This window comes from Syzygium oleosum, unplaced genomic scaffold, assembly GCF_021117445.2.
Source record: "Syzygium oleosum isolate NSW1041296 unplaced genomic scaffold, Sole_v2.1 Sole_v2.17, whole genome shotgun sequence".
NCBI classification, from domain to species: domain Eukaryota; kingdom Viridiplantae; phylum Streptophyta; class Magnoliopsida; order Myrtales; family Myrtaceae; genus Syzygium; species Syzygium oleosum.
Window position 1 is genome coordinate 1,364,987 of NW_026607501.1, and position 67,424 is coordinate 1,432,410.

A 67,424-nucleotide genomic window follows, 5' to 3' on the forward strand; every position below is an offset into this window, starting at 1 on the left:
GGTAATTCATCTCGTGTGGTCTCAACTGACTCGACGCATATGCTACCACTTTTCCATGCTTGCATCGGCACACGCCCAATCCTCTTAGCGAAGCATCGCTATAAATCTCAAATCCTCCCGGGCCCGACGGAATGGTCAATACAGAGCGCTTGTCAACCGGTGTTTCAGTTCCTGAAAGCTCCTTTCACACTTGTCATCCCACTCAAACCTCACCTCCTTCTTAAGCAATCTTGTCATTGGCATGGCTATTGACGAAAATCCTTCTACGAATCGCCTGTAATAACCAGCCAATCCGAGAAAACTTCGAATCTCCGTTACTGACGTCGGTCTAGGCCACTTGGTAACCGCTTCAATCTTAGCTGGATCCACCGAAATCCCATCCCCAGAAACGATATGTCCAAGGAATCCTACTCTGTTGAGCCAAAACTCACACTTGCTGAACTTAGCATATAATGCATGCTCTCTCAAAGTCCGTAGCACTTCAGTCAAGTGTATCTCATGTTCCTCAAGGCTCTTGGAATACACTAGTATATCGTCAATGAAAACTATCACAAACTGATCCAGGAATTCCTTGAACACACGATTCATCAAATCCATGAAAGCGGCTGGGGCATTCGTTAATCCAAAGGGCATAACCGTAAATTCATAATGCCCATACCGAGTCCTGAAAGCAGTCTTGGGAATGTCCTCATTTCTGATCCTTAGCTGATGGTACCCGGTCCTCAAATCTATCTTGGAAAACACTGAGGCTCCTTGCAGCTGATCAAACAGGTCATCAATTCTCGGCAGTGGGTACTTATTCTTCACTGTCACTTGATTCAACTGCCGATAATCTATACACAATCTCAGAGTTCCATCTTTCTTTTTGACAAACAGGACTGGCGCTCCCCATGGGGACGCACTAGGGCGAATAAAACCTTTATCCAGTAATTCCTGTATCTGGACCTTTAATTCTTTCAATTCTGATAAGGACATCCTATATGGCGCTTTCGAAATCGGCTCTGTTCCTGGCGCCAATTGAATCACAAACTCCACCTCTCGCTCAGGCGGTAAACCCGGCAATTCCTCAGGAAACACATCAGGAAAATTGCTTACTACGGGTATATCTTCCAACTTAGGTTCAACAACTGTTGGATCCACAACATTCACCAAATATCCTTCACACCCTTCGTCCAACAGCTTACTTACCTCGAGCGAGGAAATCCAAGGGATCGAGGTTCCTCCTCGGTTTCCCTGAAATACAAAACTAGGGCGTCCATCCGGATTAAATTGGATCGTCCTATCGCTGCAATCCACTACAGCTTTCTGTCGGACTAACCAATCCATTCCAATAATCACATCAAAATCGAACATGGCTATTACTGCCAAGTCGATGTTTTCTTCTTTACCTCCAATAATTATCTTACAGTTAGGACATCCAAAAGAAACTAGCAACCTATCATTCACAGGTGTCGACACGCAAAGCACATGCTCAAGCAGCACTGGTTTCATACCAACCAACTCAATAAATTGCTCTGAAACGAACGAATGGGTTGCCCCCGGATCAAACAATGCATACGCGGCATGATCACACAAAGAAATCGTACCTGTGACCACGCCCGGCGCATTCTCAGCTTCCTTGCGCGCCATTGCATAAATCCTTCCTTGAGCTGGCGGTCGTCCCTGATTAGCCGGTGGGGGAGGTCCGGCTTGATTTCCAGCTCGTGGTGGCGGCACTCTGGACGGTCCTGATGGTTGCATCTGTGGGCAATCGCGGATCCGATGTCCCATACTCCCGCACTTAAAACACGCCCCATATCTACCCAACTGGGGATTCGGTTTTCCGATATTCCGTCTGGCTGGTGGAACAAATCGCCTATTTCCAGTCATAGGCCTCTTTCCCAAACGGCGATTATCTCGATTTTGAGCAAACCGCGATCCTGAAGCGGCTGCCCTTTCCTGTTGATCTCGTTCCATGATCTGAGCCCGTCTGAACATCTCCCCATAGTCCTTGATATCATGAGACAAAATCAGACTTCGAAGGTCCGGTTTCAGTCCATCCCGGAATCTTCGCGCCCTATCTCTCGGGTTCTCCACCATAGTTGGGGCAAACTTAGCTAATCTCGCGAACTCGGCCTCATACTGATCAACGGTCATTTGTCCCTGACGCAAGCGCATAAATTCCATCAACTTCTTCTCTTGCGCATTTTCCGAGAAATACTTTTCATAAAAATTTTCCACAAACACAGCCCAAATCGGGGCCGTTCCTACCGGAAACACTCTATTCTCCACGGCATTCCACCACTCATTGGCACCGTCCCGTGAATGGCGATAAGCCGCTAGCGTCACTTTCTCTTCATCGGTGCACCCCAGAACTTTAAAAGTTTTCTCCAGTTCCTCAATCCATCTTGGCGCAGCCTCGGGGTCACCGCGACCATGAAATTTGGGCGGCTTCAATTTCATAAACTGTTCTACTAAGCTGGGGCATCTGTCTAACCATTGGTTGAGCCTCGTCCGGCGTTAGCTTGATTCTCATCTACCGCAGCTAGGCGGCTACATTATCTCGCCCTTGAGTCTGCCTATCCAGCACGTTCCCAATCCTTTCTAATACTCGCAGAACTCCTTCCATACGTGGATCTTCCACGGGTCTAACATCAACTTGGGGGTCTACTGCAGCTCCCACATTAACTCCCAGATTGTCTACTGCTCCTACTCGAGCACGACCTCTACCTCGGATTCCTCTTCCTGCACCCCTTCTGGGAATTCTTCCTATACCTCTCCCCTCGCTACTCATCTTGGCTACTCGATTCTACGACTACCTGCTATAATTCCACGAAGGAATTAAAGACTTAAACCAATCTATCCCAGTCTAAGTTCTAGGCAGGTATTAAACAACAATCAAGCAATCAGCACGCGGTCTAACAATTATCCAACACATCACCCAAGGGATTCGCGTACTCACCTCGAATCCTGCCGCACCTGCACTTACGGGTCACACAATCACAATTCAAAAACAATCACAAGCTGTCAGGAGATGCATGTAGCACACGAGGTCACCCTACTGGCTACCCAGGGTCTCATCGCTCCTTATCACTCCAAACCTCGACCAAAGGAATCGAGCTGACCTTGCTCTGATACCAATTCAAACGGGGATGTCACGCCCCGTACCCCACGAAGCGGGAGCATCCCACCTTCGGTCGATAAATTGCGACGTCCCAGGAAGCGTCGCCGACCCACGCCCATACAGAGATCAAGCACAAGCGGAAGTATAAAATAAACAAACCCAGACAATTACAATATGAGCCAAGGATAGCCATCCAATAAACAAGATTCAACGCAGAAAATATGTACATACTTATATTACTATTTTAAAACTCTTTTTACAGTATTCACGACAACCAAAAAGGAAACACCAACAGCTGGGAATAACCCAAACAGCCACTTCTCCGTTCTGCTCCATCCCTACCGGGGTGCATGCTCGACGACTGCTGGATAAAAGGCGGTATTCCCAAAAAGAGGTGGTGACCTCGGCATCCTACTGCTGGGGGTCTGAAATGTTTCGGTTTACACAACCGTGAGACGAATCTCAATGAGTTCAACCCCTAAACCTAGGCTAGGCTAGCATGCAATCTCCTGACCGGAAACAAACATTTAAAATCATAACACAACCATAATCATACAATTCTCTGACCCTGCAGGTTAGATAGTTCAATATGTAATAATCACGGGACATACGTGGCACACATTATCACACGTACGCCAATCACATGCTCATACACCGAGTCTCACACACTCGCATGCCATTCAATGCATGTTTATGCATGCAAATGTCATTGACATGTCATGCACATTTCTTTGGCCCACTGGCCCACACCGGCACACTTGCCCAATTAATTATTATTACGACTCGAGTCATCAATTTTTCACGGCCGGTGCGTCTAGCTCGCTTCAAAGTGCATGAGGCGCAAGCATCCGATCTCGGCCCGGTGTCTCTAGCCTCGCTTCAAAGTGCATGAGGCGCAACACTTTGTTCTCCTTGCGAACCGCAGCCTCGCTTCAAAGTGCATGAGGATGGTCGCCTTCCGGACGTACCGGGCATCGTCCTGCTTCAAAGTGCATGAGGACGGTATCGACCCGAAGGTCCTTAGGTGATCACACAGCTCATTATTATCGAACCCGGCGTATAACGCCGGGGTATTTTAGGTGATCACATGCTCATGGCGACACGCATTCTCGCACAATTTTCATCACATGCCTCACTCTTGGCATACGCGATGCGTGTCCATGTTATGCAATGCAATGAACCACGAGCACCAATATAATTCAGACAACCCGGGCATACCCGGCAATTTCACCGATGAACTCCTAAATTGGTCATTAAACCCTATTATCCTCCCCAACGATTCTCATTAATCCACTAAATTTTTCCGATAATAATTTCTACCAATCAATTCTCAACCCAGTCTCAATTACACACTTTGCTATTATCTAAGCCACGGTCCAAAATGCACCGATAACACCTAAACCAGTCCCGGTAAAAACGCAACATCGCTCCTAATCCGGGTTTAGGAATTTTACTCACCAAAACAAGGGTCACGACGACGGGGAATGGCGGCCGATCACTGATGAACAGTGAAACCGGCGGCGGAATTCCCGGCGGACGGCGGCGCGGTGTACGGACGGGTGAACAGTGATCCCCGTACGGACGCGTGAACAGTACCACCGTACGGACACACTGTTTGGACGGCTGGGAACGGTGGCCGACGAGGCGCCGGTCACGGCGGCGACGGCGTACGGGTCCGGATGAAAGTGACCGCACGGACGTGAACAGTAAAATTGTACGGGTCTTGTACGGACCGGGCTGAACGGCAACGTATGGACATGCCGAGCAGTAGGGTGTCGACGAGACAGCGATCGGAGCTCCGGCGAAGCTCCGGCGGACTTGTTCACGGAATGGAAAATGAGAAAAAGAGAGAAAAAGAGGGGGAAAGGGAGAGAGAAATGGACGGAACCGAGGCCGAGCCGAAGCGGGGGACCAAGGGGGTCGACGGCGAGGCACGGCGGTTGGCGGCGTGCTCCGCGAAGCTCCGGCGAGAGAGAAAATGAGAGTGAAAATTTGAGAGAAAATGAGAGAAAGTGAGGGGAAAATGGAGAGAAAATTTTCTGAAGGCTGGTCTGGTCGTGGGAGTGAGAGAGGAGAGAGAAAAAAATGCTTATCTTAGTCAAAAACTAGGGCCTAGGGTGCCATGTGTCAAAAATCAAGCCAATGGACAATTTTGCCCTTGATCCAAAGGTTAGGATTTGCCCTAATCCAATAATTTAGGGGTGAAATGGTCTTTTGCCCCTAACCATGGTTGACCAGACCTGGTTTAACCTTAACTCACCTTGGTTAATCCCAAAATTAAATCCAATTTTCGGAATTAATCAAAAATGGCCTAGGGGCATTTTCGTAATTTTCCGATCCCGAACCGAAATTCCAATTTTCGCACATACGCGTTCCATATATGCGTGGCCAACATAATATGGCGTCGGAATCGCGAAATTCATCGCGCAAGCCCTCGAAAATCCACGTCAAAGTTTCGGGAATAAAATAATATTATTTTTCCAATTTTTGTCGAAATTCCAGTTTTTGTCCAAAATGACTCCTGGTAAGCGTGGCCACCAAAAAATGGCATCGGCCACGAAAAATAACCTCATTTGGCCTCGAAAAGCGACGCGGCATCCCGGGGCAAAATCGTAATTTTTCACCCCGGACCGAAATTCCAATTTTTACTCGTGCTAACTCCACATGTGAGTGGCCAGCGTAATATGACGTCAGATTCCCAAAAATAGTCTCTTAAGCCTTTGAAAATCGATACCGAAATCCGGGCCCAATTCCGTGAACAAAACCCGCTAAACTTTCAATTTCAGAGTCTCTCACTAACGGGTGGCTGTTAGAGGTTACGCATATCGACCTAGGGCTACCCGTATCGTAATGGTCTCGATCATTGAGAGAATGAGAAATTATCATTAGTTCCAGAGGTCACAATCATTAGGTTCAAGTTCCGGACTGGTTGACCACGTGCACTTTTGGTCTTGCAGAATCACCTGCGTCCCAATCGTACATCGTTGGCCTTGGCCAAACCAAATCCGTTACCTTTCCTAAGATCGGCTCACGTTGGCCCAAAATATTTCCTCAGAGTCTCTCGTGATCGGTATCCCTTTCGCGATAGGGTCCCCGGTCCACGTACCATCTTCTAGTTAGCCATACCCTATTGGTTAGTATCCCGAGAGTGATCAGCTCTGGGTGAGACTTACTAAAATGAAATGCGAAATAATATCAGTTTCATTGATTCCGGAAATTACATCGAAATTCGGGCTGTTACAAAATATCTGGTATCCGTCAATCTTGTTGGAAAAAAAGAAGAAGGAATACAAGTAATTAGCACTGTTTAAAGATGAACATAGCATTGTAAAATTTAAAGGAGAAAAAAAATAAAAATAAATTATAATAAATTAAAAAACAATGATGATGATGATGATGATGATGATAATAATAATAATAATATTATTATTATTATTATTTTCGGTCGGAATATAATAATAAGATAAAACAAATCTTATTTGCTTTTATGATAGTATTACTTTAGTTCATTGAATGTTTTCGTATTTAATATCGTTAGTGAAACCGTACGTAGGTAATTCTCCTTAGCCGAAATTAGACTTTGACTTGAAAATTAGTTCATGTCCTGAAACTTAATAATGAGGCAGCGTATAATTCGCTCATCTCTTATCGGATTTACTTTTCGCACTTTACTTTTATTCGTCCTCTATTAACATTTTGATGTGTTGTGTTGTTTTCTTTATATTGATGTCATGACTCGATTTCTTTAACTTCATTCAACGAGTAGATTACACTTTCGAGTCAATCTCAATCAAACAAGCATGTATGGACACGTATTGGAGAATACTTAGAATCCATAATTTGATAAAGACGACACGAATCACCTAGTAGGTAATTAGTGTAATCAAATCCCCAAACTTAGGATCTCTAATGGAGGAAAGGTTTGGCTAAGGCAAGTTGATCTGTCGACTTGTTTTCTAAAAGTGACAGCTTGGAGCCTCATTCACGGCCTGTTTCTCTTCCTTCTTTATTAAGCAAAGTTGACTAAGATTCGGAGGCCAACTTTGATTTTTCTTGCTTGACCGCCAATGGTGGGACGTGGATTATTCAACACCACCCTCTTTGATCTGCCCAATCCCCTACAAACCGATTCTAGTCGTAGCTCTATCGATATTGTCTTTTGTAGTTGCAAACGGTGGCCACCCATTTCCGTGAATGATGCAGCCAGAAATTTGGTACCTGAAGTATTTGGTAGGCCTTTATTACACGAGAGCAACCACCTATTCTTTCTGAAATCTTTCTATTAATGGAGGCACGATCATTATTTTGGGTGACAATATTGTGGTTCTTAAACCGATTTCATGCCTATCTATAATCCCAATTGCAAGTTTAATAACAAAATTTTGGGGGAAGTTGATGTTCAAATACTTGCTGTCCAGATTGAAGTTACATTTGATTTGTCAAATATTTTTGCCGTCGGTGTTCATGAAATTGCATATCGCTAGGTCACTCTCGATCACGTCTTGACGTGTAATTTCATGTTTACATTGCCTATACATTCCTTGCATTCTAGATTTGTATGTTAGGGGGCATGCTTAATAAAACCACATGTAGATTTATTAGGTGTTGTACATTTAGGACATTGCATATTAGCCATTCACATTTTTGGGGAAAGTTATATTCACAATTTTAAGGGGGTCCATATTTGCATAATTGGGCATATTGAAGATTTTTCATTACATATTAGGATAGAGTTTCATTATATTAGTATCAGGACAAGCATTATCATGCACATCTAGGCCATTTGGAGTGCATTATTATTAATTATCATATTTGCACATTTCCAAATTCGAAAATGTAGGAAAATCATATCTTGCATGTTAGTAATTTAAGATTGCATCTTCTTTAAAAAAAAAAAAACAAATGTATAGTGGAACTCTCCGCAAGTCGCGAAGAGTATTATCGTCCCATTCCTGCATTTTATTTTCTTTATCAGTTTTTTGCTTTTTTTTGGTTTTTCTTTTTAAAAAGTGAAGCACCAAAGCCAATTTGCGTCTTGCAAAGTCTCGGTTTTCCCGGATTTTATTGAACTTTCCTTCCCATTTGCTCCTTTTCACTTTTGCTTCACCTTCTAGACCAAAAAGTACATGATGTCTAGTAAAGTCTTGGTCTTCCTGAGTTTATGGTATATTTACATGAAGAAATATGTATGATCGTGGAAACTACAAATATCTGGGATAATCTCTTAATATTACAAAACAGGCACTTGTGGATAGAAAGCATTCTCGAAAGTCTTGGTCTTCATTTCATGTCTTGGTAGGTGAAAAGTCTTGGTCTTGCTGGACTTTATAGTTTTCTCTCTCCATTATCTCATTATCACTTGGCTTCACCATATGCTCTTCCCCCTGCTCAACAGTGTTCTCTTGCTGCTCATCCGAACCTAGCGCTCGTGCTTGTTGGATTGCTCTCGTTGATCTAATCCCGTTCAACGGTCTCCTCCGGGAAGTCTACTCGGAACAGGTAAGAGACATCTATCTACTTGCTCTCTTTTCCCCTCAAGCCGATGCAGCCAGAACTTCGTTCACTAAAGAATCTGGTAGACATTCATTACACGAGAGCAACCGCCCATCATTTCTGAAAATTTTCAATTAATGGAGGGAAAAGCAATCTTTTGAGCAAAAGAAGAGGCAACAACAGCACCAAAATTTTGGCTCTTAAACCGATTTCATGTCTATCTATTATCCCGATTGCCAATTTAATAACAAAATTTTTGGGGAAGTTGATGTCAAATACTTGCTGTCCAGATTAAAGTTGCATGGCTTGATCATGGTGATTTGTTGATCTTAATTTGGCCTAGTTGTTTTGCTGAGGTGATACATCTGCACGCTACTTGTTTGAGCCAAAACTGACCTCTATTTTATGATTTTTCATTATCTATTAGGATAGAATTGCCTTATATTCGTATCAGGACAATTATATTAGAAAAAATAGAATTTTCGTGGACAAGCATTATCATGCACATCTAGGCCATTTGGAGTGGATTATTATTAATTGTCTTATTTGTACGTTTCCTTTCATAAATCAAATGTTATAAAATGGATAATCTAGGAAAATCTTTATGCATGTTAATAACTTTAGATTGCATCTTCATTTAAAAAAAAACAAAATTGTGAAGTGGAACTCTCCGAAAGTCACGAAGAGTATTATCGCCCCATTCCTGCGTTTCTCTTTTTTCTTTTATTACTTAAATTTGGAAAGATCAATGAAAATCTAGACATAATTCCGATAGACAAGTACAATAGAGATTAACGAATGAAAAATCACAATATGGTTAGAAATGACAAAAAATTGGACAAAAATTAATTGATTTTGAGCAAGAGAACAATAATCAGTGCTAAATGTCAAATAATAATCAGTCTTCATAAGTCTTGGTCTTTCTAGATTTTATTAACGTTTCTTTCCCATCAGCTCTTTGTCATTTTTGCTTCACTTTCACGACAAAAAAGTTCATGATACCCAGTAGTGTTGGTTTTCTTGAGTTTATGGTTTATTTACATGAACAGGATATATGATCGTGGAAACTATGAATATTGGAGATAATCTCTAAATATTACGAAGCAAGCACTTGTGGACAAAAAGCATCCTCAAAAGTCTTGGTCTTCATTTCATCTCTTTGGTAGGTGAAAGTCTTGGTCTTCCTCGACTTCATAGTTTTCTCTCTCCATTAGCTCATTATCGCTTTGATTCACCATAACCTTTGTTGTTGTCTCCAGTGATTGATTCACCCATGGCCATTGTAGAGATCGTTTTGGGTTCCGTCTTGGCTTCCTTCTTTCAGGCCCTGTTCGACAAATTAGCATCTTTGGGATTGAACTATGCGCAAAGGGAAGGAACACCACCCTTTTCTGGAATTAGCACTGACCTGCTCAATAAATGGAGGAAGACGCTAGACACAATCAATGCAGTGCTGGATGATGCAGAGGACAGGCAACTGAGCGGTAACTATAGAGTGAAACTGTGGTTGGACGATGTTAGGGACTTCGCCTATGACATGGAAGACTTGCTTGATGAGCTCGCGATCCAAGCCACTCAGGTTAAGTCGGGGGCAAAATCCAGCAAAAGCAGAGGTCAGATAAATTGGAAGTTCTCTTGCTTTGGCCGAGATAAATCCTCCAGATCAAATCCAAACCCACACTCGCTCGTGTTTGAAACCGAGGTCCAAGAGATCAATGATAGGTTGGAAGAGATTGTCACCATGAAGTATCATCTAAGATTGAGAGAGAATGTTGTGGGCAGATTTGACAACACCAACCAAAGGCTTCCTAGCACTTCTCTGTCGGAGACTCAATTTTTCGGCAGGGAGAAGGAAGAAGCACAAATACTCGAACGATTAATTAGTGATGTCGAAAATTCTAATGCCACGCTGAGCATAGTCCCCATAGTTGGGATGGGTGGTGTTGGAAAGACGGCATTGACTCAAAGGCTGTATAATGATGCCAGAGTGAAAAGCTATTTCAAGACTCGAGCATGGGTTTGTGTGTCAGATGTTTTTGATGTTCTCGACATAACAAAGACTATTTTGCGGTCGATCACCGGGTTGTCCTGCGAGGGTGAAGATCTTAACGGGCTTCAAGTTAAGTTGAAGGACAATCTATCTGGAAAGAAGTTTCTTGTGGTTTTAGACGATGTCTGGAATGAGAACTACGGAAAATGGACTGACCTCTTAAAGCCATTTGAAGCGGGGGCCAAGGGAAGCAAGATCATTGTCACAACTCGCAACCTTGCTGTTGTTTCTATAAGAGGAGCTTCGCCGTATCCTTTGGAGGAGTTGTCCCTTGATAATTGTACAAGCTTATTAGCCTTTCATGCTCTTGGAGCAACAAATTTTGAAAGCCACCCAAATCTTGAAAGAATAGGCAAGAAATTAGCTAAAAAATGTAAAGGCTTGCCTTTGGCAGTGAAGATGTTAGGCGGTGCCCTATGTAACGAAAGGAATCCGGATAAATGGAAAGCTATATTAAATAACAGAATATGGGATCTTCCGAAGGGAAAAAAAGATGAGATTCTCCCAGTTTTGAAATTGAGCTATGTCCATCTTCCTTCTTATTTGAAGAGATGTTTTGCTTATTGTGCGGTATTTCCCAAGGATTATGAAATTGAGAGGGATGAGTTGGTGCTTTTATGGATAGCAGAGGGCTTTTTAGATGGACAAAAAGCAAAGAAAGATATATTGAGATTGGGATGGGATCACTTCGATGAGTTAGTATCGAGATCATTTCTTCAACAATCAAGGGTCAACGCATCTAAGTTTTTAATGCATGATCTTCTAAATGATCTAGCAAAGTCTATTGCGGGTGGGACATGCTTTAGGTCAGGGGAGTCTCAGCTAGCAGGTAATGAAGACGATGCATCTCAAGAGAAAGCTCGTTATGCATCATTCATCACAACATGGTTTGTTACATCAAAATTCCTGAGAGCATATCACGGAATGAAGGTACTAAGAAGTTTAATTCTAGTACGTGTTGGATATAGTGGGGGCTCTTTCTCTATTTCCAACAAGGTGCTACATGACTTGCTAACAAACTTAAAGTACTTGAGGGTGTTCTCGTTATGTCATTGTCACATCACAAAGGTACCGCATTGTGTCGGTGATTTAAAACATCTTCGATATCTCAATTTCTCGTACACCAATATCAAATGGCTACCTGAGTCAATGAGCACCTTGTGCAAATTACAAGCTTTGATATTGAGAGGTTGTCGAAAGCTTTCTATGTTGCCTTCAGGTACCACAAAATTGGTCAGCTTACAGTTTCTTGACATTAGAGATACAGAAAGTCTAAAAGAGATGCCATTGGGTATCAGTAATTTGAAGAATCTTACTATCTTGTCCAAGTTTGTGGTGGGAATAGAGAAAGGGTCACAGTTAAAAGAGTTAAAGAAGTTGCCACATCTTCAAGGAGAATTACTCATATCAGAATTGCAAAAGGTGGAAGAAGTGAGAGACGCGGTTGATGCTAATTTGTCAGGAAAGCAAGGCCTTAGCAACTTAGCCTTGCATTGGGGTGAAGATTTTGGAAATTTGCGGAATGATAAGTGTGAAGCGCAGGTGCTTCACTTTCTGCAACCTCACACTAATATTGAAAATCTCACTATCTCATACTATAGTGGTACAAAACTCCCATCCTGGTTAGATAGTCCATCATATTCTAAGATAGTGTCTTTGTACTTGCGAGACTGTCCTAATGTCACGTCGTTGCCCCTACTTGGACAACTACCTTCACTTAAGGAATTATCTCTTAAAGGTCTACATGCAGTAAGAATGATAGGCTCTGAATTTTACGGTGGTAAAAGGCCTTTCTCGACCTTAACAACTTTGAAGTTTGAAGAGATGTTGGCATGGAAGGATTGGGGTCGTTATGCCGGGGACCCAAAAGAAGAAGTCCCATTCTCCTGTCTTCAGCATCTTGTTGTCCGGAGTTGTCCTTCGTTGGTCGAGACATTGCCTTGTCAACTTGATCTTCTCATAAAACTTGAAATTCATTCATGCCCGCATTTGAATAACTTAACCGGCATTGTTCGTCTTCCATCTCTCCGCGAGTTATACCTTGAGGATTGTAATAAGGAGATCTTAACGTGCTTGGTCAACCTAACTTCTTTAACCGTTCTCAGAGTTGAAAATCTTGCAGATCTCGTTTGCTTTAATCATGAGTTTATGAGCGGTTGGGTCAAGCTAAAAGAGCTTGAAATAAGAAGCTGTGACAAGCTAACACACTTGTGGCAAGATGAAAATGAAACAAGAAATCTTATTTGCCTCCAGAAATTAGCCATCCAAAGCTGTGCTCAATTCACGTCTTTTGTGGCAGGAGAAAAAGAGATAGAGCTGCCTTCCAACCTTGAAAGCATGGAATTAAGGGATTGCATGAGTTTAGAAAAGCTTCCGAGCAAAATGCAGGCCCTCAGAAATTTTGTTATTGAGAATTGTCCAAAACGCATGGGATTTATCATTGCTTCCGATGATCCCACCAGTATTAACCCGATGCCTCAATTTGTTGCTCTAAAGACACTTAAAATTAGTTATTGCGAGGGAGTGGAGTCACTGGAAGAGATCGCCATAGCATTGTTGAAATATTTAACTATTGACAACTGTAAGAAACTAAGAAGTCTACCACAGTGCCTTCGCATGCTCTCCCATCTCACTTTTTTTAAAATACGTGACTGTCCAGCATTGGAGATAGAGGACTTCCCTCCCCTTCCCATCACCCTGTCATATTTCGTGCTCTATAATTGTCCTAAGGTAAAGTATCTACCAAATCAGTGGCACCATCTTGCATCCCTCACGTACATAAGTATTTCTTGCCAAAATATCAAACGCTTGCCCGAAGGAGGTTTTCCTCCCAAGTTGCAGACCCTTTCCATTACAAGGTGCGAGAATCTGGAGCAGCCAGTGAGAGAATGGGGCTTACCCCTCCTCACATCCCTCAAGTATCTATTAATTGACGGAATGAGCATGGGAAGGGAGGGAGAGAAGGTGCGGTTTCCATCGGAGGAGAATGAGGAGGAGGATGCGTGGAGTCTTCTCTTCCCTTCCTCTCTAACCACTCTTGTGATTAAACGGATGAAGAACGTGGAAAGACTGTCGAGCGGTCTTCGCAACCGCCTCTCCTCTCTCCAACATTTGGGGATTTTCGATTGCCCGAAGCTGAGGTACTTGCCAGAGGATGGCCTCCCTCCCTCCCTCCAACGATTGTTGATAGAAGGATGCGAGATTCTGAAAGATCGATGCTCAAACCTCGGTGGCGACTATTGGCCCCTCATCCAAGACATCCCGAGCATCAAGATTGATAGCGTTCGGATCCAGTGAATTGATTCGGCCATGTACAGTGAGTTTTCTAGGGTTCGGGTGAGTTTTATGGTTTTTGGAGGCATCGATTTCCATTTATGCTTCCTCGATTCGATGCGTAATACAAACTGATACTTTCCAGTGGAGATGTTTCCCATGAATTTCCAAAAAACCAGCCATTGAAGGTCAAAGACGGACATTCGGGTGGGTTTTCTCGTTGGGTTGGATCTTCCTCTTGCTATATTGATGACATATCTTCAACTCTGCTTGATGCCCAAACAAATTGTGAATGAAAAATGTACTATGCCTTGCATGAGAGTCACGGAGAATCGTAGCATTCTGCAATCATATTCCTCTGCATTTTCAGCGTTCGCTGTTTATTCTCTTCACAACATCTTTTTCTTGTGCCCTAGCTCATTCACTCTAGTTGTTTTGCAGGTACCATTGTAGTCAGCATTGGCAAAATCTATTGGAAGGATCATTTGCGAACATTGTTGAGGTAGGGCTAATGCTGTCAATGTTTTTGTGTCATTTTTTTTGCAATTTATCCAAAAGAAAGAAGAAGAAACAATGAAATTTATTTGGTGCACTGATATGTTCTAAATTTTCTTCTAGTGAATATAATCTTTTTCAAAATCTAAAAAAAATGATCAGTTATGTGGAAGCCGTGATGCGATTGTGAAGAAAGGGGATGCAGTATTTTTTTTTTTATGGTTTTCTTTAGAATCGAGAACCTTCTTTTTGTTGATGATGATCCTTCATAGTATTAAGCAGTCGATCTGGGATAATATTCTGAGGCAGCCCGTGGCTCCAAGCTTTCAATACAACTCCTATTCATGACAGCATTGATATACCATAAATCACCTTCCGTTTGGGTCTTGATCTCCGGTGGTTTAGGAAACTATTGCTTACAGCTTGCTAGAAATATTCAGCCATTATACTTATGCTTGTTTGGTTGAGATTGTAATGATATGATGCCTGCCTCTGGGTTTGCATTTGCGTTTACTCCACTGCGGAAAATGAATCCGTCATACATTTTGTCATTTTATCTGAAAATACCTTCTTATGTGGCATTCTTCCTGTAGGGAGTTCAGGAAGAAAAGCTTCGAGCTCACTTGGGTTACTTTGGTGTGACTGGAAATCGTGCACTTCAACCAATGTATACCTTGTCTGGTACATCTCCTCCCTCTTGCTACTGTTGCATATGTAAATTTTTTGTCGCAGCAATTTTCGCATGAAATTTAGAAGCTCTAGTAGAGGTTAGTCAATTTGTAATCTGAATTGTAGTTCACTGTGTACTACTCCAAGGCTATTTGGATTTATTGCAGATATAACATGGTGCTTTGACCATATAAATAGGTGGTCAGAAAAGCAGAGCTGCATTTGCCAAGATAACTTTCGAGAAACCTTACATAGTTTTGCTTGATGAGCCATCCAATCATCTGCCAAGTTTACTCATTTTTTTCCATCTTATGACTTCAATTACCTTTTCAGTTGGCTTATTATTTTTCTTGCACTAATTGAACTTATCGGAATCTGCTCTTACATTGAAATTTTAGGAGAACCAATCAGTGATTACAGCTACAGAGAGCCTCTGTCATCATATATATAACTTATAATGGAACATAAACCAATCTAATTATTCCAACTTGGAAAATGTTGGGAATAGAACAGTTATGCTAGCCTGATCAGTTTTTTCGTATTAGAGTAGTCATTATACCAAATAGTTCTGATATATGTGCCTATAGGCAATATTGGGCTCTGCACATAGTTAATGTGGTTGTGGACCTACTTTTTGTTTATAAATTTGGTCTTCAAATTCTACTTTAATGACCAATGACTGCTAAAGTATTATCTTTGCAAATTGTTTGTTTCTTGTCTAAGGATGAGTGACTGTGATTTTGCATTTTTGCCTATCCTCAACCGTAGGATTTGGATGCAGCGGAGGCACTCATTCAAGGTCTGGACTTGTTCCAAGCAGGAATTCTACTGGTGAGATTGATTTTCTTGTCAAAATACTTCGATTTGACCAATGATGGATCATTTTCAGGGATAACAGTCCTCTTTTTGCCTTGATTTGCAGGTTAGTCACGATGAGCATCTAATAGCTGGAAGCTCAGATGAGGTCTGGGTGGTTTCTCAAGGCAAGGTGGCGCCTTTTCTTGGTAATTTTCAGGACTATAGGAAGGTGCTTCAGTTTTCCTTGAATAAGGTGAATCTAGTTATTGACATCAAGAGAGAGTGGTTCAATGGGTTCACATTGTTAAGGAAAATTCCCAATAGATTTTGAAGTTGACAAAACTGTCCATAAGTGTTTTGTAAGTCTGATAAATGCTTTGAAGTATTTTGATTCAGGAAGTTGTTTTTGGAAGAAAAGCATATGTCAATCTTGATCTAGTTCGTGTTCAGATTGTGAAAGAACTTCAAGCAAAAGAGATTCAGACTCAGAACGAGAAGTTCAGACTCAGAACGAGAAAGTTCAAACGCAGAATTTCTTCAGACGCAGAAATTCTTCAGACACAGGCACTGAAATTATTCAGACACAGACGTTAAAATTATTCAGACGCAGAACTCAGAACGAAAAATAACAGCTAGTGATCTGGTATGGATTTCACAGAAGGAAAATTTTGATTGTCTCAAACTCAATCAAATTGATTGACAATCGAACATTACGACAAGTATGCATTACAACGGATAAAGCTCTACTTATGGAAACCAAGATTCTGATTGTATGGGCGACCAGAATAAGCGGGATTCAGATTTTATCAACCAACGGCTACTCAATCCATTTTATACAAATCTGTCCAAAGATGAATATTGGAAGATGATCCTCTGAAGACTATCCAACGGCTAGTTTGAAAGTGGAGGAGTATAAAAGGAGATCAACGAGGAGTAGAAGGTAGAGAACGAAATCAAGAATCAACAAGTCCAAAGTCTGAGCATACTCCGATTCAATCTCTTGTCTTTCGTGAGCTTAAACGTGTAATCATTTGAGAGGTGTAGACAGTGTTATAAGTGTGTGCTTAGGTGTGAGATAATGTGATCTATCGGCTTGGTATAAGCAGCACCAGCTTCGGGGAGAAGTGCTTGGGTTTAAGCGGCACAACTTGCCGTAACTTCTCATTGATTTTATTAGTGGAATCCAGCCAGTAGGCTGTCAGCGTGAGAGAGTGGACGTAGGCTTGATCTAAGCCGAACCACTATAATTGTTTGTGTGCAGTTTTCTCCATCTCTAATCTCTTATTATATTGTTTATACTGCTCACAAGAACATTTGTCACAAAGTCTGATCAGAATCTGCTTGTTGTTCAGACTTTGTTCTTGATCTTTTACTTCCGCTTTAAATTGGTAAAGAATTGTTTAAGATCACCTATTCACCCCCCCCCCCCCTCTAGGTGATCCTTGCTAGCTACATCACACATTACCTTACAAAACAGAAAATGAGGCTCAGCTACATAGAGAAAGCGAAAAAGGACGAAGAGAGGATTGTTGCTGATATACAGGACGGACTCACAGTCACACTGGCCCTCGTTTGTCATATATACTTGATAAGGGCTCGTGGAAGGATGAGTCTAAGTTTTTGACATTGAGCATGCAGTATCATTTGCAATAGCTTAAGAACTGAGTTGGGATTGTGGTCCTGGTATAATTTATGATTCTTTGCACATTTTGTCCTAGCAATAGGTCCATTTGTTGTGCCCCTGGAAGTTTGATACTCTATCGCCGCGGAAGTCAGCTTTCCGATGCACAGTAAAATGATTTAATCATTTGCGAAAGAACCATTTTAGCACAGTAAATTATTTTGTAAGACAATCTATTTTTTGAGAAAGCTGTATGAATATATTTTCCCTATTTTCATGCTTTGGCACTGTTCGGGAGAATTAATTATGAAAATATTATCACAGTCAACAAAACTCTATATTCAACTCTAAGTACAGAATTGCTTTTACTAGCTATAATGTAGGCGTTGCCTAGCCAAAAAGTACTATAATGAAATTCTGTATAAATGCCTGGATTTGTTAGATAATATCCTTTTAACATGCTCAGGTCAATAATCGAAATAAGAAGCTTTCTTTCTTCCAACTGCTATGGTGCAGATGAACGAACGCTACTGAAAACAGATGTTTTGAATTTGCGAGTGTGACAGCTAGATTTTGATGAGCCCTGCTGGTCAAAACCCATTGACAAACTGGTTGCCTGATCAAAGATTAAAGTTCATCTTTCTTTTATTCAAATACCTACTCCATCTCTTAACATTTTTAGCAGACCTACATTTTATATTTCCTGTGCAAGAGGGGGAAGGGAGGGAGGATCAATAGCCGTGGCTACCATCTGGATGTTGCTTTGAGGATTTGCGTCTGCAATGAGATATTCTTATTCCGAGAAAGTCGTCACTTAGCACCACTCATGACCAATTCATTGAAGTAGGCAAGCCCCATCACAATTACCCCATCAAGGTGCCAAAGGTCCAGAACCATTCTGACGCAACGAGATGTATGCACTACCATCGCAAATGGTTTCGATCTCGTGACCTCACATATTAAAGATATATCTTGAGTTTGAGTTTGAGCAGATGAAGGAAATTTTATCCAAAGAGGAAACTTGCTACTATGGCTTCATGATATACAACATTGAGGAATACTGTTGCATGAATTCTATTATCGGACAATGATAAAACTATTGCTTGCTTCATGAGGTTTATGCCATAACAATCATCTTGATCTTGAGGAGCAAAACTGTTTTCTAAATCGTCAGACCCTGCTTGAGACATTGTCTCCCGAACTACTTTTAGCAGAGACTTTTGATCTGGAGCGGCTGCAAGTGGAGCTTGATGTTGACCTTTGTTGAGGAATAAGTGAGTTTGTTCTGGTAGTCTGCGACTTTGACCGAGTGGGATTTGCAGCGAACCATAAACGCCTCTTCATTTGCAAATGGAGGGGCAAATTTTGACCACCATTTAATTTTCTAATTATCTTTCAAGAATAGAGCATACCACGGTCTACTGAGCAAGATCTAACATGTGAAGATGAAGAGGTTCTTGAATATTTCGAGAGAAGTAATTGTATCCATTTGAAACCTATGGAGGGAAAATATGAGAACCTGGACCAAATTAGATTAAACCAGTCTTGGAACCAAATAGGACTCGTTTTCTGAAAATTTTTATCAAAGAAGAAGAAACATGAATGATCAAAATGTTTCTGATTTAAAAAGTTATACCATGCTTGCATATACTCATAGTAACTATATGGTTGAGGCTTAAATAAATTCGTAAAAAGTTCTGGTTCGAAGACGATGATCTGTAATATAAGTAAAATCCGGAGGGATGTGACCCTGCATTATTTTTATGACTGAGTTTTGAAAAGTTCTTCTAGGATTTTGTTTGTTTGCAGAAAAATATTTTAATCAAAAATTTTATTTTCGTTTTTCACTGTTTAGAGTGGTAAAAAAAGCTTGTCAAAGGAAATTACTTTGGTCAATCAGAAAATCAAATAAAAAAATTTAATTTAAAAAGTCGAAGTACGAAAATAGTATGGACACAAGAGTCTAAGACGAACTATTTTAAGCAAAAAAAAAAAAAAACAGAGTCCCTCTGATTTGCTGTTACATGAAGTTGCCACCAGATATAGTGGTGATTCCTTGATTTACATGAGTGAGATCACCACTCAAATGATTTTCTTTTTCGTTATTATGTATAAAATCTTTTGATTGATTAGTTTGACGCCATGTTGAACTCACTAAACTAAGACAAACTTGACCATACTTAAACACACTTCAACTTGTTTAAGACTTATATAAGATAAGCATGTCAAACGAAAGAGAAAATGAAGATCGGTTCGGTTTGTTTGAGTAAAGTAAGAACTAACTCCAAATTAGGTTTCGTTATTTTTCCCTTCAAGAAGTAGAGGTTAAGGAAGGGACAAAGGACTCGTCAAGCTGTATGTCTACAAGACTCGGTGTATGTTTTCTTTGCAAAAGGTAGTAAAGAATTTGCTCTGAACTTTGCCCGTGTAAATCAATTTTTACATGACTTTCCAGATGGTTTTACCATTTACGATTAAGTAACTTGTTCATCCTGAATTTGTCACACCATAGATGACAAATCGGTGAAGCTCCATTACTACCTTATGTCAGTTCATTTATTTCTTACAATGGACTTATTCGATTTAGTTGAATGTTTCGCTATTTAGTTGCTTTGCCCCTTTTCTTGATTAGTAATGGATCAGTTGTTGCTCCATGTAGTTTTTTTCTTTTGGCCTTACTTACCCAGCCGGTTGCCTTATCTTGGTGTAAGATAATCGTGGTTCAGAGGTTCAATCTGATCGAGCTCCTGCAAATTCCAATTGCATGCTGTCGATTCTCGAGGTAGCACAGTTTCTTCTCATCAAGTTTTTGTTGGTGATAACACTTGTTCGTCGATCGCCTGCTGTTTTTGTGTCGATGAATTGAGTCGAAGAAGAACTAGTTCGAGAGAAGAATCCTCATTTTAGCCATTAGGCGGCCTATTTCGGAGAAATTTGGTGAGGATCATTGTCACGCCCCGAACCCCTACGGCACGCGACACCGCCTCTGGTCGATTCAAGCGACGTCCCAGGAATATCGCTGACCTCAAATTCACCATCAGAGATTTACTACCACAGCGGATATCAACAATTAAACCCGGACAATTAAAACTGGGGAGAAAAATCAGGGAGAATATACATATCTTTTTCATTTCCTTCTTATACCATAATATTTACATTTATAAACTGTCCCATAAATGTACATGCATATCGCCTTTCTCAAAAACCGATACTCCAAGGACGAAAACTTGGGTTTACTACTACTCCAAAAAAGGTGCTCGCCAAAAACCCATTCTGAGTCTGATTCCTTGTCCTCTGAGTCTGAGTCCCTTTATACCGTCCCATCCACTGAGGACTCCAAAACGTTCTGGTGGCGGTGGCGGAAGATTCATGGGTCCTGTCGGGGTTCTGAAATTGTTGGTTGAAACAACCGTGAGAACACTTCTCAGTAAGTTCACCCCTAAACCCAACCTAGGCTAGACTAGCATGCAATCTCCTGACTGGAAACAATTATTCAAATCACAATACCACAATAGTCAGACAATTATCTAACCCTGCAGGTTAGGCAGATCAACATACAATAGGCACGGCACATGCGTGGCACGCATAATCACACGTATGTCAATCACACGTTCATGCACCGATTCTCATACGTTTGCATGCCAGTCTATGCATGTTCCATGCATGCAAATGTCATCTACATGTCATACGCATTCTCCGGCCCACTGGCCCACACTGGCACACTGGCAATTTTCCAATTTATTATTAATTACGACTTGAGTCCACATTATTAACGGCCCGGTGCGTCTAGCCTGCTTCAAAGTGCATGAGGCGCAGCAACCGATCTGGCCCAGTGTCTCTAGCCTGCTTCAAAGTGCATGAGGCGCAATACTGATCTCCTTACGAACCAGAGCCTGCTTCAAAGTGCATGAGGATGGTCGTCTTCCGGTCGTATCAGGCATCGTCCTGCTTCAAAGTGCATGAGGACGGTATCGACCCGAAGGTCACGACCCGAAGGTCCTTCGGTGATCACACAACTTATTATTATCTGAACCCAGCGTATAACGCTTCAGGGCATTTTAGGTGATCACATGCTCATGGCAGACACGCATTCTCACACAATTTCATCACATACCTCACTCTCGGCATACACAATGCGTGTCCATGTTATGCAATGCAATGCACCATGAGCGCCAATTAAATTCAAACACTCAATATCACCACACGCTGAAACATCACATTGCAGGCACAACAAAAAATATTGCCAGGCTCAAACATGCGCACAACATCATTCAAACTCAATCCTGTCAGATGTAAACACGCGCATATACCACTCTTATCCCATTATTCCGTCCATTCTCATTTCCTCTTTCTCATTCTTCGCCAGTGACCCGTGTAAACGTACACGCCTCAGGTACACTGCGACCACTCACCACATCCGGCCCGCGTACTCGTTCACGCCTCAAGCCCCTCGATCGCGCCCCGAGCATCACACGCCTCGGTCCGATCCCACATTCACTTTCTCATGCCATTGCCTCAAATTCCGTGTACACTTGCACCCCACACTTCACCACATCACCATTTTCACACAAAAGCACATTTTCGCATAAAACAACATTTTTCTTTGTTCAAATGTTTTCAAATCATTTTCAGCCCTTCACGGGATTTTCATAAAATTCCAAGACGGACCTAACGGTACCGAACACGCATCAAACGACTCACCACAGCACAGTGCACAGTACTCCCACAGCTCGTGAACAGTAATTTCTGCACTCAAACCACAAAATCACACCACCGACTCTTCCCGACACTTACATGAAACTCCGAGCCGGACTCAACGGTATCATTCTCGTACCCAACAGCACGCCACAGCATACTCAACTGAATTACCACAATTTACTAATAATTTAAATATGCATCCAATACGATAATTCCCATTTTTCTTCAACCAAACGGCGTCGGATTAATTCCGATTCTTCACGGGACTTTCTCGACATAATATCTAGGTTCCAAAAATTCAACTTGCGTCCCAATCGGACCATCACAGCTCGGTGAACAGTAATCCACAGCCAGTGAACAGTGATTCGAGGCATATGAACAGTAATTCGCAGCCCCTAATTTTCTGAATTTCCAATAAATATTACCCGAATTAATTCCTAAGGCCCGCCATAAAATTTTCACCCCCTATCCATGTGATTCCGCACCTAATTCCATACTGATTTTGTTCGAATTTACCCGTCGATACCCGAAGTCCTAAATTAGGTTTAGGCGCGACTTACCCGCGTTCTAGACTTCCTTGGCTAGAACGGAAAGCGGCGGCCCTTAATCGGGGACAACGGCGACGACGTACAACTTCCGGGTGGCGGCGATCGGCTTGGACGGTGATGGCGTGGCTTGCGCGTGGCCGAGGGCCTCACGGCCAAGAGAGAGAGGGAGGGAAATAGAGAGAGAGAGGGACGGCGGGAGGGGGTGATGGTGGCGTACGGCGGCGTGGACGGTGGCTTGAGGGTGGTCCGGTGTGGTGGCGGCGAGCGGCGGCGCCGGCGGTGGAGAAAATGGCCAAGGAAGAACTCACGGTGGAGGAGGGGAAACTCACGGCCAAAAAAGAAAAAGGGGGGGAAGTCCACGAAGGAGAGGGAGAGAGAGAGAGGAGAGGGTCTTATCTAGAAACTTTGATCCAAAAAAATATCTAAAGCAAAAATGACTAAAATACCCCTTCTTCCATAAGCATGCCCTTTGTTAATCCTTAAGGGCAAAACAGTCAACTTCTTCGTTTCTTGTCCAAATTGAATTTTTCCGAAGAATTTGAGCACACCAAAATTTCACACGTGTCACGTACAACGTCGTCCTAACGTTCCGGCGTGACTTCCTAATTTTCCAGTGTCCAATTTGGACAAAAATTCCATAATTAAATTCTATTAAACGCAACTCGAGCGTTTCTCAAGCTAACGGGCGGCTTGCTGGGGAAACTCGCAGAATCGACTCATGACTGATACTGAATCGAGTCACGTGCAAGTCCGTTCGATGCGTGACGATCTCGGTTGTCATAAAAATCGCGAAGATCAATCACTTGATCCGAGGGGTACGATCGTTCGGTATAATTTCGGAATCATTCGTCAAGTCGTTTCGTGGTCCAACGGAATCACCCGCGATCCACTACTAGGACAGTGGCGAACCGACCCCTAACTATCCTTGGATCGCCAACAGTGGCTCAAAATATCACTTACGCGATTTAATGGTCGAAGTCCATTCACGGTCGAATTTTCTTTAGTCGCGCGAATTTAATTCCCCTATTAGCCTTTCCCTAATGGTTAGCATTCCCAGGAATGATCAGTTCCGGGCGAGAATTTACTGCGAGCACATTTCATAAAACTCAATTATTCAATAAATTCCAATTGGTGGAAATTTCGGAATGTCACAATCATCCAGTACAGTTGATGAGTGGATATATAGATGATTGATGCCAGCTTGACTTCGTCTGCCTAACTAGCCAAGCCCCTTTCGTTGTGCTTTTTGAGTTGTCGAATCGGTTTCAAGAGGTTCGCTGGATTTGTGATTTCGATACCCGTTTCAGGAGCAAAAATTAGCATTTGCAGAGTGACTTGGGAATTGGTTTTGGCCTCGCTCCCAACTTCATCGATTTGAAGTTCCCTTCTTTTCGAACTTGCCTATTCTATCTAGCTTGATTCTGGTGGGATTTTGTTTTCTTTACCACCAATGCTGTTTATGGTTCGTCATGCGCTTTATCATTTCTAAACATAGGAAGCACGACGGAGATAAATTAAATGATGCAACACGATATCTTTGAAGTTTTTCCGGTTTCCTTAGCTATATGACTTTGTGTTTTGTCTATTTACCGACTAAAACGGTTCTTAAAATTGGTGGTTGGCAGCTCTTACTGAGAATCCAAATCATATGCTAATTAAGGGCATTTACATCATCTTATTTGCTTGCTCTAGGTGTGGATGGTGAGGACATTATAAAATTCGACCGTGTTTTCTTCCAGAAGATTATTAGCATGATGTGCATATACTTGAGACAAAGGTATAAGCTGGTGATTCTTCTATTGAGTGGCATTTGATCTTTCTTGCATAACGAGGAGAGAAAAATCTTACCATAGATTTTTTTACCCAAAAAAAAAAAAAATTCTTACCATAGATTGCGCTTGCACTGATGGGTGAGCAATTTGTTTTACGAGATTGATTATATGGAGATGGCTAGAATTGTAGTTATATATATTGGTAGTAGTTGCTATAATTAGCCCGACAGGTGTTCGTTAAAATTTTCCAGAGAAATTTGAATTGAATATCTTACTGGATAACCATCTTTTGTGAATAATAAACTTGTCTCTACTTTTGTACAATGTGCAGATGTGAGATTTAATTGTTTCTTGGTTATATGCCTGTTAATTTCTCAACTAGAGAATAGAATTTTTTTTCATAAATTTTTTTTGTTTTTTCGTGGCAAATTAACCACGAATTTTGCCATGAATTTTTTTTTGAAAATATTGAATATTTTTTTTTTGTTTTTTCGGGGCAAATTAGTGATGAATACAGCTCGTGGCAAATTAGCGACGAATTTTGCTGCGAATTTTTTTTGTTTTTTCGTGGTAAATTAGTGACGAATTTTGCGACGAATACAGTTCGTGGCAAATTAGTCACGAATTTTACCACGAATTTTTTTTATAAAAAAATAGGATTTTTTTTGTTTTTTCCGGGCAAATTAGTAACGAATTTTGCGACAAATCCAGTTCGTGGCAAATTAGCCACGAATTTTGCCACAAATTTTTTTTTATAAAAAAAGTAGAATATTTTTTTTTATTTTTTCGAGGCAAATTAGCGACGAATACAGTTCGTGGCAAATTAGCCACCAATTTTGCCATGAATTTTTTTTATTAAAAAAAATAGAATATTTTTTTTTGTTTTTTTGGGGTAAATTAGCGACGAATTTTGCGACGAATACGGTTCCTTTTCAAATTAGCCATGAATTTTGTCACGAATTTTTTTTATAAAAAAATTAGAATATTTTTTTGTATTTTTTCGGGTCAAATTAGCGATGAATTTTGCGACGAATACAATTCGTGGCAAATTAGCCACGAATTTTGCTACGAATTTTTTTTATAAAAAAATAGAATTTTTTTTTGTTTTTTCATGTCAAATTAGCGACGAATTTTGCGACGAATATAGTTCGTGGCAAATTAGCCATTTTGCCACGAATTTTTTTTATAAAAAAAATAGAATATTTTTTTGTTTTTTAGGGGCAAATTAACGACGAATACAGTTGGTGGTAAATTAGCCACGAATTATTTTTATAAAAAAATAGAATATTTTTTTGTTTTTTCGGGGCAAATTAGCGACGAATTTTGCGACGAATACAGTTCGTGGCAAATTAGCCACGAATTTTGCCATGAAATTTTTTTTATAAAAAAAATAGAATTTTTTTTTTTGTTTTTTCGGGGCAAATTAGCGACGAATTTTGCGACGAATACAGTTCGTGGCAAATTAGCCATGAATTTTGCCACGAATAATTAGCAATGAATTTTGCCACGAAAAATTAGCGACGAATACAATTCGTGGTAAATTAGTGACGAATTTTGTCACGAATTTTTTTTTGTCACAATTTAGCGACGAAAATTGAAATTTTTCGTCGCTAAATTTTGGGATGCCGTATTAGCGAAGAAATTTTTTTCGTCGCAAATTCATTTAGTGACGAATTTTGCCAAATTTTTCGCGGCAAAATTCGTGGCTAAAACCTTATTTTTTTTGTAGTGCGAGATTAATTTAAATGTTGTCTCCGCTGGGGGTTACCAATTCTTTTGTCAATATTTATTACTTGAGATTCTTTGTAAGTGTCTATATATAGAAGTTATCACTTATTGTAATAAACATAATTCATAATCAAAATATACAATTCTTATATATTCTCTATTTTCTGCATATTATTTACAGTCACTGCATTCCTCTCTTTTTTGGCACTCTCTTCTCTCACTAACGGTAGTCCCCATTTCTTTCTCTTTTAATTTGTAATTTGACTAGAATGACACTTTCCACCTCACGTATAACAGACAACTTCTTTATTTCTTTTATTTGTGAATTTCTTTCCATATTTTTCTTTATTCTTCTTATATGGTAGAGCAATTAAGATTAATATTCTTAGCGTAACACATTTATCCAAATTCAGTAAATAATATACATACAAGATCAAAGATGAGTTATATCACTGCAACAAAAGTGTTATATGTACCGGAAATACTCAATCAATCAACGATACCAAAGCGCACATCAATGGTCTAGTATATTGATCAATCTAACGGTCAATATTAAATTACGGCCACGCTTAATGCTCCTTGATGAGGCCTAGCAAGATTCCTTTTTAATGTAGATCTCCACCTTATTATCAGCCGGTGTTTCGATTGATATAGGAAGTCCAGAGAACAGTATGCATACTCGCAACATAAAACCATCAACACAATCCTCCAACGAGTCAAAAAACTTCAGGATTCATTTCGTAAACCAGTTTTACAAATCAATGTAAGTATCCTTTCACAATTCCTCCATTAAGAAGGATACATTTTACATAGCATTTCTCAAATCATTTTACAAATAATCAACTCTCAAACTATTTCAAGATATACTTTGCTATGCCATTTCAACTAACAAAAGGATAGTCAATGTCCAATCCAGCTTCATGCAACAAATATGCTCTAAACATTGTGCAATGCCTCTTTCATAACTTATAACATATCTAATTTATGTTATTTCCAGGACATGAGTTCAAAAATCATAGAAGAGAGTGTAGGGTTCATCAACGAAAAACAACGCAACGGAATATAGAACCCTAGACAGGATCCATGTGTATATTGAAATTGGAAAGGAATTTCGATACGTACCTTTTGCAGATCGAAGATAAATCAGCAACTGATTGTGTCTGGATGAGCGCCCCAAGTGTTGCGCCTCTACCGGTATCCACACACACGAACGGAATTCTCCAACGATCCACGTGCTAGCGAAAGATCTTGAAGTTCCTTTTCTTGAACGCCTTTTGATTTTCGATACTCTATCGAAAAAACCCCAGACAGAGAACGATTCTCTATCTATTTATACAGCCTCATTATCTAGTGGAATTAAAAGAAGTGGGCCGGGCTATTTGGGCCCGCCAAACCATCCACCTTCAATCGTACGTTTAATCGTTATCTCATAACGCGCACGATCGCATAGATAATTTAAATAGGAGAATAAATTAAAATCTACTTCTTAAGTAGATCAAGGCGCACAGACAATATTAAGTCCGTTCGCTATTGTGTGCGACCCTGTAGGTTCACTAAACATTAGCAGTGTGCCCAAAACTCTTTTGGCCCACAAGTCATAAGCGGTCTCTAGCAACACATTATGACTACCTAAGTATAGTGAAGATCGATTTTTCGACACAACCTAATCCACAACTAATATTAGAATATCAACCTCGATTGATTCTTAGGGCAGACCACTAACAATCTCCCACTTGCACTAGAACCAATCATATAAACTAAGTCTCTTTTGTCACTTGATTTCCGAGTTAAGCATAAGGCAGGACAAGTGTCATCCTTATATAGCTTAAACTCATTTTCCCGATACCGCAGTTAGACTGTCAAAACAAGTAGTTGACTCTTCAACTCACTTGAGCATGGCCATGCATTTCACAGTCTCAACTCTACGGGAGGCCAGGAAATCATACCCTCGTTATATGAGAGGGACAAATCCCATCTTGTCTACTCACATCACTCAGCACGCTTCATGACATACCCAGCCATTACCTTTATAATCACCTGTTACGGCTGACGTTTGGCAATGTTAAAGCATGCCAATCCACGTCTAGGAAACCATGGCAGACTCAGGTCAAAGGACTATACTCTATAGCTGTGATGAGAAATACTGATGACATTATATAACAATCCTACAGTATTCTCATAGCGGGTCAGTCCAATACAATGTTCTCCAACATGTATTCCATGTGATCAACTTTATATCTCTATATTCATGACCCGTGAAACTTGGTCATCAGTTGACTCACATGCTAGTCTCAAATGCCATTTGCGTCCCAATGCACAATGGCAATTGACTAGGGACATTTAGAACATTAATATCCACTCTATTAATAGAGTTTCACGATCAAATCACGTATTTGATTATCTATTAAGGATATTCAATATTCAGGGGATAAAGATTTCGCATTCAATTATATACTCAAATTAAATCGAAATCAAATATAATATATATATTTTATTAATGAACAATGAAAATGTATATCACATATACTCCCACTCACATCAAGACCAATCACTAATGTGTCTAAGGCCTAAAGCGTTACAATGATGCTCATGCTTAGGTTGTGGAAGAGCCTTCGTCAACGGATCAGCTGTATTCAACTCCGTTGCAACTTTGCACAACTTGACATCACCTCTTTCAATGAATTCTCGAATGAGATGATACTTCCTGAGTATGTATTTGGTCTTCTGGTGAGACCTAGGCTCTTTACCCAAAGCTATGGCCCCATTGCTGTCACAATAGAGGTCCACTGGAATCGAACTAGTGGGACTGATTCCCAGTTCTTCTATGAACTTTCGAATCCAAATAGCTTCCTTTGATGCTTCTGAAGCAGCAATATACTCAGCTTCTGTCGTAGAATCTGCAAGAGTTTCCTGCTTGGAACTTTTCCAGCACACCGCTCCACCATTCACGCAAAAGACAAAACCTGACTGCGATCGTAGGTCGTCTTTGTCGGTTTGGAAACTAGCATCAGTGTAACCATTTACAGTGATCTGTTCCTCACCTCCATAGACTAAGAATAAACCCTTAGTTCTTCTCAAGTACTTAAGGATATTCTTGACAGCAATCCAGTGAGGTTCTCCTGGATCTGACTGGTATCTACTTGTCATGCTCAATGCATAAGCAACGTCAGGACGAGTGCATAACATAGCATACATGATGGATCCCACAGCCGATGCATAAGGAATCCTACTCATGCGGTCTCGCTCATCTTGTGTTGAAGGACACTGAGTCTTGCTAAGACTTATGCCATGTGTCATTGGGAGAAAACCTTTCTTGGAATCTTGCATATTAAACCTATTGATGACTTTGTCAACATATGTACTTTGACTCAGTCCAATAAGTCTCTTAGATCTATCTCTATAGATCCTGATCCCCAAGATATAGTTTGCTTCTCCCATGTCCTTCATGGAGAACAATTTTCCTAGCGATGTCTTAACTGACTGAAGCATAGGAATGTCGTTTCCAATGAGTAGTATGTCATCCACATACAACACTAGAAACACAATTGCACTCCCACTAGACTTCTTGTATACACAAGCTTCTTCTTTGTTTCTGATGAAGCCAAACTCTTTGACAGTTTCATCGAAACGAATATTCCAGCTTCGTGATGCCTACTTCAATCCATAAATAGAACGTTGAAGCTTGCATATCTTCCCAGTGTTATCTGGTGATGTAAAGCCTTCAGGTTGTGTCATATACACATCCTCCTCTAGTTTTCCGTTAAGGAAAGCTGTCTTTACATCCATTTGCCATATCTCATAATCATAATATGCAGCAAACGCTAGGATAATCCGAATGGACTTAAGCATGGCCACTGGCGAAAAGGTCTCATCATAGTCAATACCATGAGTTTGTTTGAAACCTTTAGCTACTAGCCGTGCTTTATAGATGTGAACATTTCCATCCATATCAGTTTTCTTCTTGAAAACCCACTTGCACCCTATAGGTTTGACACCTTCAGGTGGATCAATCAAAGTCCAAACTTTGTTTTGATACATTGAGTCCATTTCGGATTTCATGGCCTGAAGCCATTTATCGGAGTCTGGGCCCATCATAGCTTCTGTATAGGTCGTAGGTTCGTCATTTTCTATTAACAATAGATGACGATGTTCTGTCACGTGAAAACCATATCTCATAGGCTCACGATGTGTTCTTTCAGACCTACGAACTATAGGTGCCAATGGAGTAGACTCTACAACTCTTTGTAGATCTAATTGAGGTTCCTCATGAACTGGAACACCCTCTTGTGGCACAATAACTTCTTCGAGGTTTACCTTACTCCCACTGGTTCCTTTAGTAAGAAACTCTTTCTCTAAAAAGACACCATTTCGAGCAACAAACACTTTGTTCTCTGATGGATTGTAAAAGTAATATCCTTTCGTTTCTTTAGGATATCCGACAAAGAAGCATTTATCAGATTTGGGTCCAAGCTTATCAGAAAGTAAACGTTTTACATAGGCTTCACAACCCCAAATATTTAGAAAAGACATACTAGGAACTTTTCCTGTCCACATCTCATATGGTGTCTTCTCTACAGCTTTTGATGGACTTCTATTTAGTGTAAACGCAGCTGTCTCGAGTGCATATCCCCAGAAAGATAATGGTAGATCTGAATGACTCATCATTGATCGAATCATGTCTAACAAAGTTCGATTTCTCCTCTCAGAGACACCACTCCACTGTGGTGTTCCAGGGGGAGAGAGCTGTGAAACAATTCCACACTCTTTGAGATGGTCATTGAACTCTTGGCTTAAATATTCTCCTCCTCGATCAGATCGAAGAGCCTTGATATTCTTGCCAAGTTGATTCTGTACTTCATTCTGAAATTCCTTGAACTTTTCAAAGGAGTCAGATTTATGTTTCATCAAGTAAACATATCCATATCTACTGAAATCATCAGTAAATGTAATGAAGTACTGATAACCTCCTCTGGCTGTAGAACTTAGTGGTCCACACACATCAGTATGTATAAGGGCCAATAATTCTTTTGTCCTCTCACTTTGATTAGTAAAAGGAGCTTTTGTCATTTTTCCAACTAAACAAGATTCACATGTATCAAATGATTCAAAATCAAATGAATTTAATAGTCCATCGCTATGAAGCTTGTGAATTCGTTTCTCGTTTATGTGGCCTAATCGACAATGCCATACGTAGGTTGGATTCAAATCATTAGATTTAAACCTTTTTGTATTTATATTATAGATTGGCACATCAAGACTTAGAACATATATCCCATCCACAATATGGGCGCTACCATAAAATAATCCATTAAGATAAAACGAACAACTATTGTTCTTTATATCAAAATAGAAACCTTCCTTGTCCAAACAAGAAACAGAAATAATATTCCTGCGTATAGCAGGTACATAGTAGCAATTATTCAGTTCTAAAAACATGCCAGAAGGTAAAGCTACATCATATGTTCCTACGGCTAATGCAGCAACTCTTGTTCCATTCCCAACACGTAGCTCCACTTCACCTTTTGTAAGTGTTCTACTTTGTTTTAGTCCCTGCACATTCATACAAATGTGAGTACCACAACCGGTATCCAATACACATGAAGTAGAACTAGTAGTAACATTTACTTCTATAACATAAATACCTGAATCAGAAGTCTCACTTCCCTTTTTCTTCAGATCCTCCAAATATTTCTTGCAATTCCTCTTCCAATGTCCATTCTCCCCACAATGGAAGCATACAGCATCAGCAGTCGGACCCGGTTTGGTCTTGGATTTGGGTTTAGGCTTAGTGCCCTTGCCCTTACCCTTGACCTTACCTGGCTTCTTAAAGCCTTTCCCCTTTTGAACCATGAGAACATTAGGGGTAGGGTCCTTCTTGATATTCTGCTCAGCAGTTTTGAGCATCCCATGCAATTCAGTCAAAGACTTATTCAGATTATGCATGTTATAGTTCATAACAAACGTGTCATAATCTTGAGGCAATGACTGAAGAATAATGTCAGTAGCCAACTCTTGGCTAATGGGAGAGCCCAGTCGCTCCAGGTTTTCAATATAACCTATCATCTTTATGACATGTGGGCTAACTGAGCTCCCACTTGCTAGCTTGCACTCAATTAAGGTCTTTACCGTTTGGTACCTTTCAGTGCGTGCCTGTTCCTGAAACAAATTTTTCAGGTTCATGATCATATCATAGGCATCCACGTTCTCAAACTGCTTCTGAAGGTCTGAGTTCATGGTAGCTAACATTAGACATGATGCATCCAATGCATCATCTTTATGCTTCTGATAAGCATTCCTTTCAGCATGGGGAGCGTTGGAAGGAGGTGCCTTCTGAGGGAGTGGTTTCTCCAGGACATAATCCTTTTTCTCTTGCTTGAGAACAATTCTCAAGCTTCTATACCAGTCCAAAAAATTCGAACCATTCAATTTGTCCTTCTCAAGGACAAATCGCAATGAAAAGTATGATGCAGAGCTATTTGCCATTATCTACAACAAATATGCAAAGTGAATTGTTCATTAATATTATAAATAATAAACTCCAACTATACTTTTATAACATGTGTCCCAATAAGTATAGTGGACCAAGATCCATATTTTACCAAGACTCGAGTAAACTTTGGTTTACCGCTCAAGACTAAGTTATTTAGGTAGACAACTATCTGTCAATTGTATCGAATACAACTCTTGGTTATTGGGGTTGACATCTCATATCTTATCCCCAAACACTATGCCTCAAGGCCCAAAACCGTTTTGATAGCCTCGTTAAGTAAACCAATCTTGACTTATGGATAACCATTATCCATCCTATTTTACTCAAATAGTTAAAGACACCCTGCTTTGGCAGGCCCATCTTTTGACGATTCAAGTCTTAATAGGTGTATGATTGGAAAGGCATCATATTATTACTTAATTTTATGAGGGACTCTTAATAATTATGTAGTGGTGAATGTATGCATGTTCTGAACATCAACAAAGCATCACTTATAATAACAAAGATATATCAATCATACGGGAACGACCAATTCCATGCAGGGGTCAAGGGGGCTGCGCCCCCTTGCGGGGTCGAGGGGCAGCGCCCCTCGCGGGGTCAAGTGGCAGAGCTCGGTCAGTGAGCGGGGTTCGAAGGGGCAGCGCCCCTCGCGGGGGCTCGGGGGCAGCGCCCCCGAAAGCTAGACAGAATTCGCAATTCTGTTTTCTGAGGAGAGCCCCCGAAAACTAGACAGAATTCTCAATTCTGTGTTCTCGGGAGACTATCCGTTGCTGCCGCCTCCCGCGCACTCACCATACGCATCTGGCCGGACGCCTCGAGTCCTTGACGCGCCGGATGACTAGGCGCGCTGCCGTCTCTGCCTCGGGCAGCAGACCCAAACGCGCCGTCGTCTTTGCCCGCCGTCTCCGCCTCGGGCAACAAGCCAGACGCGTCGCCGTCTCCGCCCGCCGTCTCCGCCTCGGGCAACAACCCAAGCGCAACGTCGTTTCCGCCCGCCGTCTCCGCCCGCGGTCTCCGCCTCGGGCAACAACCCAGGCACGACGCCGTCTCTGCCTCGACGCGAGCAGAACAGGATCGACCCATCCCTGCTTCGTTCCTTCTCAATTGATCATATCAATTCGTATTTCAAATTCATCTAACCCTAATTTAGACTCACTTCAGGCATACATCATATGTATCAACAATTAGGGTTTTCGATTCAATTTCAATATATCACAAGTAGCTCTGATACCACTGTAGGGTTCATCAACGAAAAACAACGCAGCGGAATATAGAACCCTAGACAGGATCCATGTGTATATTGAAATTCGAAAGGAATTTCGATACGTACCTTTTGCAGATCGAAGATAAATCAGCAATTGATTGTGTCTGGATGAGCGCCCCAAGTGTTGCGCCTCTACCGGTATCCACACACACGAACGGAATTCTCCAACGATCCACATGCTAGCGAAAGATCTTGAAGTTCCTTTTCTTGAACGCCTTTTGATTTTCGATACTCTATCGAAAAAACCCCAGACAGAGAACGATTCTCTATCTATTTATACAGCCTCATTATCTAGTGGAATTAAAAGAAGTGGGCCGGGCTATTTGGGCCCGCCAAACCGTCCACCTTCAATCGTACGTTTAATCGTTATCTCATAACGCGCACGATCGCATAGATAATTTAAATAGGAGAATAAATTAAAATCTACTTCTTAAGTAGATCAAGGCGCACAGACAATATTAAGTCCGTTCGCTATTGTGTGCAACCCTGTAGGTTCACTAAACATTAGCAGTGTGCCCAAAACTCTTTTGGCCCACAAGTCATAAGCGGTCTCTAGCAACACATTATGACTACCTAAGTATAGTGAAGATCGGTTTTCCGACACAACCTAATCCACAACTAATATTAGAGTATCAACCTCGATTGATTCTTAGGGCAGACCACTAACAGAGAGAATCACCATTCACCTGAAAGTACGAACCAAATGACGATAGCTACCTCAAACAAAGAAACGCAAAATCCAATCAATTAAGTGAGAAACGGATATCAAAATTAATTAGATAAGTACATTAACTAAGACTCAACAAGGTAAGCTTATTCGGTAACAAAACAATTCAAATGCACCAATGAAAAGCTCACCCAAAGTAGAACAACTATTGTTGTCCACTGTACTCTGGCATCTCACGTGTAAAATTTTTAAAAACAAACACTACCGATGCCTGTTTTAAGTAGGTCCGAAGTCATTGGAAAACTAACTCACCATGCTTAAAAGGATAACTCGCCTTTGACCCAAAAGAGGTCCGTAAACGAGCGAAAACCAGCGCCAAACACATTAGTTTGAATCTGGTTCCAACAGTGCGCAATAAACTTCAAAAGTTCACCCCGACCAAACCGTAATCCCAAGTTGACTTCCATAAATCCTACAGTTTCACGCCACACAAAGTTTCATTACAACATGATTTCATAACTTAACAACCTCTAGAATCAACCTAGCAACCTGAAACCCAAATGGAATTGAAATTACAGCTTAACCTAGAAAATTTTCAAGTAGGTGAATTAAGTCTTTAAATTCTTATCAAGTGCTTCACGTACAACATAAATCCAACGCGTTAAGATGTCCCCGGCGAACTTGAACTGAACCCTTTGGATCTCCAGCGCGCGGTTCACTTCTTATCCAGTTATCTTGATTCTTCTGTCTCTCTCTCTTAACTATTCCTCTTTTCCCCGTTCAGCCAACTACAACAATTTTGACGTAGCTGAAGGAAGTCAGCCTGTTGGGTTTCATGGGCGTAATAAATTATGATTCGGTTCTCTTGAGCCTAAGTCCTTTTCTTTTGTTTGAAAAAGAAAGACCCATTCTTTTTGTAGCAACTATTGGTAAAGTCTTAGACACAGGATGAGGGAAATTTTTTGAATGAAACCGGAGCAATTGAGCCCAGCTCACATCCACTATTGAACGATGTGAGCTCCACATTGGACCCAACTTTTCACGGTGCACATGAGAAATTGTAAATTCTAGAATTCATTCTTTCCATTGTGAATATACCTATAGATTAAGTTAGGTTAGTCATTAGGTAATTAAAGGTAATTGGTTGTGATGGTTAGTCCGGTCACTACCGCCAGCTGCGACGGTGGCGATGGGGTTCAAATGAGTCGTCCTGCGGAGGTGCTGACAACAACGGCGTGGCAATGGCCATGGGATGGGTGGCGCTATCAATGTCGCCCCATTCCTGATGTTTTTTTTTTCTTTTTCAGTTTTTTGCTGTTTTTTCTTGTTTGCTTTTTCTCTTTGCCTTTTTTCATTTATCAAACTTAAACTTGTAAACATAAATGAAAACCTAGACATAATTCTAATAGACAAGTACAATAGAGATTAATGAATGAAAAACCCCAAATGATTAAACATGAAAAGAGTTGGAAGACAATTATATTGTTAATTTTATATGTAAGGCGTAGAAATTCTGCTAGCAATGGAAGAGGAGACATTCACATAGGGATGGACGAGGGATGTGAAAAGTGAAGGAACAAAGCCAAGTTGCATCTTGCAAAGTCTTTGTCCTCCTGGAATTGATTAAAGTTTCCTTCCCATCATCACTTTTTCCCTTTTGCTTCCCTTTCTACACAAGAAAGTTGATGCACGTTATGTCCTCGAGTTAGATTGTTCTCCTTTTTCTCTAGATCAAGACTTTTGGATGTCGTTTGAAACAGAGGACCTTTTCTTTTGGCCAAAGCACGTGACTTTGTTTCCCTTATGGAACAGACAAACTTAGCTGTCTTTGATGACTTGTAAATGTATAACAGAAGATAAGATGCCATTGTTGGCTGTATCCTTGATAATTTAGGTTTCAAAAACATTGACATAGCAGCGATCCTTTGATACGATTTTGGCCCCTTGATGCTCGAGGAGCTGCCGGGGAGGCATATGTTGGCACGAGATGGCTAGCTGCAAGAATCCTATACGACATGTACCATGTCATGATGGAGTTTGACATAATTTCGAGCCTTCGGATAGAGATGTTCAGCTTCAAATTCATTATACAATCCAAATTCAAGTCTCGAATAGTTTGTGTACGAGCTTCCAATATTGTATGATTGTGAATTCTCCGGAATCACTATAATTAGCATATACGCTTTGCATATTAACAAGGCATAATACCAATTTGCTTCAAGTAATAATAGAAGAAAGGCATAATACTAATTCGTGCACTAACTCAAAATAAGTTGAATCGTTCTCAAAATTCTAAAATTGTAGTTAATCCTTCTGTTGTGAAGAAAATTTTCCATATCAAATTAGTCTCCCCACTTAAAAAAGAGTATCGAATTTTGCTTTGAGAAAGCACGATGGTGCAAGACATCTTTGCTTTAAGAAAGCAAGATCGTCAAAGACATCCCCACTTAAAAAAGAGAAACGAATTTTGCTTTAAGAAAACAAGATCGTGCAAGACATGCAAGACTCCAACTTGACGTAATAGGATTGGTCTCTCTCTCGCACACACAAGTTCGTGAGGTCGTAAAACCCCTTGAGATATCCCATGTCCACGCGCATCACATGTTTTGCTCATGTATAGTTAGATTCTCAACTCTTGTTGATTCTTATAACTTGCAATATTTAAAACATGATTGATAAAAGTATTCGGAATAGTATGGGCTAATTTTATGATAACAATCAGTAGGACCACATGAGTCTTAAGTGCTCGGTTTTTTTAATGAAAAACGGTCAACAATTTTATTTAAATCGAGCAAGAAGATATGATTGTATTAAACGCATGCACCTTTTCAGCCTTTAATAATTGGCGGATGAACTACAAATTAGCGCATTAGTTGGGAGGTCATGGTCCTCGGAGGGGTCAAGTCCTTAATGCCATGCTTGATCGTGCAAGACATCTTTGCTTTTAGCATATATGGGACCGATTTTTGGTCACTATTGGTGAACATGACCCAATAATTGTTTCAGCATATACGTAGCCTTCCTCGCTCAAGGCCGATGAGGTCGAACCTCGCTAGATACTAGCGAGGTGACCTCGCCCCTATGAGGGCGAGCCTCGCTAGAGGCCAGCAAGGCACCGGTCCTCGCTTGTGGCCGTTCGCCGACCATCAAGGAGGCTAACGACCGTGGAGGAAGAAGGAAAAAAAAACTAAAAAATTATAAAAAAATTCAGAAAATTAATAAAAATTTACAAAAAATTGTCCACGTCAGTATCGGTGGTGCCACGTTGGACAGCCGACGTTCACGTCAGTAATTTCTGGCCAAAATTGCCTAGATGGACTACATTGGCAAATTTTCAAAAGATTTATGACTCAATTAGCCAAATTAAAAGGTTTATGAATTTTTGGGTTAATATCACGAAAAACCGTAAACTTGTATACATGTGATAAATTTACCCCAAACTATTTTTTTTATCACAAAAAACCCCAAATTGGTACACCTGTAACAATTTTACCCCGAACTAATTTTTTGAAATTGGTGCACTTACGACAATTTTATTTCGAACTAATTTTTTGACCACCAAAAACCCCAAACCGATACACCTATGACAAATTTACCCTCAATTAGTTTCCGTTAAACTTTACCGTCAAATTGATAAGTTTGATAACACGTGGTAGTTGACAGGTGTACCAGTTTGGATTTTTACCCCTCTATTTGTCACAGGTTTACCAATTTGTGATTTTTCGTGATATTAATCCAATTTAATGGACACTAACGGAGGGTAAATTTATCACAAATGTGCCAATTTGGGGTTTTTAGTGGTCAAAAAATTAGTTTTGGGTAAAATTATCAAAGGTGTACCAGTTTTGGATTTTTAATGGTCAAAAAATTAGTTCAAGGTAAAATTGTCACAAGTGTATCAATTTAGGATTTTTGATGGTTAAAAAATTAGTTCGGAGTAAAATTATCACAGGTGTACAAGTTTGGGATTTTCATGGTATTAATCCGGAATTTTTTTGGTAATTTCCCCATTAAAAATCAGTTCCAGATCCCAATGTCCAAACCTGCACTGCCATTCCTCTTCAAAGAGAGGCGAAACATAGGCAATAAGCACACGGTTACAACCCTGTCTAGGAAGGATCATCCGACCATCCCAAACCACCTAAAATTAAGAAACCTCGAGTTACCAAAGTAAGTATAAATAGCTCAAAAATAAACATTTGATGGATAAAAATTGCTCATACCTAAATTTTGCCCAAATGTTGTTTTCATAAGTTTTTAAAAATTGGATTTGGTTTTCCTCCAAAAAAAAAGTTTATTGCAATTAAAGAATTTTATAAGCATATACAGAATTTTGACAAATAGGATTAGGTTCCTACGAATTTATTTCGCAAAGAAAAAAAGAAAGAGGGAACCTCTGAGAAAAAAACACACACGGCAGAATCCATCTTGGTTCTCCTGCTCGCTTCGTTAAAGCCACACCACCTCCCTTTTTCTACAACCACCATCATCAGCATCAAACCCACGCCCACAGACTTGTTGATTGTCGCCAATCACCACCATCTTTGATCTGCCCAATCCCCTACAAATCTATTCTAGTCGTAGCTCCATCGATTGAAAAGATAAATGAAAATCTAGACATGATTCCAATAGACATGTACACTACAATAGAGGTTAATGAATGAAAAATCACAATATGAATGAAATGATAAAAGTTGGACGAAAGTTATAGTGTTGTTAATTTTACGCAAGAGAACAATAATCGATACTAATTGTCAAAAAATATTTCATTCAAACAAAAAAAATAGAACCCATGTAACGCGTGGAAATTCTACTGATAGAAGAGGAGGTGTGTGGAAAGCGAAGCAACAAAGCCAATTTGCGCCTCCATAAGTCTTGGTCTTCCTGGATTTTATTAAATTTTATTTTGGGATAAAAACAGCAGGAGTGCCATAACTTGCGAACAGTGCTCACTTGAGTAACATAACTTTTCTTCACTCATTTAAATGCCACAAATTTAAAAAATCGATCACTTAAGTGTCATTGGCGATTTGCCTTGCTAAAAAATCCGACGTGGACATCGGTTGTCTTACGTGGCATTGCCGACACTGACATGGACCAATTTTTATTTTTTTGAATATTTCATTTATCTTTTGCTTTTTTTTCTTTGTTTTTTTCTATGCCGGCGAGGGTCACCGACGACCCTCGCCGGCCACAAAGGTCTCACCCGCAGCCAATGGGGCCGCGAAGTCCTTGGGCGAGGCCACTGGCTAGGGCCTTCACGGCCCCACCAACCACGGGTGAGGTAGCCTTGCACAGATCTGGGAAGGGCCTTCGCGACCTCGCCCGCAGCCAGTGACGCCGCCATGGCCCTGTGCAAGCCCTCGTGACCTTGCCTGCTGCTAGCAAGGGCATAAAGGCCCTAGCCAAACTAGGCGAGCCTGCCTCACCCGCGGCTGGCGGGGCCGCGAAGGCCCAAGCTCGCTGCCAACGATGGCCTTACCCAGGGCCTTCGCGACTCCCCCGGCCGAGGGTGCGGCCTTCGCAGCTGGCAAGGACCGCCATTGACTCTTGCCGGCACAAAAAAAAAAAAAAGCAAAGAAATAATAGGAAAAGAAAAATAAAAAATTCAAAAGATTAAAAAAATCCACATGGGATGGAAAATTTAGTAAAATATCCACATAGAACGATTTGCCAGAAATGGCACTCAAATAATCGATTTTACTCCAATGTGGCACTTAAGTGAGCGAAAAAAAAAGATGTAGCAATATCTGTTGAAGGGTGATGATGAGTTAGTAGTTGATGATCAGGAATCGCTTGATAGGAGAATCATGGTCCTTTAAACATTGATTTTCCTGTTTGTAAGTGCGTTGCATAAAGTATAATTTTCAATAGATTAGACACTGTTAGTTGGTGATTTGTGATTCGTTTACCAATTCTGGATCAAAACAAAGGAAGTTGCTTAATGGATTAGTTGGGATTGGTGTGCTTAACCCTTTTGCTTGTTTGGCGATGAATGAATCGGACCACAATTATTAGGACTACAATTTTTAGGACCGGCAAATAAGCATCTTTGTGTAACTTGCACCGACTAAAATAAACGATTTGAAACCTAAAATATTGAGGATACACCCAACAATGGAATCTTATTTTCTGTGGTACATCTGCAAGTCATCAAAGACGGCTAACTTTGTCCGTTCAATAAGGAAAATAAAAACACATACTTTGGGCGAAACAAGAAAAAAGGTCGGGCACACCAACTAATCCATTAAGCAACTTGCGTTATTTTACTCTGTAATTGGTAAGGGAGTCAAAAATTACCAACTAACAATATATAATCTACTGCAAGTTATTATGTACGCATCACATAATTAACACGATTTATCAAGGCGATTCCCGATTATCAACAACTACCTCAGCACCTTTTGGTAGATCATCGCCGTCCATCTTGCTACGAATTGTTGGCACTATAACTGCAACGTAAAAGCCTTCATTGATCTCACATTCACCAATAAAGCAGAAAACAAAGACATCGAAATCATAAGGATACTGAGAATATACGGATGCAAAAACAAAAAGCCAACAAAATACTAATGAAAACACTTCTGATGAAAATATGCATGCACTCTAAGTTGGTCGCATGAAGAGTCTGTCTGGATGGCCAAAAGTGAAGGTTCAACAGCCAAAAGTCTTTGATTTGAAGATAAAGGAGAGCAATTGACGAATCAAGCACTTGCGGACAAAAATTATTTTATTTTGATTTGTCTAACCTTTGTTGTGCATCCCTTGAAGGTCTTGGTCTTTTTTTATACTTTTTGTAGGTGAACGTCTTGATCTTCCTGGACTTCATAGTTTTCTCTCTCCATTAGCTCATTTTCACTTTGCTCACCATAACACTTTTGTTGTTCTCAACAGTGACTGATTCACCCATGGCCATCGGAGAGATCGTTTTGGGTTCCTTCTTGGCTTCCTTCTTTCAGGTCCTGTTCGACAAATTGACTTCTCTCACATTGGGCTATGCGCAACAGGAAGGAATTAGCACCACCCTGTTCGAGAAGTGGAAGGGGATGCTGGTCACAATCAATGCAGTGCTGGCTGATGCAGAGGACAAGCAACTCAGTGGTAACCCTTTAGTGAAGCTGTGGCTGGATGATGTTAGGGACTTGGCCTATGACATGGAAGACTTGCTCGATGAGTTTGCGATCAAAGCCGCTCAGGTTGAGTCAGAGGCAAAATCCAGCACAAGTAGAGGTATGGAGAAATGGAAGTTCTCTTTCTTTGGCCAAGATAAATCCTCTAGATTGAATCCAAACCCACACTTGCTAGTGTTTGAAACCAAGGTACAAGAGATCATTGGCAGGTTGAAAGCAATTGTCACGACGAAGGATCATCTAAGCTTGAGAGAGAATGTTGTGGACAGATCCAACTACACCAACAAAAGGGTTCCCACCACTTCTTTGCCGGAGCCTTGGTTTTTTGGTAGGGAGAAGGAAGAAGCAGAGATACTCGAACTATTGATCAGTGAGGCCAAAAATTCTGATGCCGTGCTGAGCATACTCAACATAGTCCCCATAGTTGGGATGGGCGGTGTTGGAAAGACAGCCTTGGCTCAACAGCTGTATAATGATGCCAGAGTGAAAAGTTGTTTCGAGAGGAGAGCATGGGTTTGTGTGTCAGATGTTTTTTACGTTTTTGACATAACGAAGGCTATTTTACAGTCGATCACTGGGTTGTCTTGCGAGGGTGAAGATCTTAACGAGCTTCAAGTTAAGTTGAAGGATAGTCTCTATGGAAAGAAGTTTCTTGTGGTTTTAGACGATGTTTGGAATGAGGACTATGGAAAATGGACCGAACTCTTCAAGCCATTTGAAGCGGGGGCTAAGGGAAGCAAGATCATTGTCACGACTCGAAACCTTCCCGTCGTTCCCATGAGAGGAGCTTTGCCGTATCCTTTGGAGGAGTTGTCCCTTGATAATTGTACAAGCTTATTAGCCTTTCATGCTCTTGGAGCAACAAATTTTGAGAGCCACCCAGATCTTGAAGCAACGGGCAAGAAATTAGCTGAAAAATGTAAAGGCTTACCCTTGGCAGCAAAGATGTTAGGCGTTGCCCTATGTAATGAAAGAAATCCAGATAAATGGGAAGCTATCTTAAATAACAAAATATGGGATCTTCCGAAGGGGAAAAAAAGATGAGGTTCTCCCTGTTTTGAAATTGAGTTATGTCCATCTTCCTCCTTATTTGAAGAGATGTTTTGCTTATTGTGCCGTATTTCCCAAGGATTACGAAATTGAGAGGGATGAGCTCGTACTCTTATGGATAGCAGAGGGCTTTTTGGATGGACAAAAGGCAAAGAAGGATATCTTGAGACTGGGAAGGGATCACTTTGATGAATTAGTATCTAGATCATTTCTTCAACAATCAAGGGTCGACACATCTAAGTTTTCAATGCATGATCTTTTGAATGATCTTGCAAAGTCAATTGCGGGTGGTATATGCTTTACCTCAGGAAATTCTCAGCTAGAAAGTGATGAAGATCATGCATTTCTTGAGAAAGCTCGTTATGCATCATTCATGTCGTCGTATTTTGTTACATCAAAATGCTTGAGAGCATATCATGAAATGAAGGTACTGAGAAGTTTAATTCTAGTGCGTGTTGGATCTACTTGGGGCTCAATAAGATTCTCTATTTCCAACAAAGTGCTACATGACTTGCTACTAAAATTGAAATACTTGAGGGTGTTCTCATTATGTCATTGTTGCATCACAGAGGTACCGAACTGTGTTGGTGATTTAAAACATCTTCGATATCTCAATTTCTCGTACACAAGTATTAAAAGGCTACCCGAGTCGATTGTTGCTTTGTGCAAATTACAAGCTTTGATCTTAAGAGGTTGTCAAAAGCTTTCTATGTTGCCTCCAGGTATCACAAAAATGGTCAATTTACAGTTTCTTGACATTAGAGATACAGAAAATCTAAAAGAGATGCCATTGGGTATCAGTAATTTGAAGAATCTTACTATCTTGTCCAAGTTTGTGGTAGGACCAGAGAAAGGTTCACAATTAAAAGAGTTAAAGAACTTATCACATCTTCAAGGAGATTTATTTATATCGGAATTGCAAAAGGTGGAAGAAGTTAGAGATGCTGTTGATGCTAATTTGTTTGGAAAGCAAGGCCTTAGCAACTTATTATTGCATTGGGGTGAAGATTTTGGAAGTTTACGGAATGATAAGCACGAAGCACGAGTGCTTGACTCTCTACGACCTCACACTAATCTTGAAAATCTCACTATCTCGAACTATGGCGGTATGAAATTCCCATCATGGTTAGATGGTCCATCCTATTTTAAGATAGTGTCTTTGTGCTTCCAAGACTGTCCTTATGTTATATCATTGCCCCCACTTGGACAACTACCTTCACTTAAAGAATTATCTCTTGAAGGTCTACATGCAGTAAGAATGATAAGCTCTGAATTTTACGGAGGTAAAAGGCCTTTCTCATCCTTAACAACTTTGAAGTTCAAAGAGATGTTGGCATGGAAGGATTGGTCTCATTATGCCGGGGGCCCAGAAGAAGTGCCATTCTCTTGTCTTCAGCATCTTGTTGTCCGGAGCTGTCCTTCGTTGATCGGGATGGTGCCTTCTCAACTTGATCGTCTCATAAAGCTTGAAATTCATTCATGCCCACAGTTGAATATCTCAACCAGTGTAGTTTGTCTTCCATCTCTCCGTGAGTTATACCTTGAGGATTGTAACAAGGAGGTTTTAAAGAGCTTGGTCAACCTAACTTCTTTAACCACTCTCAAAATTGCAAATCTTTCGGAGCTCGTTTGCTTTGATCATGACTTTATGAGTTGCTTGGTTAATCTAAAGGAGCTTCATATAGGAGAATGTGACAAACTAACATATTTGTGCCAGGATGGAAACGAAATGCGAAATCTCACTTACCTCCAAGAATTAGTCATCACAAGGTGTCCTCGATTCATATCTTTTGTGGCTGGAGAAGGAGAAATAGAGCTACCATGCAACCTTGAAAGGATGGAATTGAGGTTTTGCACGAGTTTAGAAAAGCTTCCAAGCAAGATGCACACACTTAGAGATTTGAAGATTGAGAATTGTCCAAGACTCACGAGACTAACCATTTCTCCAAGTGACCCTAGCAGCAATAACTCGATGTCTCAACTTGAATATCTATGGATAGGTCAATGTGATTCTCTGACATCCTTTCCGTTTGCTGATGGTAGACTTGCTGCTCTGAAGACACTTCACATTGAAAGCTGTAACAATCTGGAAAGCCTACCACAGTGCCTTCATAGGCTCTCCCATCTCACTGAATTGGAAATAAAGAAGTGTCCAGCATTGGAGATAGAGTACTTCCCTACCCTTCCCATCTCCTTGTCGACTCTCACACTTTGGGATTGTCCACAGATAAAGTCTCTACCAAATCATCTTATATCTCTCCAGAGGCTACGAATTTGGGGATGCCAAACTATCAAATGCTTCCCCAAAGGAGGTCTGCCTCCCAATTTGCGGTCCCTTGTATTAAGAGGGTGCGATAATCTAAAACAGCCAGTGAGAGAATGGGGCTTACCCATGATCACATCCCTCACTTTTCTATCGCTTGACTTGAGCATGGGAGGTGAGGGAGAGATGGTGTGGTTTCCTTCGGAAGACGAGGAAGCGTGGAGTCTTCTCTTTCCTTCCTCTCTAGAGTATCTTTTTATTTACAATATGAGGAACGTGGAAAGACTATCAAGTGGTCTTCCCAACCATTTCTCCTCTCTCAAAGTGTTAGGGATTAGGAATTGCCCGAAGTTGAGGTACTTGCCAGAGGATGGCCTACCTCCCTCCCTCCAACGATTGCTCATATATGGATGCGAGTTTCTGAAAGATCGATGCTCAAAACTCAGTGGCGACTATTGGCCCCTCATCCAAGACATCCCTTACATCAAGATTGACAACGATTGGATCCAGTGAATTGATTCTTCCATGTACAATCAGTTTTTAGGGTCCGGGTAAGTTTTTCGGTTTTGAAGGCATCAATTTTGATTATGCTTCCTCAATTCGATGGGTAATTCAAATTGATATTTTCCAATGAAGATGTTTCTCGTTAATTTCCAAAAACCAGCCGCCGCTGAAGGTCAAAGATTGTCATTTGGGTGGTGTTCTCGTTGGGATGGATCGGCTCTGTTTCGTTGGACAATATCTTGAACTCTGCCTGATGCCCAAACAAATTGTGAATGAAAAGGCACTATGCTTTGCATGAGAATCACGAAGAATCATAGCGTTTCGCAATCATGTTCTTCTTCGTTTTCAGCGTTTGCCGTGGGTTCTCTTACAAACATCTTTTTTCTTGTGCCCTAGCTCATTCACTAGCGAACGCTTTTGAGGTTGGACTAATGCTGTCAATGTTATGTGTCATTTTTTGCAATTTAACTAAAAAATAGAAGAAGAGTTTAATTTTATTTGGTGCACTGGTATGTTCTAAATTTCCTTCTAGTAAATATGATCTAGATAAGAATAATCTTTTCAAAATCTAAAAACATGATTAGTTATGTGGAAACTGTGATATGATTGTGAAGAAAGGGGGATGCAGTTTTTTTGTTTTAATGGTTTTCTTAAGAATCAGAACCTTCTTTTTGTTGATGATGATCCTTCACAGTATTAAGCAGTCAATCTGGGATAAAATTCTGGGGCGGCTCATGGCTCCAAGCTTTCAATACTACTCCTATTCATGACAGCATTGATATTCCATAAATCACCTTCCGCTTGGGTCTTGATCTCTAGTGGGTTAGGAACTATTGCTTCTGGCTTGCTAGAAATTTTTAGCCAATATACTTATGCTTGTTTGCTTGCGATGGTAACTATACGCTGCCTACCTCTGTGTTTGCATTGTCAGCAGTGACCTCTGGAGCAAATCTATTCAGTTCTTTAAAGTATCAGTTGTTTGCGTTTACTCCACCGCAAAATATGATTTCGTCATCCATTATGTCATTTTACCTCCTTCATATGTGGCATTCTTCCTGCAGGGACTTCTGGAGCAAAAGCTTTGAGCTCACTTGGGTTCCTTTGTTGTAACTAGAAATCTTGCGCTTCAACCAATGTATATTTTGTCTGGGACATCTCTTCCCTCTCTGCTACTGTTGCATATGTAAATTTTTTGCTGAAGCAATTTTCGTGCGACATTGTGATGCTCTATTAGAGGTTAGTTAATGTGTAATCTGAATTTTGGTTCACCATGTACTTGCTCTGAGGCTTTTTTTATTGTTATTGCACTTATAACATGGTGCTTTGACCATATAAATAGGTGGTCAAAAAGCAGAGTTGCATTTGCCAAGATAACTTTCAAGAAACCTCACATAATTTTGCTTGATGAGCCGTCCAATCATCTGGTAAGTTTACTCATTTTTCTCGACCTAATGACTTAGATTACCTTTTCAGTTAGCTTGTTATTGTACTTGCACTGATTGAACTTATCGGAATATGGTTTTTACATTGAAAATATAGTAGAACTAATCAGTGACCACAGCTACAAGGCGCCTCTGTCATCATACATATAACTTCTAATGGAACAGAGACCAATCTAATTTTTCCAACTTGCAAAATGTTTGGAATAGAACAATTATGCTAGCCTTGTCAGTGTTTTTGTATTACAGTAATCTATAATACCAAGTAGTTCCTATGTCTATGCTTATAGGTAGTATTGGCCTTTGCACGTAATTAATGTGGACCTTTTCTTGTTTATAAATGTTTACTTCAAGTTTTGCTTGAATGACCAGTGACTACTCAAGTGTTGTCTTTGGAAATCGTTAGTTTCTTGTCCAAGGATAGATATGATTCTGCCTTTTCCCCTATCCCCAACTGTAGGATTTGGATGCAGTTGAGACGCTCATTCAAGGTCTGGTCTTGTTTCTAGGATGGATCATTTCGCAGCTAATAGCCCTCTTTTTGCCCTGATTTGCAGGTTAGTCATGATGAGCATCTAATATATGGAAGCGCGGACGAGCTCTGGGTGGTTTCTCAAGGCAAGGTGGTGGCTTTCCATGGGAATTTCCAGGATTATAAGAGTTTGGAAGTCCTGAAGGTATCTCCGGGGCTATTCTGTTCATCGTCTACACTAATAACGGTGGAGGACAAACATCCCAAAATGTAGCAGAAATTGGTTGAGTGTGCAGAATCTCTGAATTGCAGCGTCTGTGGATTAATTTGATTTTATTGTTCTGGGATCCCAACTCTGAACACATCAAACCCAGATTTGCAATTCTTCAATTCCAATTGAAAGCAAACTAGGCTAATCCTCTAGTTATATCTTGATCTCCGGAAATCTTTTTCGTCCTTTGCTTTGATCTGGCTTGTATTAGCTGTAGCACTACTCCAGCCGTTTTTAAATTCGCATCCTGTGATGCCATAGCAACTGAATTGTCAAATAAGCGACGGTTATGGCTTAAACCGAGTAGTTCGCAGCAAGTATGGAACTTTTATGGGAGCCTCTACAGGGTCTATTCGCTCTTTCATCCTGTCGCGACCTAAATTTTCTCAGGCTAATGGATTGTTAAGACTAAGCCTAACTCGGGCCCTCCCAAGCCCTACCAATTCGCAACTTAGGGTTTAAGTTTTTAACATGCAAAAGTTTTATGCTCGGAGTCGCCACTAATCAATTTATGGTAGGTTGATTAGAAACCTAAATAAAACATAGGGAGATATGTTTTATTCCTACGAACCAGAGATTCTAAGCCCGGGGACTTGATTACGCTAGATCTGGTCTAACGCCCTTTCGGTACCTTTTCTTTTCAAAAATGTTTTGGCAGGCAGTTTGGATCCATTTTGACTTAGTCACTAACATGTGAGGTGTTCATGCGAGTGCGCAAACCACCAATTTAACACCCAGAAAGCATTAAATAAATTGCAAGTTTGGAAGAATTACTTACCTGGAAGCAACGTAAGCATCTGCATTGTTAGCTAGAAAATCACATTGACACCCTAATATGATTTCTAATTAACAAGCAATTCACTCAATTTCTTTTTTTGGATTTTCACTTATTTAAATGAAATCTAGCCTATATGCAATGACATGCGAAAATGACATGCGATTAATGCAACCTAGCATGCAAACTATATGTCGTGCGACGACGTGACCTATTTCTAATGACAAGACGAATGATTATTTTTGGTATTTTCTCAATTTAAATTCGGAATAATAAAAATGCCTAAATTAACATGCAAACTATGATGACTTAATCTACCCTAGCATGATTTCTTTTTAGGATTTTTGTTAAAATTCGAAATAATGAATAACCTGAATAATCTATTAAGATTAGAATATTACTTAATTTAAACTAGGAAATAGATCATCTCAAGTCCTAATTTAAATTAAATAACTACTCTATCTTCTAGATACATTTAGGCTTCCTAGACATGCAAAAGCTCTAATTCAAATCTAATTAATATTTTTTTGAATTTTCTGTTTATTTGAAAAAGGAAAGCAATTAAATAAACAAGGATAGCAACCACATTCAAAACGTCCACGCGATCCGCCATATTTGTTTCAAACTCGGATTAGGCACAAAAATCAAACTATCAGTCATATCTATAGGGTTATAGATATCGACGGAAAGCCGATTATTCAAATTTGGAAAGCGGATAAAAATCATTATCGTACCCAAGTGGTTATGGATAGGATAATAATTTTCCGTATCGCCGCGTATCGAACCTTAGGGATAAGGTCGGATAGTCGTCCAGATACGTTGCTAAATTAGGAAGTTTTCCTAATTTTGAGTGTTTTCGAATATTGCGGATATAACACACATTATCCTAAGATATCTAGCAATCCACGCAATATTCACGGAATATTCAAAATATCTGAACTAGGAATCTAAATATTTTGAAAATATACCGGATAGCATTCTTACCTAATTTCGGGATATTCCCAAATTTGAACTCGCGGACCGAGATTGCGGATCGGGATGATGGCGAGTGGACTGACGGCGGCTCGGGGGTAGCAAGATGGCTCTTTGAGGAGTACCCACGACGAAGTTCAATAAACCAGGGTCAAAATTGGGCGTAGCAAGATGGTCTTCAATATTCCTGGATTAAAAAAATATGGTCAAAGAGTCAAGTAATGAAGCTTTGACCCACGTTGAACCGGACAAGCCTGGGACTTGTCAGGTATTGCTGGATTCGGATGAAAATCACCCAGAAATCTTGATCTCGCCAACCAACGATTGCTGGGGGTGGCTCACTAGTATCAGATCTCGCGGTGAGCGTTGGACTCGTATGAACCGTCACGGATTAATCTGCAAAGCAGAAACAGTGAGGACTTCACGGGGGGCTTCGTGGCTGGTCTTTTATGCGGTAGCTGCTCGGCAGAGACTTCTCGGATCAGATGCAGCAGCTTCGTAGGAGGGGCCCATCCAGCAACGTGGTGATCAGCAGGATAAGCAGAGATCGGAGCGAGGGGGGGTCGTGACTCACGGCCACAGGTCTGGCCTTGAGAGAAGCAGCGACGGGCGGCGGCTCGGCAATCAGCAGAGGGACGGCAGCGTCACAGAACAGTAGCGGCAGCAGTCCGCACGGTACGGATGACGGCGTCGGTGCGGATGCTGGACGGCACGGGAGCAAAGTGGCGTGGGCGCGAGGCAGCGCGGCGTTGGGGCAGGCGCGCGCAACCAATTCTCTCTTGTTTTCGCTCTGGCTCTCACCTTTTCACTCGTGTCTCCGGGGTGGCAGTGACGCACGGCCACAGGTCTGGCCGTGAGCGGGTGCGGCGTCGGTGAAGGCGCAGTGGGACAAGTACACCCGTGATCCTCTCTCTCGCTCTCGTTATTTCTTTTCTTCCAAAATTCTCTCCGAACCCCCCTTGTCTCTGATAAGTCTTCTTTTTTATATGCAGGGACGACTTAGGCCTTCGGGATAAAGGGAGTCAATCTTCTTTCCTCTTAAAAATATATTATATTTTGTTCTTTCCCATTCTTCCTCCACATATGGACACGTGAAGCTCCTTGACAGTATACACTTTCTTGTTTTGAGAAAGATATATTGCTCAAATAATATATATCCGCACGTGAATATTTCTTTCCCAGTTGCTCTTCCTTTTATTCCCTTGGTCTGCACAACTCCAGCTCAGCCAAATATTTTCTTTTATTCTTTGCATCATTCATCCACTTGTGCCCATAAATCAAAGATATGTGTGAAGACGATACATGCCCCTGCATGCTATTATTTCCTTTCATTTATCTGACCATACCGTGGGGAAGAATTTTCTGAGTCCATCAAACTTTTGGTCATAGCATGGGCTTTTTGCCAACCTTTCTAGTTCTCGCGGGCTTAGTTCAATTAGCTTGATTTAAGCTCGGAACCATTCGCTCGGGTCCATTCGCCGTCGATCCGATAAATATGCAAACTATATGGGCCTAATTAACTATTAATGGAATACTCCTAATATCTATATGCAATGCCATCTAATTATATTTTTTTGTTTAGGGGTTAAAAAATTAATCCCTAATTTTCTATGCAATTGTTCATAAATGACTAGTTAAAATTTTAGGTGTCAACAGCTGCCCCTCTTTGAAAGTGAGCTCAAAGAGGTTACATTCAAAGACTAAATGATACCTAAATTTTGACCATGCAATGGATGTTATTTTTTTGTGGGAATATGAGTCCCATTTTGAAATGCAATAAGAAATGATGCATGCGAATAAAAACGTACCTGAAGTTACTTACCTTGTAGGAGTGGTTAAGTAGATTGAAAGGTACGTGACAATCCTGATGAAGCCGTCAAGCATTTGGATTTTACCTCACAGACTTGATAGGATCGAAGACTTCCGATAAGACTCCAGTTACTTGGATTTCACCTCAGGAGTTCTGACAAGGGACATTGTGAGATACCCGGATTTCACCTCGGTTACTCGGATGAGACATCTGGATTTCTCTTCAGGCACTAGGATGAGAGATATGGTGAGATATCCGGATTTCTCCTCGGATACTCAGATGAGATACCTGGATTTCTCCTCAGGCACTCAAGTGAAAAATATGATGAGATATCCGGATTTCTCCTCGGATACTCGGATGAGACACCTGGATTTCTCCTCAGGCACTCTGGTGAGATATCCGGATTTCTCCTCGGATACTCAAATGAGATACCTGGATTTCTCCTCAGGCACTCTGGTGAGAAATATGATGAGATATCCGGAATTCTCCTCGGATACTCGAATGAGATACCTGGATTTCTCCTCAGGCACTCGGGTGAGATATCCGAATTTCTCCTTGGATACTCTGGTGAGATACCTGGATTTCTCCTCAGGCACTCTGGTGAGATATCCGGATTTCTCCTCGGATACTCAAATGAGACACCTGGATTTCTCCTCAGGCACTCGGGTGAGATATCCGGATTTCTCCTCGGATACTCGGATGAGACACCTGGATTTCTCCTCAGGCACTCGAATGAGAAATATGTAGACGTCTGGACGTTGTCCAAGACGCCGAGTGACTGCAACAAAACTGATTAGATATAGAGCCTGTCGATTGCTCGAACAGTGAAGGAATACTGGATAAGCATAGGCATCCAAGGGATAGGTATACTTACAGTGATATCTCCGACTCTTGAGGGCGTGTCTCTGCTGGACACGGTTTTAGGCAACATATAATATGCATTCATGGACAATCAAGAACACATATACTCATGCACTATAAATTCAATTGGTTTTCATGCATGACGGTTTTGTCGAATCGGCATTACAAAATTTCACGGGAAAATCATGATAAGACAATCCGAACTCACAAGTGGGTGTCTTGAAAATGTCAAATGAGGGACTTCCGGTCTGAAAGGGCTTTCATTCACTTTCATCGAAAATTGCCTAATTTATGAGAATCACTCCATCTCACCTTCATTATGTGGACAAGGGTCCGAGTATTCTCGCAAGCGGTACGACCTTATCAATCTGAGAGGTCTTTGTCAGGACCGTAACGTGGGCTTGGTCAATGGCTTAGCAAAAAGGGGCTCTTCGAGTCGAGGCTATTGAAAGAAAATACTCCGTGATCATATCCGGGTTTACAAGTCAAGAACCCTGCAAAACGAGATAGAAATGGACTTGCTCGCACTTCTTCGAGCTAAGCTTATAAACATATGAATCCTTCGTTAGTTCAAGTGCCCTAATCTGAAGAGACTTTACAAGGGACGTAACATAGGCTAGGCTCATGGGTTGAGAAATGAATAGATCATTAGGCTCAAAATGTGTATAATTGGGGTGAGAGTTGGTGATCATCTCGGCATTATCACCGGTCTTTTTTTCCGCCAGGGATTGTCTTCTCGGTAGATGCTCCATTGGCCTTGAGAGCTTATCACTTGACTCCTTAAGACTGTGGATGACTTTGACACATCTCAACATTTTCTACTTCGAAGTTCTCTCCTTTTTCTTCATTTTTTTCTTTCATTCTCTTCTTCTTCTTCTTCTTTTTTTTTCACGGGCATTGGCCTTGCTTTTACCAGGCACACTGCTTTTTTCTTGCCCCCTAGTTTTTTGTTTTTTGTTTTTTGTTTTTTTTTTTTTTTTTCATTTTTGACTTTTGACACACACTGTCTACAATGCATATATTGGCCAGCCACCCTTTGACTTGTTTTAACCGAATGATTAACATTTGGACTTTCAGGGTCTTTGTCTTCTATCGGCGCTCCGGATATGCTGCGTGGACAGTGATGGCTTTTACCTTGCCCCAGTGTGGGGGATGATCACCAACTGGGTTTTTATGAAATGAAATTGCAGGCTCAAGTGGGCTATACAATGGATATAAGTGTGTATAGGATAGAGAAAGAAATGCTCTTCGTCATCCTAAGGCACTTGAACTTCGTGTGAATTCATCTGAAAAAGCAACACTCGAAGATTGATGCAAGTGAGAGCAAGACAATCTCTATTCATTTTTCACCTTATAATGCTGACTTACCTCCAGTTTGCCCCGATGTGGGGTGGTTCTTGTCAGGGGTAATTTGAAAGAAATTCACCAAGTGTTTAGGCTCAAAGTGGCAAAACAATGGATAACCTGTGGTGTTTGGGATAGAGAAATGAACCGCCTCTCGTCATTTCGGTTGCCGTACCCTTTGCGAGATAACTCTTTACCTTGCAGACATGGAATTTTTCCACTCAACTCACTGGAGATTAGTGCATGGGACTGTGTATAGGATATGACTTGCCTTTCATCATCCCGATATACCTCATTCAACACATTCAATTCATTCCACATGAGTTATCAGATTGTCCAAATAAATTCCCCTTTTGAAGTCGATGATGCAGACCGACAAAATAACCATGCAGAATTTAAAGCCAATGCACACATCTTAACTGAAACCATTTATTCATCAGTGAAATGTTTGCAATTCAGAATATAAAACCAAACACTTGAAAACTTTTGCTGTAAAATGTTAGATTTTATCAGGGGTAATACATCTTCACAGCATCAGAATTAACAGGAGTGGAGAACTCACGACCATCCATTTCTGCGAGAATCAAGGCACCTCCGGGAAGAACCTTTTTAACCACATATGGACCAATGTAATTTGGGGCAAATTTACCCCGGGAATAGGAAAGGCGGCAATACCTTCCTTAGGACTAGATCATTTACCTCGAAATGTCTTGGACGCACCTTTTGGTTGAAGGATCTAGCTATCCTCTGCTGATAGGTTTGACCGTGGCAAATGGCTTTCAATCGCTTCTCATCAATTAAGTTCAACTGCTCATGCCTTTGTCGCATCCATTCCGCCTCGGACAACTCCACTTGAGACAAGACTCGCAGGGAAGGGATCTCTACTTCGACGGGCAGGACTGCTTCCATGCCATACACCAAAGAAAAAGGGGTTGCCCCGACAGAGGTTCGGATCGAAGTCCGATATGCCATTAGTGCAAATGGCAACCTTTCATGCCAGTCACGATAGTTTTCAGCTGTTTTGGCCAGGATCTTCTTGATGTTCTTGTTAGCGGCTTCAACTGCTCCATTCATCTGTGGACGATAGGGAGATGAATTTAGGTGCCGGATTTTGAACTCGTTGAACAACTGATCTATGAACTTGTTGTTCAAATTTGTCCCATTGTCGGTGACAATAGCCTCAGGGACACCATAACGAGCGACTATGTCTCGCCTGATGAATCTTACAACGTTCCTTGCAGTGACGTTTGCATAAGATGCCGCCTCAATCCACTTGGAGAAATAATCAATCGCGACCAAGATAAATCGGTGTCCATTTGATGCCTTGGGATTAATTGGGCCAATCACATCGATTCCCCACATTGAAAAGGGCCACGGCTCAGACAACTGATGTAATTCTGTCGGGGGAACATTTATTTTGTCCCCGTGAACCTGACAACGATGACATCTTCGAACATGTTGGATGCAGTCACTTTCAAGACTGAGCCAATAATAACCCAACCTCATGATCTTCTTAGCTAACATGTGGCCATTCATGTGTGGACCACATATTCCCTCATGTAGTTCTTGCATGATTCTAGTAGCTTCAACCGCGTCCACACATCTCAATAGGATCGAATTATAGGATCTTTTGTACAGCTTTTCACTACTGACAAAAAATTTTGAAGCCATTTTCATTATGTACTTCCTGTCAGCCGGGGTGCTTCCCTCAGGAAATTCTTGTCTCTGGATGTAACTCATGATATCGTAATACCATGGCTTTTCGTCAGGTTCTTCGGTCACAACCATACAGTAGGCCGGTTTTGTCAGGACTTCGATCTTCAAGGGTTCTACCTCTAATCCACCCATCACTTGCAGCATGGATGATAACGTGGCTAGTGCGTCAGCGAACTGATTATGGGACCTCGACAAGTACTCAAAAGAGATATCCTCGAATTCCTCTATAATTTCTTCAAGGTATTCATGGTACGGCACTAGTTTGGTGTCTCTCGTCTTCCATTCTCCTACAGTTTGAAGAATAATCAGAGCGGAATCACCAAACACTTTCAACTTGGTTATCCCCATTTCCACCTGCGGCTTGGAGTCCGAGAATGCAAGCTTCGTACTCGGCTATGTTGTTGGTACGGGGAATACCAACTTTGTGCTCTTGGATAATGTTGCCCATCCGGGGATATTAAAAGCGCCGAGTCTGGAACCAGCCAAGTTTACAGCTCCATCGAAAAACATGGTCCATGCGTCTTCTTTTATTACCAGAATGCGATCTTCTGGAGAATATCTATCATCATCAGAGATTCCAGGATTTTCGGCTAACACATCAGCAATTACTCGGCCTTTAACTGACTTCTGTGGCATCGTTTGGACGTCAAACTCTGAAATTAAGATCTGCCATTTAGCTAACTTCCCTACCAAAGCCGGTCGATCAAGTAAATACTTGATGGGATCGTTCTCAGTCACAAGCAAAGTCTGATGATGCAGTGTATATTGTCGCAGCCTATGGAGGACCCATACTAGTGCAACGCAAGTCTTCTCGGCTTCAGGATAATTCAACTCCGAAACGGTGAACTTCTTACTTAGGTAATAAATAGCTCGCTCTTTTCCATCTTCAGGATTTTTCTGGGCTAGCATCGCACCTAGAGACTCGCTATGAATCGTGAGGTAAAGGATCAAAGGCTGACCCAACACTGGTGGGACTAGCACTGGTGGTTTCATCAGGTACTGCTTTAGTTCGTTAAACGCTTCCCGACAAACATCGTCCCATTCCATTTGAGCATTCTTCCTTAGAAGTTTGAAGAACGGCTTAGCAGTTTCGGAGAGCTGAGAAATAAAACGGGCTATGTAGTTCAATCTACCCAGGAGGCTTCGTACTTCTTTCACGGTCGATGGAGGTTGTAACTCACATATAGCCTTCACTTTGGAGGGGTCAACTTCAATACCCTTACTGCTTACTATGAACCCGAGTAATTTGCCCGAGGTTGCTCCAAACATGCACTTCGTTGGGTTGAGACGAAGCTTAAACTCACGAAGTCTCTCGAATAACTTCTTCAAGGTATCGACGTGACTCTTCCCAGATTGAGACTTGGCGATCATGTCATCGACATAGACCTCGATTTCCTTATGCATCATATCATGGAAAAGCGTCACCATTGCCCGTTGATATGTTGCCCCGGCATTTTTAAGGCCGAAGGGCATCACCTTATAGTGGAATGTCCCCCATGGAGTGATGAACGCCGTTTTCTCCTTATCATCGTCCTTCATTTTTATCTGATTATAACCCGAGAAACCATCCATGAAGGAAAACAGCTCGAACCCAGCAGTACTGTCCACCAAAACGTCTATATGTGGCAATGGGAAATCGTCTTTAGGGCTGGCCTTGTTTAGATCGCGATAGTCGATACAAACCCGAACTCGGCCATCTTTCTTCATGACTGGCACGATATTGGCCACCCAACTGGGGTATCGGGTGACTTCAATAAACCCTACTTTCAAAAGTTTCATGACCTCCTCCTCTATCTTCTTTGAAAGTTCAGGTTTGGTTCTTCGCAGCTTCTGTTTCTTGGGCGGCATGTCCGGATTAGTAGGTAGACTATGCTCCACAATAGAAGGGTCTAAACCCGGCATATCGGTATACGACCATGCAAAGATATCCTGGTAATCCTTCAGCAGTTGGACCAGGCGTTTTGCTTCACCTTCGGGAAGGGTTGCCCCTATCTTCACCTCTTTGGGTTCTCCGGAATCACTCAGGTTGATGGTGATAGTATGGTCTACCGTCAGGACTTTAGGTCTTTCATGATGCTCTAGATCGCGCTGAAGATCCGAGGAATCTTCGAGTTCGTTGGTGTCATCAAGATCAGGCTCAGCGGCACATAATTCATCAGATTGGACCGTTCCCATACCCTCACGTGTCACAAGATTGCCCCTGAAACATAAAGTAGGGGGTTCAGAAGGACAAACAGGGCTAAACAGTGTATTTATTTCTTTTGATTTTCTTTTTTTGTGACTTTTTTTTTCGAAATTTTTTTTCAAAAAAGTTTTAACACGAGGAAGCATGAAGAAGCCCAGGCCTCAGAATTCTCCTTGGACTATATTTTTCTTTTATCGGTTGGATATCATCACCGGGCTGGTTTGATGTACCTCAACATGTCCTCAACACGAAAATAACTCGTAATTTCATTGATTATTTCAAAATGAATTACATTTATTGAATGGAAATTGCAACAATCAAATCCTAGAAATGAAAATGGAAAGCAGCGCCCGAAACGGGGCAAGTCCTAAAAAGCAGTAAAAATTCCCACGCAGGGGAGTGTGCGAAAAAGTAAAAGTTTTACTCTTGTGGGCCTGTGCCCATTCCCTCTAACGGTCCTTCCTCGATAGCTCCAACGAAGAAATCATCAAACAGGGCAGTGATTCCATCCATTGCATTGTCAGAATCTTCTGTCACTAGAGGTGTTGGATCATCCATACCTCCCCATCCATCCGGGATAATGTCACAGGGGTCAACATAGAAGCTCGGGGGCGCCGAGTATTTCACATAATAATCGAACTTGCCACTCGGTTGCCCCAAAGTGTCGATCACCTCTTTCTCTTCATGCATCATTTTTGCAGGGCCTGGGAATGTGGCGCGGATGTGTGGAAGCAACCTACCACGCCCACGTTCTTCACCATTCGGCTCTTCTTCAGATCGCTGTCTATTCTGCCCATCTCCTCGACTTCGACCACGTCCACGTCTACGTCCACGTCCCCCATTATTTGTCTCGCTTGACCCCCGGTACCCTAACCCAGTAGTGTGGGGCCTCCGAGAGACTTCCACCGGCTGGCGGATACCTTGACCAGTCCTACCAAGGCCTTCACCCGGAGTAAAGCCATGGGACATCATTACTCTTCCAACCATGACTGCAGCATTTGACATCTCAGGAATGGACGGTGATGATCCTCTAGACGCATGTATGGTAGATACGAGCTCGAGCGACTGATAGCTCGATTCTATTTTGCAATCCGGCTCAACATAGGGGATAGCAGTCGCGTGGTAAATTGGGTACTCTTCTTCACCGTGGACTGTGACTAACTTTCTCTCCACAACGAACTTCACCTTCTGATGTAGACTGGATGGCACAGCTCCGGCAGTATGAATCCATGGACGACCCAACAGAAAATTGAATGCAGTGGGAATATCCATGACTTGAAATAGGATGTTGAACATTGTTGGTCCTATCTGTATGTCAAGATGGATTTCTCCCATTACTTCTTTCTTCGTTCCGTCAAAGGCTCGCACGGAGGTCTTCGCAGAATTTATCCTAGAAGGATCTATCTCGAGGCGGTGTAAAGTCGCCAAAGGGCAGATGTTCAAGGCTGATCCGTTGTCAATGAGTACCCGGGCTACATGCGAGGCCTTATATTTGTGAAATGTAAAGTGCCTTGGTATGCCCCTCCCTTCCGGAGGGAACTCTTCATACGAAAAGGCTATGAGGTCCTTGAGGAGTATAGAACCCACAAATTCCTCCAATTTGTCATGATCGATCGTCTCGGGCACGTGGACTTCACTTAACACCTTCATCAGGGCCTTTTGATGTTTGACAGACGTTTGGAGGAGTTCAAGCAGAGAGATTTGCGCGGGCATCTTGCGCAATTGTTCAACTATATTGTATTCGCTAGCCTTAATCACAGCTAGAAACTCCTTGGCTTCTTCATCAGTAACAGGTTTTGCAAGTTGGGCATTAGCTTGGCCATAGGTACGCCCAGATCTGGTAACCAAGTCGACATCGAGACTGTAAGACCAAGGGACTGCCTTATCATCACCGTACTCATACGGTTGAGGTATCTCGATCACTATTCCTTCATCAGCTGTAGGCGTGCTTACTACGATCTCTTCATTATCAGACGCGTCTTCGAGCGGAGGCATGTCTTCAAGTAAAGGGTCGAGCTTGTCCTTCCCAGTGTTCAATGTAGCAAACTCCTCCTCCCAATTAATAACCACTTCGGAAATAGTAGAAACGATGCCAGTGTGGTCAGCATAAACGATCATCCCAGCTTCTACCATTCTTGAGATTCTTTCTCTCATGATAGCCAGGGGAAGGAGCTCGTTACTTGGGTAATAACCGGCTTTTACTAACTCACCGTAGACGTTGGTGGTATACACCTTGACATTCTTGATTCGACCAGCATCGAAACTAAATATGCCATTCACATTGCCCGTGTGATCAGGGAGCGGGTTGTTCTGAACATTCGGCCTGGCAGGTTGGAATGAGAAAGCCTTTGTGTCCAGGAGATCCTGGATTCGATGCTTGAGGGTAAAGCAGTCGTCAGTTGAATGCCCCACTTCACCCATATGATAATCACATTTCTTAGATGGGTCATAGTTATAGTACTTTTCAGAGTTAGGTCGCTTTGGCTCGGTGGTAAGCAAACCTTTCTTTTGGAGTACTGTCAGTACTTGGGACAACGACCCGGGGAGAGGGGTGAATTGCCTCTTGTTGTTCCTCCTCTGAGAGGGTTGACGGCCAATGTTCTGTTGCTGAGCTTCTGCTACTTGGATTGCTGGGACAAGGTTAGCATTCCGTCGGCCCGTTTGGGTATAAGTCGCATTCACTTCAAGTGCCGGTTCCTTCTCCTTCCTTGCACCAAATCTTTTGGTCGAGGAAGACGGCTCCACAAACCACCCATCTTTCAGCCCTATCTCAATCTGTTCACCTATGGGGATGAGTTGATTGAAGTTGTCAGCCGGAGTGGCTACCATCCGATTACGATACTCGAACGGGAGAGTTTTAATGAACATCCTCTTCAATTCACTGTCTATAGGTTCCGGGACAACCTGAGCGGCTATATTTCTCCATCTGATAGCATAATCTTTGAACGACTCAGTCTTTTTCATCTGAGCACGCTCGAGGTCATCGCGGGTGGGAATGATGTCCGTTATGAACCTGTACTGTTTTAGAAATGCTTCACTAGCTTCTTTCCAAGTTTTGAGGCCATTTATCTTCTTCATGAGATACCAGTTCAAAGCAGGACCCGTCAAACTTGCTTGAAAGGCATGGATCATCAGGAGTTCGTTGTCAACATACGAAGTCATCTGTACGTGATAGAGCTGCAGGTGGGCTTTTGGACATGTGGTGCCATTGTACTTGTCAAAATCTGGCATTTTGAACTTCTTTGGGATTTTGATCTGTGAGTACAAGGATAGATCGATCGAAGGTGAATCTTGCGAACCTTCCAGCTGCTTCACTCTTTCTTCAAGTTTGTTGACCCGTTCATCAGGTTTATCCTTGTTGACGATAATCTGAACGGGGTCATCTACTAAATCGGGCAGATCGTCATCTTCCTCACTGTCGGCATTCTTTCCACCTTTATGCTTCGGGGCTGATGCCTCAGGGGATGCAGGAACGGGAGTTAGCCGAAGGACTTTGATCTCAGCGGACATCTGTTGCATTGCGACGAGGACTTGCTTCATCTGGTCCTCAATGCCAACGACACGATCTCGTAAGTCGGTTTGATCAGCCATCCTAGTTCTCGACCGCGTACGAATAGGTGATCGTGATCGGTCCGTAATTACCTAATTTCACGGATAAAACAAGCATACATAAGTGTCAAGAAGAATCAGACGCCGATCCATGACATTGGTCTAACCGCTTTGATTAGAAATGACCTCTTTATTAAAATGACGAAATTTTTTACAACGACTATAACTTGAAATCACTTAAACAAGAATGCAAAAACAAATGACTCAATTCCTAAACAAGTCTAAAGACTAAAACTGAAATGAGAACATTGATTCAAGCTTTTCTATTTGACTTGATCCATAGACATATGGGAGGCGACTTCCTTCTTCAATTGCTCATAAGCTCGAGCTATCTTGGCTGCCTTCTCTTCAGCTTCTTCGGCCTTCCTTTTGAGGCGATTGTTCTCTGAGCGATTGGCGGACTTGAGAGGCACCTTAGGTATCTTCGGGAGCAAATCCTGCGGGATTACCGTGCCGTCGAATGTATCTTGGGTCGTCGCGAAATAGGACTTACGCTCTCCCTTTAGTTCCCCTTCGGGCCGAGCTATCTTTAACACACGGCACTTCTTCCACATCTTATTGAGCTGAGCTACGGTCCCTTCGTGGTCTTTATCATCATCGGCGAAGTCGACCCGAAGGAGTTCTGGTTGTAACGCCGGAGGGAGTCCCTGGAGAATTTGGTACTGTCGGGACACTCTGGCAGGCTAGTACTCGATTGCGCCAGTGAAGCCCAAAAGTGGCACCGGTCCAACACCATTACACGTAAGCCGAGCTTCCTCGACCTTGAACCAATTAGCATGCCAATGGAAACCTTGGGGTCTAGCGTTTTTCATGAAAATGACCCATTCGGAATAATGATAATCAGGTGCATTTCCTTGTTTTTCTTTATAGCTTAAAATGGGATGGCTAGAATCACTAAGCTCGGATATTGTGAGTAAATCGCCACACCCTTTTATGTGAGACAAAAACCAAATTTGCAAAAGTTCGAGGGGGGCATGAAACGTTTTGTCAACATGTTGCTTAAATTTAGTGAGGGAAATGAAAGTCTCGGCTAAAATGGTGTTGACAAAATTCTTTTCAAGACAGATTTGTTGGACCAACCATGCAATTGACGAACTACATGCATTCTTACAGTGGGGAAAAATCACAAACCCGAAAAATGCTAACAAAAATATTCTGCCTTTTTGAAAAGATGTGGCTTTATCAAAACATTGACTAAGGTACGAAAAGGAACATGTCCCACGATTTTCTTTTAAGACTTTTCCCAATTCATCTTTTTCGACACCCAAAAATTCAGACAACATTAAGGTGGAATCGATTCCTAGAGGTGGTGTAACTAATTCCGACCCTAAAGGTTTTCCAATGAGCACGCTATATTCTTCCAATGTCGGGGTGAGCTCGTGCTTACCGAATATAAAGGTAGAGGTCTCGGGACACCAGAAGTGCGCTAATGCTCGAACGAGGCCGGTACGGACTTTGACCTCCGATAGGGGGAGCAACCTCCCGATGTGGCCCTCAACTAGCTTGCGGTTGGTCGGACGGCGATTCCACCGGGCACGGAGCTCGTCCTTAGGAGCATCAAGAATCCGGATGTCTGCCCCTCCCATAGTGTATAGACCAAGACTCACGACCGACCTAATGTCATGGACCGACCAAAGAAAATACGGAACATAAATAAATTGCGAAATAAAGGTTCAGAAAACTTACTTTACCCGATAGGACCATGGCAATCACATAGACATGCGCATGAAATGTGAGGTTCGATTTCTATCTAGACTCTGGCTTGCAAAATGGAGACGCGAGGATTACCGGGCTAAACCAGTCATGGTTGTGGTTAGGCCGGGGTTCCCCTTACTCCGGCTTAGTCAAGGAGCCGACCCGGGTTGCAAAGGGTGCAACCGTGGTGGGAACTCAATGACACCGTGAAAGAACTTTCGGGACCAAGGAGGGCGACCCGTACCACGCGGGTGTGGTCGGGGTGTCCGCTGTCTCAGTACCATCCTAAACCTGTGCCGCCCAGGTCCGGCAGCGGGTAGTGTGTGCGGTGTAGTGTAAATGCAAGGCATGCACAACATGTTATATCAAACAGCGCTTCGTGCATAAAATAAACCATACATCCAAACACCTCCCTGCAAAACAAGGGTTAACAATCACGCCTCCCCTTATACCTCCCATTCTGCAAAAACATTTAACACCTAAAATGTTAGGGACGTACCTGGGATCCTCGCTGCCAAAAATATTTTTTGAAAAGAAAAACTGGCCTAAGTCCACTAAGAGTTTTAACTCAAGTCCCCAGCGGAGTCGCCAAGCTGTCGCGACCTAAATTTTCTCAGGCTAATGGATTGTTAAGACTAAGCCTAACTCGGGCCCTCCCAAGCCCTACCAATTCGCAACTTAGGGTTTAAGTTTTTAACATGCAAAAGTTTTATGCTCGGAGTCGCCACTAATCAATTTATGGTAGGTTGATTAGAAACCTAAATAAAACATAGGGAGATATGTTTTATTCCTACGAACCAGAGATTCTAAGCCCGGGGACTTGATTACGCTAGATCTGGTCTAACGCCCTTTCGGTACCTTTTCTTTTCAAAAATGTTTTGGCAGGCAGTTTGGATCCATTTTGACTTAGTCACTAACATGTGAGGTGTTCATGCGAGTGCGCAAACCACCAATTTAACACCCAGAAAGCATTAAATAAATTGCAAGTTTGGAAGAATTACTTACCTGGAAGCAACGTAAGCATCTGCATTGTTAGCTAGAAAATCACATTGACACCCTAATATGATTTCTAATTAACAAGCAATTCACTCAATTTCTTTTTTTGGATTTTCACTTATTTAAATGAAATCTAGCCTATATGCAATGACATGCGAAAATGACATGCGATTAATGCAACCTAGCATGCAAACTATATGTCGTGCGACGACGTGACCTATTTCTAATGACAAGACGAATGATTATTTTTGGTATTTTCTCAATTTAAATTCGGAATAATAAAAATGCCTAAATTAACATGCAAACTATGATGACTTAATCTACCCTAGCATGATTTCTTTTTAGGATTTTTGTTAAAATTCGAAATAATGAATAACCTGAATAATCTATTAAGATTAGAATATTACTTAATTTAAACTAGGAAATAGATCATCTCAAGTCCTAATTTAAATTAAATAACTACTCTATCTTCTAGATACATTTAGGCTTCCTAGACATGCAAAAGCTCTAATTCAAATCTAATTAATATTTTTTTGAATTTTCTGTTTATTTGAAAAAGGAAAGCAATTAAATAAACAAGGATAGCAACCACATTCAAAACGTCCACGCGATCCGCCATATTTGTTTCAAACTCGGATTAGGCACAAAAATCAAACTATCAGTCATATCTATAGGGTTATAGATATCGACGGAAAGCCGATTATTCAAATTTGGAAAGCGGATAAAAATCATTATCGTACCCAAGTGGTTATGGATAGGATAATAATTTTCCGTATCGCCGCGTATCGAACCTTAGGGATAAGGTCGGATAGTCGTCCAGATACGTTGCTAAATTAGGAAGTTTTCCTAATTTTGAGTGTTTTCGAATATTGCGGATATAACACACATTATCCTAAGATATCTAGCAATCCACGCAATATTCACGGAATATTCAAAATATCTGAACTAGGAATCTAAATATTTTGAAAATATACCGGATAGCATTCTTACCTAATTTCGGGATATTCCCAAATTTGAACTCGCGGACCGAGATTGCGGATCGGGATGATGGCGAGTGGACTGACGGCGGCTCGGGGGTAGCAAGATGGCTCTTTGAGGAGTACCCACGACGAAGTTCAATAAACCAGGGTCAAAATTGGGCGTAGCAAGATGGTCTTCAATATTCCTGGATTAAAAAATATGGTCAAAGAGTCAAGTAATGAAGCTTTGACCCACGTTGAACCGGACAAGCCTGGGACTTGTCAGGTATTGCTGGATTCGGATGAAAATCACCCAGAAATCTTGATCTCGCCAACCAACGATTGCTGGGGGTGGCTCACTAGTATCAGATCTCGCGGTGAGCGTTGGACTCGTATGAACCGTCACGGATTAATCTGCAAAGCAGAAACAGTGAGGACTTCACGGGGGGCTTCGTGGCTGGTCTTTTATGCGGTAGCTGCTCGGCAGAGACTTCTCGGATCAGATGCAGCAGCTTCGTAGGAGGGGCCCATCCAGCAACGTGGTGATCAGCAGGATAAGCAGAGATCGGAGCGAGGGGGGGGTCGTGACTCACGGCCACAGGTCTGGCCTTGAGAGAAGCAGCGACGGGCGGCGGCTCGGCAATCAGCAGAGGGACGGCAGCGTCACAGAACAGTAGCGGCAGCAGTCCGCACGGTACGGATGACGGCGTCGGTGCGGATGCTGGACGGCACGGGAGCAAAGTGGCGTGGGCGCGAGGCAGCGCGGCGTTGGGGCAGGCGCGCGCAACTAATTCTCTCTTGTTTTCGCTCTGGCTCTCACCTTTTCACTCGTGTCTCCGGGGTGGCAGTGACGCACGGCCACAGGTCTGGCCGTGAGCGGGTGCGGCGTCGGTGAAGGCGCAGTGGGACAAGTACACCCGTGATCCTCTCTCTCGCTCTCGTTATTTCTTTTCTTCCAAAATTCTCTCCGAACCCCCCTTGTCTCTGATAAGTCTTCTTTTTATATGCAGGGACGACTTAGGCCTTCGGGATAAAGGGAGTCAATCTTCTTTCCTCTTAAAAATATATTATATTTTGTTCTTTCCCATTCTTCCTCCACATATGGACACGTGAAGCTCCTTGACAGTATACACTTTCTTGTTTTGAGAAAGATATATTGCTCAAATAATATATATCCGCACGTGAATATTTCTTTCCCAGTTGCTCTTCCTTTTATTCCCTTGGTCTGCACAACTCCAGCTCAGCCAAATATTTTCTTTTATTCTTTGCATCATTCATCCACTTGTGCCCATAAATCAAAGATATGTGTGAAGACGATACATGCCCTGCATGCTATTATTTCCTTTCATTTATCTGACCATACCGTGGGGAAGAATTTTCTGAGTCCATCAAACTTTTGGTCATAGCATGGGCTTTTTGCCAACCTTTCTAGTTCTCGCGGGCTTAGTTCAATTAGCTTGATTTAAGCTCGGAACCATTCGCTCGGGTCCATTCGCCGTCGATCCGATAAATATGCAAACTATATGGGCCTAATTAACTATTAATGGAATACTCCTAATATCTATATGCAATGCCATCTAATTATATTTTTTTGTTTAGGGGTTAAAAAATTAATCCCTAATTTTCTATGCAATTGTTCATAAATGACTAGTTAAAATTTTAGGTGTCAACACATCCTCTAAGTGAAAAGTAACAATCTCTTAAGATTTAGTTAAAGCAAAGATTTTCTCATGGAGTTTTGTAAGAGTGCTGTGGAAACATGCTTTTATCCAAGCGGCATTGAGAGTTGAGACTCGAGAAAATATTCCACTTGCAGTCTGCCCTATGAAAGTTCTGGTTTCAGACCTATAAATCTTGTGGTCCCTAAATTTTTATGTTGATTCACCAGTTTTTAGGCGGAGTTGTTGATGTTGAGTACGTATTCCCTATTCCAATTTGCATACTGCAGAGGCAACTGAGGGTCTGTTTTACGAGAAATTAGCTGTGTGAAAATATTTTCTCCATTTTTGTCCATCGGCACTGTTTAGGAGAATTAATTGTGAAAATATTTTCGTGGTCGACGAAAATTTTAAACTTTCAACACTAGGTACAGAATTGCTTAGTAGATATAATGTTGGCCTCGCCTAGCCAAAAAAAAATTCTATAATGAAATTTGTATGAATACCTGAATTGGTTAGATAATATCCTTTTAACATGATCAGGTCAATTTTCAAAATAAGAAGCTTTTTATCTTCCAATAAAAAGAACCGAAGTTTTTGAATATGCGAAATCAACAGCTAAATTCTAAATGAACCCTGCGGATCAAAAACCATTTACAAACTTGATGGCCTGGTCAAAGAATTGAGTTCATCTTTCTTCTATTCAAGTACCCACTCCATCTCTTGATAACATTTGAAGCAATCTTACGTACCAGTGCAGGAAGCGAAAGGGGAGGCAGGATCGATCACCATGGCTAACGATATAAGGACACAGAAAAAGTTCGTGGCCCAAGTGTCAAATTTAGTAGTGAGCAAAATCATTTTTGCCAACGAAATTTTCGTAGCTAAAAATTCGTCTCGGTAAAACATTTCGTAGCTAAAAGTCCATACGTTTTTTTGCCATGGTTACAGTCACGAAATATCTGGTGGCTAGAAGTCCATGTGAGTATATTTGCAGCTTTCGCCACAAAAATTTCGTTGTTAATATCGTATTGATTTGCACGTCA

General features: G+C 41.5%; 4 protein-coding genes across 7 annotated transcripts in view; all 4 read left to right on the top strand.

The window, feature by feature from the left end:
* LOC115666275 (putative disease resistance protein At3g14460) overlaps positions 1-15,237 on the top strand; it is a 74,634-nt gene extending 59,397 nt beyond the window's left edge. The window contains exons 1-4 of one of the 4 annotated variants that reach the window (XR_008818221.1): positions 9,315-9,762; positions 9,856-14,126; positions 14,361-14,421; positions 15,008-15,237. Coding sequence is in view for 1 of the 4 variants with exons in the window: in XM_056318994.1 (XP_056174969.1) it covers positions 9,870-13,943 (4,074 nt within the window). In the remaining 3 variants the exon portion in view is untranslated. The other 3 variants (XR_008818219.1, XM_056318994.1, XR_008818220.1) reach the window with 3 other exon arrangements.
* A 462-nt stretch (positions 15,238-15,699) lies between these two features.
* LOC130140208 (uncharacterized) lies at positions 15,700-17,771 on the top strand. Its single transcript, XM_056319001.1, has 3 exons — positions 15,700-15,882; positions 16,006-16,178; positions 17,339-17,771. Exons 1-3 carry the CDS (start codon positions 15,808-15,810, stop codon positions 17,415-17,417), a joined length of 327 nt encoding a protein of 108 aa, XP_056174976.1. The 5' UTR covers positions 15,700-15,807; the 3' UTR covers positions 17,418-17,771.
* A 23,806-nt stretch (positions 17,772-41,577) lies between these two features.
* On the top strand, positions 41,578-42,843 carry LOC115668691 (putative disease resistance RPP13-like protein 1). Its single transcript, XM_030590100.2, has one exon. It carries the CDS (start codon positions 41,578-41,580, stop codon positions 42,841-42,843), a length of 1,266 nt encoding a protein of 421 aa, XP_030445960.2.
* A 427-nt stretch (positions 42,844-43,270) lies between these two features.
* On the top strand, positions 43,271-45,625 carry LOC115668517 (putative disease resistance protein At3g14460). Its single transcript, XM_030589965.2, has one exon. The coding sequence runs from the start codon at positions 43,271-43,273 to the stop codon at positions 45,623-45,625; it is 2,355 nt and encodes a 784-aa protein (XP_030445825.2).
* Positions 45,626-67,424: the final 21,799 nt, after the last annotated feature.

Bases quoted from the DNA above. Each gene is read 5' to 3' on its own strand.
- LOC130140208 (XM_056319001.1), top strand. From the start codon at position 15,808: ATGAGTGACTGTGATTTTGCATTTTTGCCTATCCTCAACCGTAGGATT. The intron at 15,883-16,005 runs GTCTGGACTTGT...CTTGATTTGCAG, and splicing joins AGCGGAGGCACTCATTCAAG to GTTAGTCACGATGAGCATCT. The intron at 16,179-17,338 runs CACATTGTTAAG...CTAGCTACATCA, and splicing joins AGAGAGTGGTTCAATGGGTT to CACATTACCTTACAAAACAG.
- LOC115668691 (XM_030590100.2), top strand. From the start codon at position 41,578: ATGGCCATCGGAGAGATCGTTTTGGGTTCCTTCTTGGCTTCCTTCTTT.
- LOC115668517 (XM_030589965.2), top strand. From the start codon at position 43,271: ATGAAGGTACTGAGAAGTTTAATTCTAGTGCGTGTTGGATCTACTTGG.